The following is a 72,089-nucleotide window of genomic DNA, read 5'->3' on the forward strand; positions in this document are numbered from 1 at the left end:
CAGGCTCGACCGGGCTTACATCGCACGAACGTTAGAGACGTTTGTCTCCGATTTATGCGTTCTGTCCTTCCCACCTTCTCCTGTGTACGTATCTGATCATCGGCCTATTGTCTTGAACCTCTAAGTTCCATTTTCTTTTTCGGAAAAGCCATGGCGTCTTGATGTTCGCGTCCTGCAGGACGCGCGCTCAAGATCAGATTTGTCACGCGCAATACGTGTGTCGCTCACGGCGCCTGGTCCTGAAGATTGGGATGCGCTTAAAACACAGTGGCGCCTGCGCTGCGCAGTAGAGGGGCGTTCGCTTCGTCGACGCGTTTCTGAAGAGCTTGCTGATACTGCGATGAAGTTACGCATTGCTTTGAGCGCCGAGACGCCTTCTCCTCTGATCCGAGAGTGGCAGCGTGAACTGCGTGAACGCTTTCAGCAGTTGACTGCTGCTTCGTCTCTGGCGGTAGCAGCATGGCGCTCTAGACACAACCCATGTGCACATCCCGAGGTGCTGCGCTACTCGAGACATTCATTTTTTGGGCAATCAGAGCCATCTGTCTCTATGACAGTACAAATACCACCTGCGCAGCGGCTTCCTACGCGTGATCGATCTGTTTTCTTGGCGCATTTGGAAGCAATGTCGTGTTCGGCCATGCGGACCAACTGTGATGAAACACCGCCAATGCTTAGAAGTTTTCCCCGTATTCCTCAAGAAGCTGCGGATTGCCTGCACATCTCTTCGTCGGCTGAAGAGGTAAAGGCGCCACTGAAATCTATGAAACGTGGAACGGCCCCAGAACCAGACGGTTTTCCTGTTGAGTTTTACTTGACATTCTGGGATGAGATGGGTGCTACCTTTACCGCGGTTATCCGGCGATGCTACGAGGACGGTGTCTTTCCATCAAGTTTTCGAGATTGACGCATTGTGCTTATTCCAAAGAGTGATGCTTCCTCTGTTAATCCGGAAGATTGGAGACCTATCACGCTCCTCAACGTTGACTATATGATATTCGCGGAGGTAGCCGTTCAACGATTGAGGGGTCTGTTGGATACCCTGGAAGGTCATCACCAGACTTCATCAGTGCTTGGACGAGAAATACACAGCTTGTCATTTACCACACGGGATATCATAGCCTATACTCTGTCGCGATCTGCGCGTGGTATCCTTGTGTCTTTGGACCAGGAAAAAGCGTTTGACCGACTAGAGCACACGTATATCCTTAATGTGCTCACAGCCTTCGGCTTTTCTCATTCGTTTGTGGAAATGATTAAAATTACATACACTGGTCTGAAAAGCACACTAGTTCTGGATGGCTGGGAAAGTGCCACCTTTTCCGTAACACGTGGGGTCCGCCAGGGATTTCCATTGTCTCCTGTGCTATTTGTCCTCAGCTTTCAGCCATACTTGCGTGCTCTTGAAGCGGATTCACGTGTCCGGGGTCTTGCGCTTCCTGGTAGCGGTGTCGTGGAAGTCATAGCTTTCGCTGATGATATAACCTTGTACCTTTCAGATGAAGATAGTTTTTCACGCAGCCTGAGTGTATTTTCCCAGTATGGCGACATTTCAGGTGCAACGTTGAACATCTCCAAATCCCGGTATTCTTCACTGGCTCTCCAAACTCCAGGCTTAGGGCCGGTTTTCCCATTCAGCCGGCCACGTTCCTTCGTATTTTAAGTATTTTATACAACCACTACGGCATCTGCGAATCCGTTTGGTTAAACGCTCTCGAAGAAGTAAGACAGAAAATTCGGGATGCACGGGATTTTGACTTCCCGCTTCTTGAGCGGAGGTACCTTGCGCAGACTGTATTTTGCGGTCGCATTTGGTACCTTTCTCACGTCGTGCAACCATCTTTACGTTTCGTGCGATCACTGCAGTCTGCTTTGTGTTCCTTTTTTTTTTTTTTTGGTCAGGCGGCACTGAGTTGGTCTCTCGCGTGGCACTGGGACAGCAGCGTTCTCAGGGAGGCTTTGCTTTCCCTTCAGTGTCCATACGCTGTCGGCTGTTGGCACTGCGCTTCCTTCTGCGCCTAGTACAAGGGGAGGAATCTCCCGCACGAACGCTTGCATATTACTTTCTGGGTACTCACCTTCGGCATTTGATGCCTAATGTGCAACTTAATTAACAGGGGCCGAAGTCAATAACAGTTCCTGCGTTTTATGCAACTGTTGCATTTTTTCGCCATGTCAAGTGAAGCTGTCCTGGCATAGATGTTTTGAACAACCACATAGTTGAGACAACTGCTGCTTTGTTGCTTCCGTTGGTCCCACCAGCCCGCCGTGCTCGCTCTAGACGGGTGTCTTGGAGCACGTTAACGGCTTCTTTTCTGTCTGGACACCTCCGGGACTTCATGTGGCACCTGGGATGGGGTGTGCTTCCCACTCTCGACCGCCTCGAAAGGTGGAGAATGGTCCAGTCAGCAACATGTCCGAACTGCTCCCTTCGGGAAACAAATCAGCCCTTTCTGAGGCATTGTGTCATTGCTCGCATTTTTTGAAAAGCCATACATGCCGGATTTCGCTGCCTCAGAGTAAATCGCTTCGTTTCTTCTGGGCGCTGTTCGCGAGGCCGCTTCGCTTGTCTTCTCATTGTTGCCGGCTCTTTCTGCCTCTGGCGCAACCGCTGCGACGCGGTTGCAGCGGACCACCGCCGCCGCGCGCTCTACCCAATCCTAGAACGATTTTACTCGGAGCTGCTGTCTGTTTTGTCGGAGGAGCTCTTCTTCCTCGGTGAAGAGGAATTCGGCACTGGTCTTGCCCTTTTGTGTCCGTCTGTGACGGACGAGTGAAACTTGTCTTTCGGCCGGCCTGGTATTGGTAGGCTGATGTGTCGATGCGCCAGCAGAAATGGCATGCCAACATGAATATATGCTAAATGTACATATTCATGTTTTATTTGTGTCTCTTGTTTACCTTGAAGTATTTTTTGTGTTTGTGTTTGTGTGAACCATCGAATGTACATGTTCTTTCAACGTTATCTCATATCCATGTTCATGTAAATGACGTCTGTTTTGTCATCATCATTGGAGTATGCCTAAGAAGGAAATGGTCGGTTGAGTTTTATTGACGTTTGTGGCAATCAATTTTATCTAAACAAATAAAAATAAAAAAACTGCTCCTCGCACTGCATAATTGTCCACTGGCCTCCCCATTTATGTAGGCACTGGCTCATGGGTTAAAATTCAGGCAAGGGCGTTTTCAATTGGTTTTCGGTTGACATTGAAAGCAACACTTCTGCTTCATGCAGTAAATAAGAGTGAAATATATACGAAATAACAATTAGGCGTTCCCAAACCATACCCAAGTACGCAACATTCACGTGATACTCCCACCACTCTGCGATGCTTTTACTGAAAACCCCGCTGTGGGAAGATGCCAGCTGATTTTTTTTTTAAGTTCTGTGAGCCTTTAGGCTGGAGCATAACTAAACCATTCGCACCGCAAATTTAGTACACGCCGTTTATTATGAGCGCTACGGACAATTATATCATACCCTCCTTCTCACCTCTTCTTGGCCTCAAAAACTCATGAGGCATGCTGGCATCGATGGCGATAACAGAGCTCTCATGAGCTTTGCCTGTCTAGACCTCTGAGCTCACATGCCGACAGGTTGCACGCAGTCTCTGGGGCCAACACACAGTGCGCCCGGAAGCACGCACGCCGTCTGGCAACATAGACGAGGAGTGGTTCATATCTCCCCGACAGGTGCCGCCACCCTACCAGCCGATCTTCTGCGCATTCTACAGCCCGTGCGAGTCAATCAGATCAGCAGCCACAGTGACGTCAAATGGCCAGAGTATGTCGCTCTGTGAATGGGCGGTTGAAAACGCGTTTGGCTGAGTCGTAGCGATCTGCACCGATCTGCAGCAATTCGCAGCTTTAAAGCGCTGTAATAATTTACACAGTTTACCCAAAGTGCTCAAAGTGGTCCCTAAAAGACCCTTCGGACTTGGTCTACAAGCCCAATGTGTTCGCATAAAATCAGCAAAATTGTTCCGAGTCTCATTAAGGCACACTTACCGTGAAACAGGCTAGCATAAAAAGGTGTATTACATCCACCCACTTAGAGAACTTGACATACTGAACCTCTCAGTTTTTCTGCCACAATAAATATTTCCCTCTGTCCTCTTTTATAAACATACCGAAAACGATGGACTGATGTCTCGAAACGCTCCTAAATTGGCGCTAACGGCGTGGCAGCATCGAGGAGGATTAAAAAAAAAAATGCTGAAGTGGAAACAATTGCGCAGTGAAGCTGTTCCACTGGCAAGATGGCGGCTATGGCTGCCATCTTACTAGGGGCATGATAAAATATCACCGTCCAGTGATTAAAAACGAAGCGTTTCCCTCGTACGGCCAACGAGTTTAACTTGGGAACTTTTTTGGGTCACATAGTGCACAATGTGCGTCTTAAGGTTACTAGCTTTCCTTAGTTAGCCTCTAATTGGAGGCAAATTTTTTTGAAGATTCAGTCATCCATACTCGTTTATGTGTGTTATTTCGTCGAGAAGAACTATCTTTTATATAGAACTAACGTAGCATTTACATACCATATCAAAGCCACTTGATCTTTAAGTTGGCGCTATCAGAAAAGAACATGTTTCCGCCATCTTGGCAGTGGGAAAAGGTAGCTTCACTTCTGCTGGCAAGGCATTTCGGGTGCTTCCACTCCAGCAATTTTTTTTGAATCCTCCTTGGGCAGCATACGCAACGCACCCCTACGGTAATATGCATATATTAAATTCCTTCGCAATTTCATTTTTCGCACACTGCTCTGATGCGCGCAAGATGACGTGTTTTTCTGCAGCTCTTCCGGCCAATATCTACATTGGGTTGGGACGTCAGCGATGAAAATGGCGATTTCTCGCCAAACGTCTTCAGAGGCACACCTTGGCGGGTCGATAACGAGACATGAAGTTAGCATTGCAAGTGTATTAAAAGCAAATACCGGAAAGGAGATATTTATTATGAAGCAGCATACGAAGATTAATAAACGTCACCCTTTCTTTCACATGATGTGATTTAGCGATGGAGCTGGCCTTAAACATTACTGACGTAATTCGCAAGTGACATCAGCAATGTTTTTGCTGAGTGTTAGGACTTTAAAAAAAGTGCCGATCCCACGTTCAGTCGGAATCGATGATATGCGAAGCACGAATGAGAAATGCTGATATGTCACTTTAAAATCAGCACAATGTTACGAGGTGGAAGTAAATGATGCCTTACATGACTTCCGTGTCATGATATCTAGTTTGGATGTGCAGTTTACCTTCTTCATCTATTCACGTCAGGTGATACTAAGTTTAGTATATGTGGAGCTAGCGAAACGACCGCGAGCACGCTAGGAGCGTGGTATGTTGTCATTTTCTTACATGACACGCGTGTCAGGATTATCATGTTTGCACCAGTCATATACCTTCGTCATCCATTGGCGTCACGTTCGTAACACCAAATTCGGTACATGTCGAGGTAGCAAAACGGCCGCTAGCGCATCATGAAGGTCCCAATATACTCCAATGTAGCGGTGACGCGCGCGCACTCTGGGCTCAGCGACGCTACGTTAGCCAAACGCAAGCATTCTAAATGCGACAAGCTGCATTTCGCGATGATGCGTTACCGAGACAACACTGCGTCTCCTTTTTTTCGTGACGGAGGGATGCCGGACGCGCTGAAACGCGCATGCGTCAAAGCAACGCAGCGTGGCGTGCACCTGCGAGTACATGGCAGGACCGGTGCCTGGCGTGGCAACGCCGGCGTGACCCGACGAAATGAACGCCGGTGAGCACGCGCACCACGTCACGTCGAAATGTATCGGCGCTTTGGCTATGGCGTGGTGTTCTCATATGACACGCATCTCATGTTTATCATGTTTGCACCAGTATCATACTTTCGTCATCCATTCACCTCCCGTAATACCAATAAGTGAAGCTAGCGAAACAGCCGCCAGCGCATCATAAGCGTAGCATGTAGTCATGTTGTTACATGACATGCATCTCATGATTATCATACTTGCACCAGTCACATACCCTCGTCATCCATTCACGTACCGTAATACCAAATTTGGTATATGTGGCGCTAGCGAAACGGCCGCGAGTGCATCATGAGCGTGGAAGGTAGTCATGTGGGTAGATGACACGCATGCAGTGATTTTCATGTTAGAATCTGTCGCTTGTGTTCGCCATGTAATAATGTCCTACAACAGCAGTTTTGGGACATGCCATGTGAACAAAACCACCTCAAGAGGTGCAGGGCCATTAAATGTAAATCATGACATTTACGACATCGATATCGTAATTCTCATGTTCTTACTTGTCAAATATGTTTTTCATGCAGTCATGTTTTGCCATACCAAGTTTGGTATAGATACCATTATCGGAATGGCCAGGAGAGCTAAAAGTCGTGGGCGGATAGATAGATAGATAGATAGATAGATAGATAGATAGATAGATAGATAGATAGATAGATAGATAGATAGATACGCGCAAAGTCGCTGAAGTTCATTAAGAGGTGCTTCGCATTTAAAAATGCTCAGAACAAACTGCCCATCGACCAACGCATACCTTCTTCTGCCAAGCCTCCCAGGTCTACCCATTTTCTCGGGCCCATGCGCGAGGGGAATGCGCTGCACTTTCGCAAAAAGCATTGCAGACGCTAACACCGGCTTGCTGGATCTCATGTTGAAAGACTCCTTTGGGCCATCTCTCTTCCACTCTCTTTCTTCCTCGTCCGCTCGGTCAATTGCGCCAATGACGGCAACGCCGTTCAACACAGAAATGAGTGCCTAAGAGCTGCTCTTTAACATTACGTATGCAGTAGTGTCAACGAATCGTGCCTGTATAACGTGTGTGTAGGAAGTGTGTCTGCTGTAGAAAGTTAGAAACTGTACGTTGACATTTGTTCAACAGCCCGGGGAAAAATTAGCCGCAGAGTACTGTGTGTGCCAACACGGCTACAAGCATCGATCTATGCTCGTTGGAGCTCAAAAATGGCAGCCGCTCTATATTTGCTTGCGTAAAGCGACAGGGGAGCCTAACGGCGAGACTCACCTGTCGTTGTCAGTCTTCTGCCGGTAGCGATTGACAAGCGCACTCGGCTCATGTCTTCGTTCCTTTCCTCATCTTTCTTTTTTGGCCGTCTCTTGCTCTCTTCTCGCGCGCAGCACGCGAGAAGCCACGTCTCCGTGTTTATCTTTGCTACATTTTCCCAAGGCCTTTCATATGGTGCTTCTGGTGGCGTTTACCTTCTAGGCTTTTACGAAGTTTAGCGCTGTGTCCTTCGGGATCTCACTCTTGCCAGCGTAGTCTTCATCTTCAATTTAGTTTTTTTTTAATAATTTGTGTTAGTCCCCCCTCTTTTGTTTTCTCATCTCAAGTTTACGGCAGCCTGGGGGTCACGTTCATTGCTAATCTTCCTGTCTTTTGTTCTGTGCTTTATCTCTCTTTCTCCCTCTTCTATCAGGCGTGACGAAGCAATTTTAGTATTGTTTGAGCCTTGAAGAAACACTAACTAAACACCGAGAAAGGAGAAAAGCACACAAAACACGGCGTCGATGCCTCTGCGTTCCTTCCTTCTTTCTTCATGACAAGATTTTTTTTGCTTGTTTGGATTGATAAAATTTATCAACAACAAGCCCAAAAAGCCACATATTTGACAGTTTTTACTCAAACAGACGTGAATGCATGCACGTGCAACCAATTTTTTTTTTGAAAAAGGAGTTATATAATGAAAACAGCATGAATCATTTCCATATCTCCTCTCGCGCAGCCCGCTGAAAATTGTACTCGTTGAATAGAGCGTTAACCATACCTCTATTTCAGCTTTCCTTCAACGTAGGAAGAGTGCACTATTTATAATACGTTGCTTCAATGTCAAATCCTCTACAGTTATCTACGCCTGAACACTGCATTTACCGTTATTTGTCCCGAATTGAAAACCTCTTGATCGATATTGTGATAAGTGCGACAAGAAGCAGTGAGCATATCATAATACTATATACATAGTGTAGCGAGGAGCGGTCATTTCTAAAAGTACATTTTAGAGATTTAAGTAACCTTAGTCAATTCGATGTTTAAAATGTCGAGCGCATTTTATTTAAGAAACTCCAGCTCTTTAATTGATCATTTGCACATTCTCGGTACGTTTACATGCTTGGAAAACTCCATCCACCCAGAACGGTGGCATTTCTCTTACGCTAAACAGAAGAAAAGTCGCCTACTTCAAGTTAGGTGCACAACAGCGTTCCTCAAATTAGATCAATCTTTTGACTTGTAAAGCTTCTAAAGTTACCGAGCTACAGGACTGTAGCAATCACACTGGGCTCTCTGAAGCAGTTGCGGTCGGATACATGCAGCCTCACCCATATTATTCATGAGCACATAGTCTATAGCCACGGAATGCCAACTGCTTGCCTACACAGACAGATGTAAACCAGTTCACGTTATGTTCTTTACTGGCTTTTCTCGGTAACCTTCACCTATCTCTGACTATACCACGTGCATGACAGCAGAAGTTGGGGGTTGTCCTCTATACGTGATTTGAATTCATTGTTCATCGTATACCATGACATACCCTGCTCCCCGAGTGAGCGGGTGTGCCAGTATTCAGATGATACTATTTTCTTCTTTTGTTTTGTTACGGCCATGCACAAAACACAGCAGCGAAAGCTCAGAACAAATGAAGAGCAATCGTTAAAGAAGGGGCGTGTTCATCAGCCGACGTGCCTGCTGGAAACACGTTACGTATACCGTACGCTTGCACCAGGCCCCCGCCGCGCAGAGAATCACGGTAAACACAAGTTTCCACGCCCTCAAGTTGTTCACTGCTCGGCTGGATATAAATGATCTACCGCGGTAAAAGTAAATGTATGTTGGGGTGATGTTCATTGTGCTCACAGTAAACGTGCAATAGCCAGCAGCGGGGTCGTGAATAAAATCACGAGGTTGCAGTGTCGGCTTTGCATGCGGGAACCACGTTTCTCTGAAAGATATTTTAGCAATACAATACGCACCTCACTGTGAGGCATTACATAGACCTAAAGAACGCGTTTAGGGTAGAGATATAAGTGTTTATTTATAGGAAGAATAAGTAAGGATTCGATATACTTAATTTTACACTAAATAATGTGCTCGTGCATGTGAAATGATTCTGTGTGCAGTTAATAATACTTATTTGAGTGATTGAGCGAGTGAGTGAGTGAGCGAGTGAGTGAGTGATTTGTCATGCTCTACGTCCTAACGCTGGACAAAATGAAGTAATCATCTCTGCAGTAGGTGGTCTCCTAAAAATGTTCATAATAGAGGAATAAATAATGCGCGAGACTTGAGTGCATGAGTGCTCTTTTATACGAACCCCATGGGAACGAGGCCTGGCATTAACTTCAAAAACTTGCTCCCAGAAACGTCACAGTCAGTGAGCAACCTCTGGGGGGTAGGCGGCTTTCTCCTGTGTGTGAACAATTTCACGTAATCACGCAATTTTTTGTTCCGTGGATTCAGAATGGGTTCTTTCACTGGCTTTTGTTATGGAAAACAAGCGGAAGTAGAGAGACAATATGCCTTCATGAAGCAAGCAAGCATGGCTCTGCACGCCGTTTGCCTGGAGGTATGACTCGTATTCAATGGCTGATAATTTTGGTAAAATGAACAGTACAAAGCATATATAGTTGCTTTTCTCATAGATATGTTTTTAAAGTCATGGTTTGTCTTTTTAGAAGTAAACGAGGAATAAAAGCCAGTAATAGCGCCTTGAGGGTCAGACAGAGTAGTTGACAAGAGATCAAAATCTGGGTTTAACTCCAAAAAGTTTGCTTCGCAACCATAATATATCATGCTTCGTGTTGAACGAATTTCCTGGAGTAGATCATCCCGGCCGTGGCTGTCGCATTTTGATGGAGGTGAAACAGCAGATGATTGATTGATATGTGGGGGGTAAAGTCCCAAAATCATCATATGATTGTGATAAATGCCGTAGTGGAGGGCTCCGGAAATTTCGACCACCTGAGGCTCTTTATCGTGCACCCAAATCTGAGCACACGGGCCTACAACATTTCCACCTCCATCGGAAATGCAGCCGCCGCAGCCGGGATTCGAACCCGCGACCTGCGGGTCGGCAGCCGAGTACCTTAGCCACTAGACCACCGTGGCGGGGCGCGAAAGAGCAGAGACCTATGTACTGTGCGATGTTAGTGCACGTTAGAGAACACCACATGATAAAAATTTCTGGAAGCCTCCACTACAGCGTTTCTCATAATCATAAGTTGGTTTTGGCACGTCGAACCCCCGATATACCTCTTATAGTGCGTCGTGTTTTCTATCGTTCACTACCAAAATAATGCATTTATTATTCCCAGTGCTTTCACAAAGTGTCATATTGATTACTGCTATAACGATTTTAATACGCCTGCTGGAAATTATATTCATTTTTTACACTCTCCCATCTCTAAGAATTCAAGTATACAGATATTCTCGGAGATGGGCGATCATCGCCTCTACCTTTCCTTGGGCTACTCTGCTGTCTAGTCGCATCATTTGTAATGAAAGTGCTACCATAGGGCAATATGCTCGAGTCCAGTGAATTATCACTTGCAGCCAAACCCCTAAAGCTTTCGCCAGCTGTACACATTGTTGGGTGTTATATGCAAGGTAAAACCCGCCATGGTGGTCTAGGAGCTGAGTAGGCTGAGCTGCCGGGCAAGGGACTGAATCCCGGCTGCGGCGGCTGCATTTATTTTGGAGGCGGAAATTCTTGAGGCTCATGTGCTTAGATTAGGCGCATGTTAAGGAACCTCAGGTGGTCGAAATTTTCCGAGCTCGTGACTACAGCGTCTCTCAGAATTATGTGGTAGTTTCCGAACGTTAAACTTCAACAATTAATTTTAGTAATATTTACAATATATGCAACTCCCAACAAGCTGTGCCTGAGATCGTTTTGCCCCAACACTTCATCAGGTGCGATTCCCATACATGAGCCACCATACACGACTGGCAGGCTGCGGAATACCACCCCGTAACACTCTTTTTTTTTTACACTTCTGGATAGCTTTCATCATGTCTTTGGGAGCCTTTAATAACACCGTGAATCGCAGTCTACTTAATCTAAGTCTGTCTCAGTAAAAAAACACGGCGTATCTACGAAGTGAATGATCAGTGGGCGACGCAGAGGGATCGTCCAGTGTTACTGTAAATCACCCGTGACATTAATTACTTACGCGCGTAAATGAGGGACAAAATGGTGTGCAGTTATATACGACGTTTATTGGTACAAACCAGTATGTAGTAAAAATACAGCGCGAGAACGACTGGGAATAAATGGAGGAGACAGGAAAGAGCGCGGCACTTGCAAGCCTCTAAGTTGCGAGTGCAAAAGCGTTCGCCCCTGAGAAGCCATTTTGTTTCTGGTAGGTGAGTGCAAAAGAAGGGCCAAATGGCAACACCGACAACAAGAAGCTGCTGCACCGGAGTAGAGGGCACGGTAAGCGGTGACGGGCAGAAACAAATGTCCTATACTGTATACGCACGCGTTGTCACTCATATATATATATATATATATATATATATATATATATATATATATATATATATATATATATATATATATATATATATATATATATATATATATATATATATATATATATATATATATATATATAATGCTATGAGTGAAAACGGAACATTTGTCCTCTCTGATGTTTTTCTACTGTTCATGTAGGGTTCTGAACTTAGTTCGATATGGTTAATCTTTCCTTTGTCTTCTACCCCTTTACCCCTTTCGCGCATAATTAGTAGAAAGCAACGACTTTCCCTAAGCTGAGATGATTGACGATGTGGCTGCCGATTCATTATTTGGATCAAGCAGAAACGTATTGCACAAAGAGCAGCAGCGAGATAAATAGAGCGAGCTGAAAGGTAGACAGCTCAAGACGGGTCCCTTGCGGCCCCTCCTGCGTTTTCCTGAGCAGGCGGCACAGCACTGAGAAGCGTGGGAAGGATTGTACCTTTGTTTCCAAGGATAAGTGCCCGGTGAGGCCGGCTGGGGATTATGCGGCTAATTGTGGGATTCCATTGTCTTAGCTTTTCCGTGTAGGATATACTATACGGTGCCACCAAAGAATGGGTCACCCAGCTTGAGTGCAACGATTAGCGTTTCTTCGGTGGCCACGAGCCACGCGACTTAATGATTCTGTGAGCACTACATCATTTAGAAGCCGTACGGCGTGTTCCTGAGGTGCGTGAAATTTTTCGCCAGTTTTCTTTCTACCTAATTTTGTATTTGTCCCGAGATTGTAACGTGCAATGCAGCCTAGTTTTTAGGTTAGTATTCAATATTAAACTTCTTTCTTGAACAATACTGTATGTTTATCTAATATGTGAGTAGAGTCGCTTATATAAAATGTGGCTGCATCTTATTGTTTTCTTTTGTGTCTTTGGTGAGCACAGACGAGCCGTTAGTGAAGTAATACTAGCTAGAGCGTTCGCAGCTACCTTAACATACTGTTAAAATAGAAAGTTCCCGAACTACTCACGATAACTTTTAGCCCATCACGTTTCACTTGAGCCGATAAAGTGATAATCTGTAAGTAAAGGTGCCTGCTCTATCACCTAAATGGGACCACAGGAACGACCCGAATATGGTCAGGCCACGAGGTGTTCAGATGCCACTCGAAGTAGTGCGCAGTGTTTTTTCAAACTTGATTACAGATTTCGGACGTTGTTGGGCGTTGTTGAAGCCTTGAAGGGGTTTACAGTTATTTTTACACTTGGCACTGTGCTTTTTTGGTACTGCTTTGCCCATTGTTCGCTCGATGCACTGTCTCCCAAAGAGGGCTCAATTCATTCTACTAGCTACGTTACCATCAGATTTTGAACATATTTGAACACAGTGCACGGCTACGCGAAAACATAAGAAGAAGAAACAAACAGCAGCGCGGCGGTTTGTTCCTTCTCTTGTGTCCACGTATTCGTGCGCTGTGTTTAAATACTGTCAGCAACTGCCCAACTTTCAGTCCTTCTACTATTAGATTTCTTGTTTATAAGGTGTAGCAATATTCGGCAACTCGTCACGTTCACTGATGTTACATTGTTACAATGTTTTCTATTACAAAGCTAAATTGTTACCTTAGATCGCGGTTAGTGCTACAGCCCTGCGTCAATGGAAGTTTTACGCCTTTTTTTGCAAGTGTGTGATATTGTAAACACGAATCAGTGCTAACCACATTCAACACAATAAACAGACACTGAAGGCACACTGAACACACACTGAACAAAATCATCTTGGCTTTCGACGTAAATGACAAGTCGTGATCGCGTAATTAGAGAGAGAATCACATTGTGCCCATAGAGTTTACCACAAAATTCCCTAGAGGGAAAGGTGGCGCTAGTGAGCTGCTAGATGCAGGAAAATGCCAAAATATGTGAGCTTCAAAATTGACTCAGATTCGTATACCTTCGAAGAGCCGTCTGGCTTCACGTAAAAAAGGTTGATTTCTTACAAAAACAGCTATTTAGTTTTTGTCATTGCACAGAAACGTGCTTTACTGGACACTGGAACCTTCAGCGTCGATGTACATTTTTGCGAAGCCTAAGTAGTAACCAATGGCCACTAAACATGACAGGCAGACGACAAAGCCAGCGCTCCCTCCACCATATTATGTAGTCTGTTTCTTTCTTTCGCCGTTTGTTTCTGCTTCAAGGTGAGCAAACTTTTATTTAAAATATAATACGAGTGGACGAGATCCGCTTATAAACGTGTTGTTTTAGAGAAGCTTTATTTACGCAGCCCTATTCACTTTTGAGCCGAATCTCACTCAACACCAGCCAACACAAGCCTCGCAGACCATCATTCCCAGTGTTCCAAGAGGACCCCATAATAAATTCGCTTACACGAACGCGCCACACTTCCATATAAGTATTTTTGTGAGAAGCGCTATGATTGTATTTGTACCACGTTGCTTTTCGCAGTAATGGTTTGTATCTCAGAATCGCAGTCCTTCACAGCAAAGATGTAGCAGTGTTGTTGGCGTGACGCACAGCAGTTGCATGATTTAAATAAATAAATAAATAAATAAATAAATAAATACATGTGCACAAAAGCAGTGTTAGTGTTGTTTGGAGCATAATAAGGGGCGTATACAAATGAAACTTCTTGCTTGCTGGAATATTCCGCTGACAATCATCTAAGGCATGTCTTTTTTTGTTATCATTAATATGGTACTGAATATCGGGTCAAACAGAGACTGCTGTTTAGACTATACGCATTGGAACAAAATATTCAGCACTTGCTATGCTACTGAAAATATTTGTTTGTTTGTTCCTGGCGGTACATTTAGAGATCATATTGCGACGTGCAGTTAGTTGTTAATATTTATTACGTGTAATATGTATTACCTTCAAGGTTGCTCAGATTGAGTGCGCAGTTTGAATAAATGGCAAATTGCCGGTGACATCCGCGTGTAATATGCCTCACCCTAGAGTCAAAACTGCAGGCCCTTTCTCACTGAAGGTTGGCATCTTCAGTGCAGCGATTCGATCGGCACTGGGGCGAGAAAGAGGAAACGAAACGCGCCTTACATCACGCCTCGTTAAAGCCTACTTCCGTGTTCTTGCCCGTAGCTTTTCTTTCATCTCGTTGCCCCAAACTCACCGGACCGGACAATATGTGCGAGCGTGCGTTTGCAGAGGGTGGGGAACATATTACATCTGCGTTTTACGTCTTTAGGGTTTCATTTCACACGCTCTCTTTATTATACCTCCTTGTTTTATTGCCTCTCGTTCTATGTTTATTATAATTTGTTGCTACTGCACTTGTGCAACTGCACACATGAAGTTGTTGCTACACGGGCTGTTACAGCACGTGTGCAATATCGAAGTCTATGGTTTTCTACTGTTGTTTACCTTCTGCGCTTTTCTGTTTGTTACACCTAACATAACTGCTAGTAAACTCATGCTGATTACATGTTGACCATTCACTATGCTGCATAAGCAATAGCAATTTTCGTGCGTTTTGCGGGACACCTTAGGAGTGATTCTGAGCGAATTCTTTGAAAACGTTCATCAGCATAGATGTCACTGTTTGTTTTCATACTAGTTACTCACTTTTTCCATTACTTCTTGTTGACAACATTGAAGCATAGAGCGGTGTAATAGCGAATATTTGCTTAGCACTTATACAACAGAAATATAATCATGCATGTTTTCATTTGACAATCAACCTTGGCAAATGAACACAGACAGAATACAAGTAAGTTTTTATTTACAGATCCTATTTTTCCCACCATCGGGAAGATTAGCCAGAACTTCCGTTCACCGACTAAACTATCCCAATTTTATGAGGTCATCCTGAAGAAGCGTATACTTCCTCGAAAGCATGACATAAATCATCTTTGAGGAACAGGGCCTAAATTTTCGGTTTAACCGTGGTATCCGTGTCCGTATCCATGTCCGTATCCAAGTCCGTAACCGTATCCACCATAGCCACCGTAACCACCGTGACCATAACCACCGTAACCATAGGACGGGTGCTGGATATGCGTCGAGTACACGAACACGCGGCCTACGGGGTGGTACCCGTAGCCCCCACCATAGCCTCCGTAGCCTCCGTAGCCCCCGCCATAGCCTCCGTAACCACCATATCCGCCATAATACCCTGCCGATACCATGGTAGCAACAAGGGCGATGCAGACCAGTGTGACCTGTGTGAGAGAGAAGGAAAAACGTGATGAAGTGAAAGAACTGGCACCATGTATATGGAAAGAAATGTTTATGATTTAGAATCAAATTTTCGTAATCTTACAACAATTTAGTATACAGAGAATGCACCATAGTGTAAAAATGTGTCGAAATCTTCCGTAAAAAATAAGTATGGTAGTCAGCAATTCAAAACAAAAGGAGCAAGATTATCTAGGCGAAAAATTAGAAAACTAGCAACCAACAATATGCATGCTGCCCTTTTCAAAGTGGATTCTGAAAGCCATGTGCTTTTTTATAGCGATACCCTTGCAGACTCTCGCCCCCCTCCCCATTTCGATTATTTTACAGCACTCTGCATACACATTACAAAACATGAAGCGCCACAGAGATACCGACACAATGTACACACCAGCTTGCCGACACAGAGAACATAATTTCTATGTCAGCTCCACCAATAATTACCTTACCACAAGCCGCCATTGGGCATGGCATCTCTGTTACATCAATAAAACAGTCGTTGATCTCATGACGTCATTTAATGGTGAGCCTTTCTCACTACATGTACACTGTTCTAGAGCTCAGCTTCATTGGAACGCTGATTTCAATGAAAAGGCAGGGATGTTAACCATGGCACATGCCTGGTTTGCTACCTTACACTGGGGGATTCGGAAGGGAGAGTATAACGATGAGAGAGAGAAGGAAAGAGAAGAAAAAGAGATTCAAAATTGTCAATCAATGGGCAGAAGCGTATGCAGTGGTGGTAGTACACAGAAGTTAAAGGCGTTAACATAGGCCCGTAGTCCTCAACAAGCCAACCGAGGACGAGGACGGTGCTCCAGCAGCATCTTCACAGAGAGTGGCCAATCGCCCAATTGTCGCAATGCGTCAGACAGCTTTGTCTCTCAGAGACATATCGAGGGCAACGGCTTAGCAGACAGTCAATGTCTTCTTTGGTGCCGAAGACGTCACATTCCACACTGTCGTTCAATCCAATGAGGGTTTTATATACTTTTGTGAAGGCAACCCTCAACCAAAGCCGACAAAGGAGCGGAGCTTCACGCCAACGAAGTCCGAATGTAGGTCGAAGTTCCAGTTGAGGGTTTATTTGGTGGAGCCTCGTATTTCTTATGCGCGGGGTGTGTTCTATACTCCAGCAGACATGGACTACGTGCCAGGGGACGAAGTTGCCTTGCAGTGTCTGTCCTTGACAAAGAAATCAGAAGGGTGTGCTCTTCTTGGTTTGATATGCGAGCCGCGTTGTCTGCGGAATCATTGCCACTGATCCCACAATGATGAGGTAGCCACTAAAAATGGACCTCGTGGCCTGTTTCTGTGAAGAAACTTTATACTCTTGGTGAAGAAGCTTGACAACCTTGTAGGTTAAGTGTTCGTGGCAACCTCGTCGAAGGACTGACTGCATGCTCTGCAAGGACGGTTTCGAGTCGGAAAAACGGCCCATTTACTCGATCTCTGGAATGTGTTGTGCTTAAGGGTGCCACGCAAAGCCAGAAGTTTCAAAATCTAAAGCACGACAGTCTAATTTTATCTTTCGGGTAATACGATCGTACAATGCAGTGTTCTCTGCTCAAAATTGAAATTGATTTCATAGATATTCAATTGTCAAGTATACATAGAAGTAGGTGCGCTCACATATATAGCAAGGCCAGCGTTCACAGCCAAATACGCAGTGACCATTCGGTGTCATCATGAACCGTCCATTGAAGCAAATAATCACTGATCACGCACCGCAAAGCAATACATCACAGACAGACAGCAAAACTTTTGAGCAATAAGAACGCCAACGTTCTCATGAAGTAAAGCTAACAAGCAGTTGTAATTAAGAGGGGGACGTTTGGGAAGAATGAACAGTCGGTAATGATACGAGCATGTGCAACATTTCTTTCTCAACCACTACAGGCTTGTATAAAGCAACTTGGAATCAATTCCAGTTTAAAACATTCATGAAACAGGACTACTTATCTTCGTCGCGCTTCACCTGCAGGGGTCGCGTAACGGTTAGACAACTCTACTGCTCAGCCAAAGGTCATGGGATCTATTTACACCAATGCAGCCGCATCCCGATAGAAGCAGTGAGCTAGAGGCCCTGTCACTTCAAATTAGGCACAACTTGAAGAACCCTGGTTGTTCGGAATTTACAAAACTCTTCACTATGACATTCTTCATAACCATGTTGGGGATGTTGAACTCAAACTAATGAATAATTATGTTATCGTTTAAAATTCCCAAAGCTGACGAAGATTACCATAAAGATAAATGACTGAAAAACGAGTTCGCTTCTCAACTTACCATGGACTTCATGCTTTCGAATTGAGGTTTGGCGCTTTCGAGATCTAGTGCTCAGGGTACGTTTGCAGCGACGTGGTGGCCAGTAGTGCACGCCATGTGCGGAGTGGAGGGCGCTTTTAAATCATCGGTCAGACCGTTGGGAGTCGCGCGGACGCTGACCATGCAAGGCGGGGCGAGGGCGTAAAGAAAAAGAGAAACGAAAAGAAAAAAGAGGTCACAACGGAACTCACGCAATCCTAAAAGAAATACATGAGAAAGTGCAAGACGCGTGCCTTCACGGAAACAATGGTCAGAGTAAAACCGGGCGCCGATTGCCCCCCCGAGTGGGACCACACCTGTTCTCCGCAAGTATTTCACGATTGTTATCGACTGTGTGCGCTTGTGGTACACTTGTGATAGCGCTCGAGGCAGCCTTCGTAACTCCGAAGCAAGAAAGAACGGGCAGGAAAAAAATGTCCCGCCTGCAATGTTCAGTCACGGTTACTTATCAACCGTTCAAGTGAAACGTTTAGGTGACTCTGTTTACGCTTGTCTACATTTTTTCTTCGGGTGGGAGGGGGTGGGGCAAGAAAATATGACAAACTGGAATGTGTAATCACAGAGCGCTTGTTCTTTTTTATTTCGTTTTTACGAAAATGCCTTCATGTTTTTTGCATTTTTTTTCTATGCGATAAGAGTAAGACCTCGCTAAGCAGCTTGAGCCGCCATTACCCAGTGCCGCGCGAAGTTTTCCAGCGCTGTTTAATGAGCAAGTGAGCATACTTATCCCTCATTCTGCTATAGAGTTGTACAGGTGTGCGAAACTCCGTGATTAAAAGTAGACTCCGGTGTGATTACGTAAGTGAAGAAACAGGAATGGGAAATGCTGCGAGGCGTAAGCTGCGTAGCTTCTACTCCGTACCTGGAGCTACAGCGTGGCAGCTTGGGCTAATTGGCAGGACATGACGATTGCTATAGTGCGAGCTTAGAGTGACGACAACGGGACCAGAAGACGAGCCCTCGTCCTGTTGTCCCTTTGTCGTCGTAGTGACCTCGTGCTATAACAACGTCATGAAGATACAGGCCCGGCAAGATGGCGTGGTTCGCCGGTGTTCGAAGAAATCCAGCTTTCATGCGCTTACGTTTATTTCACGCGTCTTGGAAGCTCTCGTGAGTCCCCTGCAACGGTTTCGACTTTGAAACAACAAAATCCATGATAGTATTGCAAAAACTAATTGGTCGTCACTTGTTCCAAAACGTTTAAGATGATTACATCATATCGCGAATAACTTGGCCAGTGCTAAGGCACGTCACGTAGTCCTAGACAATCGTTTCAATGAATGAGGGTTCTGTCATTAGAGAGCCTGAGGTATAGTCAGGCTTATTTGGTCAAAAAGTGGGAACATTTATTGTGTCTGAAAGAGAGGTATTCTTAGCGACACAAGGGGCTCTGTGGGTACAGAAATACAAATTTGGAAAGATTTCTTGTGGCTTTTCATGTGTTCCTGCTATTTGAAGCTGATAAGTTGCCAGTCAGAAACTTTTCGTATGACCACGCAGACTCTTATACAGTCGTACCACGGGAGCTCTTGTCGTCGTCATCTTAGTACTGGCGGTAGTTCAAGTAGTAGTAGTTGTGGTTGTTGTTCTGGTTAAAGCAGTAGAAGCATTTGTCGTTCCACATCATGCATGACTACGTGTGACTTCTTAGATTTATATAATCCAGTGAAACTTATTTAATAAATGTTATTTAGCCTTGTGACCTGAAGAACATCATACAACCATCTTAGGAAAGCCCTTTTTTCTTGCATTCCACCAAGGCTAACAAACAATTTGTTTCACATTTTTCTCTCATCCCCAGCACTTTTCAGCTTGAATGCAGGTCGCATCCTTAATAAGTTGCAGAGAATGATACTTATTAATCATTCTTTTGCTGGAGTGTTCTCACTGTGTCTTTTTCGGCTAATCAATGATCGATCAACCAGCAACAAAAGCATGGACATGTATGCAAATGCTGCGCGTGGCTGAAATTCCAAATGTCAGTGATAACCAGTAGACAAGCTATCAATGACTAGCCGATTATTGATCAATCACCAGTGAGTTCTATAAAATGCTTGTATATCCTCAGCCTTAATGAAACGCACGAGTGAAACCTTTCGATAACAAAGTGCTAGCTGATGTATAGAAGCAAGGTATGGAATCGGGCTATAGTTGGCATTGCATGTTTTTTACAGCTGAAGCGCAGAAAAAGTATACAACGCACGAAGACGACAACGATAGCACGTGTCCTCGTTGTACCCTTTGTCCGATGTATACCATTTTTGCGCTTCATCTTCAAAAAAAAAAAACTATAAGTAATCGATGGTCGATCAATAACCGATACATTATATAAAAAGCTTGAGTGAATGTCACCTGCTCCGAGAATTGCATGACCACTAGGCTGTGCTTCCCATTGAATGATTTATCAATAACGCATACAATGATGAAAATGGTTAGTAGTACTATGTATTTTATAAAATTGCCAGCTAGCCTGAAAAGGGAAGTGGTAGCAAGAGTGAGGTGAAGGAGAAGTTTACAGGGTAAAAAATAGCATAAGCCTCATAAAATATAGCAGGAGCGAGAAACAAAGGCAGGGTGAGAAGGAGGAGAACGAAAAACGAGGGTAGTGTTACCAACTCAGCTGCTTCCTCAATCTTGGGAGCAGAGGGGAGACGCACATTTTGTTCTTATTTGTTTGCTGTACGTTGTATTATAAATTTACACAATGCGTTTGTCCAAAATATGGAGACCACTAGAAAGGGTGACATGCTTAAAAACTACACCTAGGGGGGGGGGGGGGCAGGTGACAATACTCTAGGCTTCAAGGTAGTTATTTCGATTATTTCGGCCGAAACTAACTTGGACAAGCGGCAGTGGACAAGCATTTCTCGTACGACGGAAGTAATGAAGTGGACCCACTCTGCATGTGTGTGCATGTGCTGTTTTGCGACGCGATCAAACCGATCGGGCACAGCGCACTTTTATGAACATAACCGATCTGGCCACCCATCGAGAGGCCATTATTACACTGTTTTTATTGGTGTTCTTACTTATCTTGTCTAAGTACTCGTCACTTTTCTCTTCACGTTCTCTGTCTTCCCTTCTCCCGAAACAATAGGCAGGCTTTGCACCTTTCTATTAACAATTACCAGCCTGATATATCTCCTTCTCTTCTGCGTAATTTTTGTGCGCAGTAATAAATTATGTGCTATATTTGTTTACTGTTTTCTCTTTACTTTTCAATCTTGCCCCTCGTGTGCCTTTGTGTAGGGTCGCAAACCGTTTTTCCTGAGCTAATTAGCCTCTCTGCCTTTCCTTCTCCCCTATTCTTCATATATCTCGGCCAAAAAGAGGCCACTATACTACAGTACTCAAGACTAGGAGTGGCTTTCAAAAAACCGTATTCATTTCGCATAAGGGTGGCTCACAAAGCTCTTTGTGACGGCGACGCTACCGAAAAAACATTGCGACATATCTTCTCCGACTGTCCTCACAACGCCGTGCATACGGGATTCCTCTCCTTCACTCGTCTTGTCAACAGAACGGTGACACTAGAAACTATTCGTCAATGTCATCCTGAAAAGTCGTTGAGAATTCAAGCAAACAAAGCATTGCTAATATTCCATATTCTTAAGGACAATATACTTGCACCAGCGTATGTAGACTGTGATGCCGTGTGCCACCAGAGACAGCCGTTCTGCGCTGTGAAGTTGTATGTGTGCGCGTGTGCTCCCCTTCCTCTTTCAATCTAACCCTTTTCTTCCTTCGGTGCAGGCTAGCATACTGGTTATGTCAAGCTGGTTAACATCCCCACCCTTCCTTTCGCTTGCTTTCCTTTCACTTCCTTCCATAAATGTATTTTTAAGAGAGTTGCTGAACTGGGTGGAATAGTGGTTGTGAATATAAAAGAAGTTGAGTAATGGGTGCTAAGTTATGAGACATGCTTAATTTCATGGTTGTGACATTGCATGTCAAGGAGTAAACCATGCAAAACTTTAATTATTCTTATTCCCGCAATTTGTGGCAATGTTCGTAGTAGCCAGGATTTCCTTTTTGCGTCAATATCGCCTTCTTAACTACACTCTCACTTCACGTCCTTCTTTGATCGGATTATCTCGATAATCTTTACAACTTCGATGCGATAAGCGTTCACCCCGTTGGCCTTAATCAGCTCAACCTCTCTTTGTCGGCAAGCGGCGGCACCGCCAAGCTCATAATTAAATTCTCCCCATCCAAACGCTTCTAAGCTTTTTGGTGGCAACAAAGTTTTCACTTGCACTCTTGTTACTCTGGCTAGCTACTTGGTTCTTTGATCAGCTGCAGCTCTTTATACATTGTGTCGTTCTTGAGAAGGTGCTCCTATACCGATTTTGAACATCAGAATTGGAAAGGTTGTTATTTTCTAAAGAAATTTTTAGGGTTTCGTCGGGCGAAGAGCTGCATCATACAGCTTGAATTTGCTTGAAGTCCCTCACAAGGCAGCAGTAACATCAAAACTAGCATACATACGCGCCTTCTGTATAAATTCAGAAAAAATACACAATTTTATAGGAATAAAAAAATGAAACACATTCAACAACCCTTACAAACACATGATATTTATTAATATGGAAATGTAATGCACTTAGCCAGAGCAAATGTCAAAATGCATTGCTATACATAAAATGAAGGGGCAGTTACAACGCTGAAAATCACTAGTATAAACATGGCGGTGATGTATAATAGTATAATACTCTGGGGCCGAATTCACAAAACTTTCTCTTTGGCTACGCATTTTCTTAGCCAAAAGTTCTCTTATCTGGAGGGATTACTATAGCGCGGGTATGAATTTAACTTATTCGGCACTTAAGAAGGCAAGGAGGACACACGATAGCTGATGAAACGACAAGGAAAGAAAGAAGTGTGTGCCGATAATATCAAGGTAGCACGCAAAGCGTCTAGCATCGAGAGTATACGATGACAGCCAATGATTTGCTGCATCTAAGTTTCAGTTCCGCGAGCGTCTGCTACAGCGCTTACGGGATGCCGCGTACGTTGTAATAGGCGTTTTGGCGGGCTGTGCAAAGCCAAGCACTCGCCTTTCATCAACGACTGCAGCTAAAAACGAAATTGCTCGATGGCCTTAAGTCATCGAGCAATCCATGGACTATCTCGCCAAGTACAAGTAAACAACACTCCAGGTGTACCACATAAATGAAACCACACATAAATCGATGCATGCAATGTTTGAAAATGTGCCTCGAATGTCTTCCCCTATTTAACGCGACCAGTTACCTTACATTTCATTGAAGCTGCGCTGCTACTTAACTAATTCGGTGCAATCTAGCATGGTATAGTGGTGAACGTAAGGGTGTTTTGTACCTATAGTCAAAGGTAGCCTTTGTTACAATATTCTTATTACAAGACACATGAGCGACTTTGGTGCCTGCAGACGAATTGTGCGGAAATAGATAACAGCAGTAATCAAATGAAATTGTGAGCGCAATTTCGCTGGTTCCATGCACCGCAGCATTTTTATAAAGCCGGAATGCGAGAACGTGCATACGATTACGCTTAGGTATATGTCTACGTAAAATGAGGGAGACTCGTCGGGAGGTGTCTCAGTGCTAATGCTTTTCACAAAACACGGTGCAAATATTTCGCCCAGCGTTGTTTGAGTGCGCAAAGCAAGGGACGTGTATACGAGTCGTGAGGTCGAGAGACGTTATCACACGTGCGAAAAGGATGAAAAGAGAGAGAGACTCTCGTTTCGGCTTCGCGAAAGCTTGAAATTGATAGATAATAAAGACAATTTTCTGGCCCAGCAGACGTCAGGGAAAGTCTCCGCAAAACAGGGTCAGATGCTCGGAGAGCATAAAAAAGTGGAGTACGCGTTATATGAGAGTGGCAGCCACTCAGAAAGCGAGATGAAGTGTGACTGTCCTTAGGTGTGAGAATCAATGCTAATTAAGAGAGTTGAGTTAATGAGCCAAAACTTTCCTAAATAACGATAATGAAAGCAAACCGAGCATTCATCTAGTGAAAGTGACACTAGTGACAGTGAACTCATAATAGTTGATTAGCGTTGTCACAGGCCGATATATATTTTTATTTTCTTATCTATATTTGGAAAACTATGAGAAGGTAGCGTACGTTAGAGCCGGCTATCCCAACGTCATGACAGTAATGTATAAGAATAAATAGCGCACGGTTATACAATCACACGTGGTGGTTTCTATCTTCTAGTAACCTTGGGAAAACGCATTCTAACTATTTTTTCTATTTTTGACAAAGTTTCACGGGACGTTTTTGCATTTGGCTTCATTCGAAGGAATGACGATATATCAGCAATAAGGTGAACGCAAGCACTGCTGCAGTGGACGAGCGGTTACAGCGCTCAACTACAATCTAGGAGGTACTTGGTTCGATTCGCAGAATCACTGAGCACTTTTTTTTTTCAAGAGGTTGCCCGGCCTGACATTATGCGTGGTGGCGGGTACTAATTTTTTGAGAAGTAGGCTTTCGCACTTGCTTCTTTCACTCCCTTTTGTTCCAAAAGCGCTGTACTGTGCTCCTTCAAAAATTAAACAATTCAGGGTTCATAATTTTCTCCTCCATCCTCTCTTATCGCAAAAGTGTCCAGTGCTGAAATACCAATATCATACCTGGTATATTACTTTTCACGTGTTTGGATATTCGACCAGCAATCAGTCTTCACGGTGTTTTGAAGAAAATCTACACATGCAGTGAGCTAACTGCTTGCAGCCAAGTTGACTGCCTTTGTAGGGACACGCTTTCGTGCTAATTTGGTGGGCATCATCACATGCAGCAAGACCAAAGAGCACGGACAGTTAGAGCTGATGCAAACAGAGTGATTAGTTTGTGTCTTCTCTCCTGCTATTTGTCATGCTGCACGCTTCAGTGTAATGTCGCTGTCAATGGTTAAAATGAACTATAGCAGTTAATCGAGTTCTGCTGAGAGGGTCCCGTATTGTCCAGAATGGAACAGAACAATGGCAATTTGATTTGTGTGATAAAGAGATACCCTGCTTTTGGCTACTAGAATAAATTTCTAAACTGAAGTTTATTTTTTATTAACAACAGTTCCAGTGCAGATGAAAGGTGCATGGACAAAAATCGTGTATTCAGCTTGACTAGGTTTGTGACCTTAATTGTAATTGCGAACCGGTATCACAGTATGCATAAATATCACACACATATACAACCACGGGTGATAGCTTGCTTATTCTGATTAAAATTGAAAGGTTGAGATTGACATATTCAACCAATGCATACATACATACATACATACATACATACATACATACATACATACATACATACATACTTACATACATACATACATACATACATACATACATACATACATACATACATACATACATACATACATACTTACATACTTACATACATACATACATACATACATACATACATACATACATACATACATACATACACTCAGGTGTAAATATTAAAATGAATGGCTATAAAACAACAGTTCTAATACACTCACTTAGAATATACTACAGAAAGTAACTTACGAGAGATATCCACCGGCACTGTTATGTCTGAACACGGTGTTTCTCGAATTATCTCGCAAAAGCTTGATGCATAGTTTTCTACTGCTGCCCAGTGACAAGCAGTTTTTATAAAAAACACAAGAATAAAGCCCTTGACATTGTCATGCTAAAGAAAAGGGCTGTGCATCAATATTTTGTAAAAGTCTGCAATATCACTCTGTTTATTTACATAGCTTGGCTCATTCACAACCCACTAACAAAGCATGTTAGGACACTTGGGCTGAAAGTTGACACAGCACAAGTAAATTCTAGACAAAACATGAATAATACAATTATAAGCTACTAAGCTCCTTGGTGCAAACAGTGTTTATATTGACAGCTATAGGTGCCATTTCGTTTCCCCAAAACACTTCTCAAAAGTAGAATCAACTTTATTTAGCTAAAAGTTTCTATTGTGGCGCATCGTGGTGGCTCAACGGTGGGAGCGACTCTTTCGGCCAAGAAAACAAAGACCAATTATTTTTCCAGTTCGTGAATTCACCCCATGCTAGCATTGAGGCAGCTGGTAAAAGTGCTTTTGGAGAGAAGAAACCACCACATTCCCACCAGTTGTGGCCTTGGGTAGCTACTTCACTTGGACAAAAATGATGAAAAACAATCCTCAAGAAGACTTCAAAGTTTGCACATCAACACAGTTCCCATACAGCTGTCTATTGGTCTGCTTGAAAAATATTGAGTTTACTGGTGGGCAAAGACTGTACACTATGTGAGGTGGTGCTCCAGTGCACTGCATGTACGTCTTGCTGCTGGCCTCAACTGCGATGTTGCTCAGCACATATGTGTAAAATAACAACTAATAATATGCCGCTGCAAAGTAATTATGTGTCATTTGCCTGAAACAGGGACCACAATAAAAGAACATAACAACATTTGCCTTCACAAAGTTCAAAAAATGTAAATAAATTTCCACAGAGTTTTCACAGTTCATCTGAGGATAGTATTATTGATTGTAAACACATTCTTACTTCCACTAACAAACTATTTTAAGATGCCAGATTCAATATTAGAGTATACCAGCACTTTTGTAGGGCTAAACAATTGTACAGGCACCTAGAAAAACACAAGTGAATGCATGGTATAGCTACATATAAAAATAAGTACTTTTATTTCTAGTCTGAGTAGAGCTGCATAGATGATAAGTCACTTGCATTACATTATGAACAAACCTATCCGAGCAAAGTATACATTTAAAAAGTTACACCTACACAGTAGAAAAGTAGACTGTTGAAGGACGGACAGGCAGTGGGATAATACCCAAGCACTAAAATCTTCTGTTAAGATATACTAGGAGTAGTGATGATCTACTTCCTTCCAAATAAAATAATCCACATAGATTCACTTCCCAGAGCTTATACACTCATGGCATCATTGGTGCTATACTAATGAGTGTACACTGAGGGATTACATCGACTAAGTACATGATTACTGCATCCATGGGTTTACTTCTTGTACTACAAAAAATGCAGACACAGTTACCATTGGCGACCATGGATGCTGTGATTTCTGGCATGTAAATGTAGAGGCACGAAGGCACTTAACACACATGTCAAAAACTTCAGCTCAAAAATATTTGCCCACTAACACTACAGCAGCTTTTAAATTAGTGTCATAGTTTGGTATCTTCCATGCAAAATTTAAATAATTTTGAATGCAAGCAAATGAACTGCGGAATAGTGCGCTGCTAAGAAGTTAAGCAGCAGCTGCTCCTGACATCACAATGTGCTCTTTCTGCTGTTGTAAACTTTGAGCAGGAGAACAGTCACTGGCAGTCCCTTTATACTTGTTGGTCTTCTGTGCTCTGTTCTTGATACACGGTACATGACCGTGGAGCACCAAACCCCTTGTTACTGCTGGAACTTAGAAAAATACGGATCATTGTTACAACCATGCTACATGCAAGAGTGTATAGTTGTCAATTATGTGCTCATATTTACAGATATTGTATTTTCAGAAGCCAATGACAAGCCTCAACACACACACACATAAACAGTGAAGACTGAAAATATATTTAATATGATACAAGAGCAAAACTACAATGTTATAGATGAAAGCATGAAACTTCTGCCAGACATAAAAAGCCAATAAAGTTTCTTCTATTTTGACTTTACACTAGGTGCGAGAAACAGACCACAAATAATTTCACTAAGAAATACAAGTTAGACTGCATTCCAACGCAACAGCCAATGTTCCTAACTTTAAGGCTGTCTAACATAGCCAGCTCACCGTACTGCGTATAGGAGCAAATGGGCAGTCTAGAAGACACAAAGAACTTGTGGATTATGAGTGTGTTTGTTGCTGACATCTATTATTATAAATGAAGAAAACCTTTCAAAAATGCACTTCATCAGGGGAAATAATCATACGCAACAAACACAACGGGCTCCTACAGGTGCCACCAACACTCACCATTATTGTTGATACCAGTGTCTTGCCGGATGGATATGCTGCGTCCTGCACAGAACACCAAAGGAGCGCTCCATGACCTGGATTGCATGTGTGCTAGCTGCATCGCTTTGCTGCTGAAATAGGCTAGCCACAGACAGAGAAATGAGAAGCCATGGCTTTGAAACACACTGAACGTCACCTTTAGAGATCAACAATGCATACTTAGGTCAGGTACAATTGTAGAAAAATATATATCACTATGCAATTGTGGTGAACATGTTCGGCTGAAACATAAGCAACAGCACTGAGAGAGAAAAAGCTACATTAGGTAAAAGATGCAGTTACTGGCCCTATGTCATCTGAAGCTTCTTCAATAGGTCTTTCGCCTTACAAGTTGTGAACAGCCAGGCAATTTTCACCCACTTGCTATTTCCTTTCAGAGCACTTGATCCACAGAGGGAGTCACAAGCTCGAGAGCTCAATAAGGAATCAAAGTATTTGTGCTCGTATCAAAGCACAAGCTTTTGAGCCTCACATTATTGGGGTTTCATTCATAAGCTGCAGGCTTTCAGCTTTCAACATTCTCAATTATCTTGCAATTTAGTTCTATAAATGTTGAATAAGAATTATGTGTAGGAATATTACAGGTATCCACTGAAAGCAACCATGCTTGGGTTTTCAATTTGTGCACAGTAAGTGGTGTTCACGTAATCGTATGTATTAAAGAAAAACTAACCTTGCAGCCAGCCGTTAGGCAGTTTTGTGCGCTCGAAGCTCCCAAGCAGATTGCAGTCCTTCCAGATGAGGCTGCCATGCATGCTTCCACGCCCCATCCGCTGAATGATAACAGTTCCAGCAGTGACATAGGCTTGCATAGTTAGGGAAAACGCGTCCTTCCTATTTTTGTACAGGTGCTCCAAGTAATAATGAGGATTGATGTGCCAGAATGTTCAACCGATGAATCACAGGACCTTAACAAACCAATCTCTGCGATCTGTGAAGAGCCAAAAACGAGATATTTAAAAACAATCATTAAAGCACTCACTTCTAATACTTATTTGAGGAAGCTATCACTTCGTTAATGTGACCAAAATCTGCTATAATCACTTTGAAATAAACTGAAGCCTCATGTAAAATTTACGTACCGCAATATATATGTCCTACTGAAGTATAGTACTAGCACAGTGGTAATCGTCTATAGAACTAATTTTCCAAAATAACATAAATTTTTTAGGTGCAACCTGTCTTCTGAAAAATAAATTCACATTAACTTTGCAACTATCAAACGAGGTCAATCGACAGGCCCAACCTCATAATGAAACAAGAGCTCACTTGTATCAAATCACAAAAAACTTTTTATGTATTTGCTCCATATTATATGTATGTATATAACAGTAGTATTATATTTTTCATGCTTCAACTTACCATAGAGAAACATTACATCTGATGGGCTTAAAAACTTGCACACGTTATAGAACTGCGTGAATTATAGTACTGGTGAAATTTAGTTCTGCAAGGTGAACTCACCGATGGCAGCATTTAGTAGCCGTCGGTGTCATGAGGAACCAAGTACGGCCAACAGGCAAAGGGCATCTGCAGACTGGAAGCTGCCAATGACAGCAATGAAGGGCTGGCCAGGCGTGCACGTCCATTGATAAAGTGTAAAAACTGGCCATGACCGGCTGTTGTCAAGGCTCTAGTGCCGTGAAAAACGATGGCCAGACGAACTCGGAAACCTGTAGTTAGGCGATATTGGCCAACAACTTCATCCAAAGCAAGGCACCGGTGAAATCTTTGCTTTTTCTGGGGGCCGAAGGGAAGCTTGACGTTCACGGGCTCTCGCTGCCACATAGAACTCTCAAGTTGTTACCGAAGAACAGTCTAGGCGCGCTTCCAAAGTAACACGATCCACAACAGAATGTAGCATCTCGCAGTTTTGGTTGATCACATCACAGCGCTAGGACTATGGTTATCACAAAAAGGAGAAGTGACGACTTAATAAACAAAAGCGCCAAGCTGCCCCACCACAACTTCGCCGGGCAAAACAGTTATCAACGCTGTCTTTCAATTTTCGGTCACACGAGCACAGCTTGTTCACAAGTCTTGGAACGTCAACACAGCACCACTGTTCACAACGAACATCGTTTCACTCCCGAACAGTACATTGCTCTCAAGTAAATAGAAGTGTTCGGGCTAACTAGTGGCGAAGCAAGAACCGAGCGCGTAGTTCATACGTTTCCGTACGTACTTGGGGTCACTCAAGTGACGTGTCAAAACGCTGTCAATCCAAAATGTCGCACAGCACCCAACTGAGAAACTGGAAAGTCAAGCGAACGAACTGTTACAGGCACACAAACACACATTGCAGGCTTCTCGAGTGCTAGTTGCCGTCGATACATCGACGCCGATCCCCGCTTGATAACCACACCGACGCACAGGCTTCGCTGCGCTTCACCGTACACCATTGCACTGCCACAGCTTTCCGCACTGCTCACACGCGCTGAAAGAGCTGCTGTAATCACAACACATCCGGTCAAACGCTGAAGTAACTCGTGCGAGAAGCATTTGCTGAAAGTCGCACCGACCGATATGCTGTTTACGACGCCATGTTGTTTTCGACAACTGCACCGCACGTAAGAGAGCTCTTAGAAAGTACTTGCACTATTTTCACGGCGTGAAAAAAATTTATCTTATGTGCGAGGGGGGTGATATGACGAACAGGACAGGCGTGCCAGATGAAAGAAGTGTTTTGGCAACGTCACGGAGTGAGCTGATGTAGAGGGTATTGCTTCACAACCAATCACAAGCTGTGCCTGTCGGCCAAGCCGTCGTCTGCTCGCGTTTGTCGTCTGCTTCGATCAGAGCATGCGACAGGGGATTCGCCTTCGCAACGCTAATATTCTCAGGTCAAGTGGCCGCTGCGTCGCACAAAATACATGTCAGTGGCTCGCTCTACCTTTGAATGATGTTCGTGCGCCAAGTTGAATGGCTGGTAATTGACGCAGGGATGAATTCAGCCAAGGTTTGCTCCAGAATCGTGAGGGTTTGCATATTTTCGGTGTCATACAAAGTTACTAGGGTCATTTTATTCCGATTGCTTGCCATATTATCATGGTCCATATCGGTGTCTGAACAGTGAGGGTGAAGATGCATGATTTGTTTGTAGTTCCATGCGTAATCACGCGCACCCCTAATAGGCTTTGGTTTACAAAGTACGCTTTGTTCCAGATCGTCCCAAAGTGTATCGACAGCTGTATTTCAGAGATCGCAACCATTGGACAGTTAGAGCCAATGAAAGTACACTAGAGCAAAAACTTTATGAACCACTCACTGAAAACTTCCTCTCATTTTTATTTACAATAGCGTGCAAAGAATGTGCTCCCATTAACCTCTTTGGTGGTAATTTCCACCAATGAGGCAAAGATCTCGAGTCGCACTTTTAATTGGATGAGATGGGGCGCAACACAACAACATAACAAATAAGGTTGATCCTATGTCATGTCGCGTTCGAATGCACCGACCATTCACGTATCACATTGGTTTTCATCCAACCACAAATCTTTACATGCGTAGTTTTATGCCATTGACGCCCAATGGAATTCTTCAATTACTGCGACTTCGAACTTATTGGACGGTGGTGGTTGTCAACACCATCCACTGCGTACAAGGGAAACAACACGCGAAGCTCAAAGCGCCGAAAGAAATAAAAACGCACCAGCAGTCATCAGGCAGCCCTTAATGGGCGTGAATTAACTCAAAACCAGCCAGGGCACCAAAGTATACCGCTGCGGCAGCAGGTTCTAAGTAGCCACATTGTTCCTAAGAGTGGTCCGGACCACTCTTGGGATTTTCTCTCAGCCATGCTGTTTTTACGCACAATTTCGCTTCGTGAATCCACTTACGAGCACTTTTCAGTGACGTAAGCAAATATAGCAACTGCATCACCATCGCTGACATGTTCCCGGGTTGTCACAGCGCGCTTTATTTGCAGTGGCCGATGTGACAACTATGGCCTCTTACGACGTTTTTTCGTTTCGTGAATCGACTTACGCAACAAAATTTCTCTTGCGCAAAAATGTTTTCGTAAGTGAGTTTTGTGAATCCGGGCCCTGTTTATTAAAACACTGAGAACAAAAGACATACAAAATGCGAAAATGTAATAACTGTTTTGTTTACGCCTTCATTAGTACTTCCAAAAGTATTCTCCAATTCATTTGCATTTCAAAATATTTGGAATAAATCTTCCCCTTTCCAATCTAATTAGTATATAGGGTAAGCTATGTCTCAATGACTCCGTCAGAGAACTTGCGCTCCCACGTGGTATAGAATACATGTATTTGCTACGAGGGCGCAAGTCACTTTTTTTTTTCGTATTCAAGTCGTAACGTATGTGTTAGCAGGATTCGTCATAGTCGGATCCGAAACAAAATGAATATATAAGTCGGTATTTGCAAATATATCTTGCACGTAGTACATTTTGTTTTTGTAAATTGGTGCAGTAGAACAAAAATTAGGTACATTCGCTCTTTGTCGAAGCGTGATAATGAGGTTGAAGAAGGGGACGAATGTTATTTCCTGTGGTGGTGGCCCACACAAGCGAACAACCTATAGTTCAGATGTGATTTAAACGAGGCATGATGTATATACAATTTTATATGTATTGTATGAGTATACATTTACACACACATGAGAGGAAAAATACTCAGGTGGTACTGAATAAATATAATGTAATTAAAAGTACCAATGTATCAACTTGTAAGAGACCGAACAGTTTCGTCATTGCTCGGTTTTTTGGGGGCCGAAAATGGTTATAAGTTGGCAGGTGTTGCACTAATTTGTAGCACTGAGCATCGTGTAAAATAATGAAACGGTTGTCACATATTAAGAAAAGTAAATGGCGGAATTTTAACATCAGTCAACACGGAAGAAGTTTGCGCTCGCAAAGTTCTTTGGTGTTTATAGTTAGGAACGTTGGATCGGAAACTAATGGTTACGTGCGGCTAGTTATAGTATACACTGCGAATGACGTGCCACACTCAGCATCATTGGCGCTAACACTCTTCAAATGCAGCTCTTCCTACATCTCAGTCCTTTAGTTTATTTAATTGTGAAATGCCGAAGCGCGAGAAGTACTGCAACTCGCCAATATCATCGGAAATCTCCGGCCCAGCTGACAGCGTGGGCTGAGAACGTGCTGGTCAAGAAATCTCACTCGGTTCTCAGCTGTGCTGGCGCCTGAAAGCTCTGGCATTGTATTTAGCTCTGGCCCCAGTCTGGCTTGTTAGAGTACCGGTTATGCAGTTCACAACTATAATAAGAAACAGTGCATAAAGGATGAACCTTTATTGTAGGCTCGAATCGAATACGCGTGTCATTTTTACAAAAACAGGGGCAAGTACGCCACGCCACATGGTTGGTATTTCTTCGTGAATGTTAGGGGCGCTGCTCTGAGATCACATGTAAAATGGCAGATGAGGTCGTCCTTCGGTATTCACTGCTCGCTTCACATCTTTCTTTCGTCTTTCAGCCCTAGTGAGTACTGAGGATTGTCACCGGGAGAAATAATGGCGTCCAAAATTGTTTTTAAAAAAGGTTGCATCATAGGACTGCGCGCGGGGGAGGAGGGGGGGGGGGGTTGAAGGGGGCTTGGCCTACCTGCCCTGTAAACGGAGCGCTGGTGCTGGCGCCTGCGTTTATTGAGACAGAACTTCCACGCCATTATTAAACATTCAGGGTTAGGGCTACGCACGTGTTTTGGACGATAATGCCAACCAAAAACATCTGAGGATCAAACGAATGCAACCAGTCCCGCTTCGCGAACACCGACAAAACGGCGACGCTGGTGGCATTTCGTCCGTCAGGCTCGCACACTTTTGTTTCACAAGTATTTCTCATATGTTGTACTACTGCTCTTAATTGAAAACATTTTGTTAACATTTGAGGGTGTACTATAGTTTCATTCCATTTTGACCACATCTCTCTTATACACCGGTTAACAAAAAAGCTTTTGTTTAAAATCTACCGGTATCACTGTTCTTTATTAAACGCTCTTAGCTAAGCATTGAGATGGTATAGTACGGTGACCACCTTTTACAAACCCAAATTATGAGGTGAAAGAGGCGTGACTAGGCACACTCTTTTGTTCGCCAATGGCTGCCGTCTTCATTTTAATAGAAGTTGTGTGCAAGGGGATTTCCTAAATTTTCTTGGCACATACGCATTTATTTATTTATTTATTTAAAAAATACCTTACAGGCTCTATTACGGAGCATAGAGTAAGGGGGGTACATAGGAAAGAATGCTAGTGGGTGATACTTCTGCCACAATACAAAGCAACTACAAAGCAAAGCAACTACACAGCAACTAATAACTAATAACTAATAAAAATACAAAGCAAGTAATAACATTGGAACTAATAACAGTGGTTGCACAAATGACAAAGAGGGGCTTCAAGCAACAACAAGAATTTCCCAGCCGCAAAAAAGCACAAAGAACAAAAACAGAATTCAAGGAGGTTATACAATGCTATTGAGATAGATGAATCATTAATTGCTCGCGAAAATTTTCATGATTAGTTAAATTGACAATGACGTCGGGTAGGTCATTCCAGAGTGCTATGGCACGAGGCAAAGCCGATAAATTGAATGATTTTGTTTTTCCAAAGATGCGTGTGATGCTTCGCTGATTGTGAAGTCGTTTAGACATGCGCAATGGTGCTGTTAGTGGGAAGGGTGGTGGCCTGGACGCGTGAATATATTTATGAAGCAAAGACAGGAGGGCAACTGTGCGCCGTATGTCTAGATGCTGTAATGAAAGGTCATGTTTTATTTGTGTGACGCTCGAGGGGCGACTGTAAATACGTGAAATGAACCGTGCCGCCCTGTTTTGCACAGCTTCTAGCTGGTTAATGAGATAGGCTTGGAAGGGGGACCATATGGGTGATGCAAATTCCAGCTGTGGGCGAACAAAGGTTAAGTAAGCTTGTTTGCGGACGTTATTTGGCGCGTTTCGTAGGTTTCGACGTAAGTATCCAAATGTTCTTGATGCGTTTGCAGATATGTAGGTTACATGTGTCGCCCAAGTAAGATTAGAAGTGAAATGAACGCCGAGGTACTTATATGAAGACGACCGTGACACGTTGGAATTATTTATGGTGTAATCAAATTCAACAGTTAATTTTTTTCGACTAAATGATATTACATTACATTTTGATAAATTTAAAGTCATTTGCCATGCACCACACCAGTTGTTAATGAGATTAAGGTCTTTTTGGAGAGCAAGGTGGTCATCGGTACTAGTTATAGAACGGTATAGAATGCAATCGTCAGCAAAAAGCCGTAATGACGAAGAAATATTAGTTGGGAGATCATTAATGTAGATTAGAAAAAGTAGTGGCCCCAAGACGCTACCCTGAGGCACTCCGGAGGTGACATCGGAAATTGGAGAGGAAGAGGTATTAACCAGAGTGAACTGCTTTCGAAATGACAAAAAGTTACGGATCCACGATAAGGTTAGCGAATCTAAACGAAGTTCTGTTAATTTTGAAATCAGACGGGAATGAGGTACGCGGTCGAATGCTTTAGAAAAATCTAGGAAAATGCAGTCGGTTTGTAAATTATTATCCATATTGAAGTGAAGATCAGTGGTAAATTCCAGTAATTGGGTGTCGCAAGAAAAACCTCGCCTAAATCCATGCTGATTCTCAAAAAAGAAGTTATTGGTTTCCAAATGACAATAAATGTGCGAAGAAATGATATGCTCAAGCATCTTGCAGCAAATGCATGTTAATGATATGGGGCGATAATTTTCTGGTGAGTATCTATTGCCACTTTTAAATAAGGGAACAACTTTACCTATTTTCCAATCAGCCGGCAGTTGTCCTGTTGATAAAGATTGCGTGAAGATGCGGTACAGGATTTTACTTGAGCATAATGACGTGTTTTTGAGGACCTTAGAATTAATGATGACAGTTGTCTGACAAGCCGCAGATTTTTATGTCGTATGCCCGTTTCTTGGGCTAACGTTTTCTACAATTATTTTGGGGGGAGGGGGGGGGGGCATCAGTGGTGAACAGCGGTATTCTCCTACTTCTGGGGGCATACGTCTTTATGATGCCCACGATTGTTACCACGGATCCAGGACATAAAAAGCTCGACCAAGAACAGCTTCACTGTCAAAATGGTTTACTTCCCAACTTTACCACCAGGAAGCCGTAAAAAAGACACCATTTTTCAAAGCACGACACCGCTTTTTTTGTTTTCTTATCCATTGCGGAGCTTGTTTTTTTTTTTACTCAACCAATGGTGAAAGAATGGGGGAGAGAACTTGGTCACCCTAACGGAGAACACTTCTCACGCCTAGAAGTAGCATAGCTAATATGAGCTTGCGCAATGCACTCTGCGAGCGTGAGTGCATTGCGCAAGTTATAGCTGCAGCTAGTCAACACTTTCAATAGTTCCAGTACTACTCAGAAGGAACAAAATGGCGTCTGGTTAAACGTTTACGTGACAATGGTGCTAATACGAGTGGGAAGTACACTCTTAAAAAAGGTAGCACTACTTACTTACTTAGGTAGTGAATTTTTTAAAAACACTTTACGACCTCTAAGTAGTAACTGCAGGTAGTAGACCACTGCCATTTACTACCTCTGGTTGCTTCTAAGGTGGTAAACGTCTGTGGTGTTACTACCTTAAGCTACTACCTCAATAGCGAATTTTGTGACAATAAACTACCTCAGATTTAGTAAATAGCACTGCCTTTTTTTAGGAGTGTACTTGGACTGAGGTGTAGTTGATGCAAAAAAAAAAAACATTTCTTAAATTGGGTTTGACATTCTTTTTCACATATTACACTTCGAAAACGAAACTGGATTGTCTCCACGTTTACTAATAATTGAAGATTTGGCAAGCCTCAACTGTCGATTGAGCAATTTACATCAATACTATGTAGCCGAATGAAGTCTTCAAGAGTGAATTTTTCATATGAGAATGTGTGATTGCACATGAGCATCTCTAAAAGTCAGCAATGTCAATTTCTTGGGGGTAATAGGATTTCGCGGCTATATAGATATCTGAAAGCCAATACACCGGCAATGTGCAGGCACGATCTTTCCGGGGTTCTATTTTTTTATTGCGATAGCAGTTACATGGACACTCTACGCTCGACTTCGCCGCCGCCGTCGGCGTTACTCATCGATTATGTATACGTAAGTACATATAAAAAACGCAACAAAAAGTCCTGAAAAGATTCTGGCACTCAGATTCGAACGTAGAACCTCCGAGTCGTGAATGCGAGGTGTTAACCACTGAGCCACTTAGGAGCATGTCCTTGAACGCTAAAACGGCAATCTGTTTATATCTATCACCTACCGCTGGTCATGGGCATCTCGGAGATGGGGAACTATCGCGTTTTCAGCATTACCAGCAAGATGGCGCAATGAGCACGCGGCAGTACACGTCTTTGGGGAGGGGGGGGGGGGACTTTCGCGTTTTCAGCATTACCGGCAAGATGGCGTAATGAGCGCGCACGGCGCGCGTTCGAACCTCCCACCCGTACTTTGCCTCTCAGAGTGGAGAAGGTGAAGACAAGCTCGCGCACCCATATCTCGCGATAGGGGGGGGGGGCAGCGTACGTTTCGGCTGGCATTGCGCTTTTACTAGAGCCTGTCGTATACTTACCGGGCGCACAAAGCTCACTGCAATCGTTGCACAGTCTCCGTTTGCGAAAAAGGCGTGCTTTCCAGACACAGAGAAGTAACAGAGACGCTTATTCACATTCATCTGTACTTGTGAGTACGGGACTCGCTCCCTGGATTTCGTGCTGACCGGTTGTGCCCTCGCAATCTCCGACGTCAGCGCAGCTCTGGCCGACTGGCTTGCCCTACGCAATCTCCTGACGCCGACTAGATCTCTCGCCGAGTGGTGCCCCATCCTCGGACTCCTGCGACCATGTCCATCTTTCCTTTCTTCTCCTTACTTCCGTTTCTTGCTGTCCCTGCAGCTCACTCTCTCCTTCCGCTCCCTCTTTCTCTATACCTTTAAGTCCTATCCTTTGAATCCCTCCTTACCCCCACCCCTCGTGAGCTACTGTTGAGGTGTCCTACCCCTGAGAGACAGTTACGGGGCACACTTTTCTCTTCTTTTCATTTAAGATCCCTTCCATTCTCTGTGGGTACGTTTCGTGCGTCATTTTTGCGTGAGAAACGCGGGGCACGTTTCGATCTGCTTGCCGTTTGGCGCGTGACCTTCCAGTTTGTTGCTATCGCATTCATTGCTTCACCTTTGCAGCAGAGCTGTGACTTTTTTTTTTCTTTGGTAATAATGCTTACAAGAGTTGACGCGAGCTTCGGAGGTTTATGCGATGACTTTCCCACTAAGTATTATAACAAAATTTCATCCATAAAGTCTCATAATAAATATTTCACACTTTAAAGGCGTAAACCTTTATTTCGTGTACATATAAGAAGTACGAGACATGAACAAAATACCACAAACTGTGAAAGCGGTGGTCCACGCAGACCGAATGATGCTGCTGAGGAACATATGTAAAAAAATCGCAGCTGCGTCTGCCGTCATTGCCTTTCTTGTAAACGCGTGTCCAATGGGGTTAATGCCGCAGGCCATGGTACCTTTAACGTCATATTCTTTCGCTTTAGCCATACATGCTAACGAGATGACGTTTAAATATATCATGGTGTTTTATCAGGGACTGGAGATCTTAGCTAGCGAATAATATAATATTGGCGCGGATTTCAGACCTGTATATTATTGGAGCTTGAACTTAGCAAAATTGATCTTGCGTTCATTTATTGTGCTAGCGTATGCTGACAAGTAAAGCACCAAATGGTTCAAAAATGACGAAGCATGGATAACATAATTTAAGGAGATTACCGTTCCAGGGCACAGCAGCAAGACCTGTGCATGTGTCCTTAAAGGGACACTAAAGCAACTATTAAGTCAATATTGCTTGTGGAAATAGCAATAAAACATCGTAGTGTTACTTTTGTGCAAAAGAAGTTCTTAGTTTGAAATAAACTCACAATTCAGTGGTGCTAGTTGGGTTAGTGCTCTTCAAATTACCCATCCCAAGCAGAACGTCAACGTCGCTTTTGCCGTGCACATCGTTGCCTAGCTTTATTTCGCGGCCGCTGACACTAGCAGCATGAGAACGAAAGCAGCGGGAGCCTGTGGCAGCAAGAACAGTCATTGAATAATTTCCTGCCATTAATAATGAATAATTTCGCACCCACAATCTCAGAAGCTATGGAAAGACGTGCTTGGTTCAACTGGTCCCCGCTAGACAGCACGACTTGTCTAGTTTAACCACGCGAAAATAGAACTTTTGATCCACTGGTTCCCTTTCCTATAGTAACGTTCGGTGGTTCTCTTTTCAAAATTAAGAAGAAACGAACAAGTAACATTTTCTTATGTCTCTAGATTCTTGATGTGTGGAAGGTTTTTTATTTATTTCAACTAGTTCGATTACTAGTGAATAATTGTACGCGGTAACTTTGATACATTCGCGATCATCTTGTGAATGTTCTGCTGCGGTGCTTGTGTTCTCGTGCATTTACCTTCACTTCTCGGTAAGCAGGGCACTGCTGTTGGTAATATTGTTGTTTTAGGCGATGTCATATGTACAGCTTTCACGCTCACGTAAATTGTTATTTAACTTCAGGGTTCCTTTAGCTTCAATGTTTCGTACTTAGGTCACGCTCCAGTGCACATTCGTACTGTTCGGTATTTCTGAAGACACGCGCAGAAGAATATTTTGGTTACTGTCATTTATGTAATTTTTATCCGTGATCATTATATTGAGAGACTATTAATAATTCAAGAATTTGAAGCTACTACCATACTTTTTGTCAAGCTGACTTCCCCGGCTTACCATTCATTTCACGCCAATATAATAAAATATCCTAAGTCAGTAAAACTTTATTCTTTACGTGTATACAGAGGGCACATTTCATTTTTGTGCCTTTTCTGGATGAGGAAGAATGTCTTGTCCAGTGAAGCACAACTCCACAAAGTACAGCTCAACGCATGCCACAGCGACGCGATCTTTCGCAACGCACGGCTTTGGTGATTGCGTGGAGAGACAATCAGTCCTACACTTGTTTCTTCAGCCATGATATCCGTGGCCATGACCGTAGCTATGTCCGTAGCCGTGGCCAAGCCCATGTCCGTAGCCTCCGTATCCACCGTATCCACCGTAGCCTCCGTAGCCACCACGGCTACCGAATCCTCCATATCCACCGTATCCACCGTAGCCGCCATAACCACCATAGGATGATGGGTGCTGAATGTACGTCGAATAGGAGAAAGCCCGACCAGCTGGATAGCCGCCGTAGCCGCCACCGTATCCACCGTAGCCGCCTCCATATCCCCCGTAGCCGCCTCCGTATCCGCCGTACCCTCCGTAGCCACCGTAGCCTCCATAACCACCGTAGCCTCCATAACCACCATATCCGCCTCCAAGGAAGCCAGCCGACGCAACAGCAGCCATAACGGCGAGGGAGACCAACGCAATCTGATCGAGGAACGGAAATAAAAACAAAGTCAATGTTGATGTGATGAGCGGAAAACCATGTCGGAATACTGATGGACACACTTTCCTTTTCACTTCCCGGAGTGGTGAACTATCCTAAGTTATTGAAAGTATTGAAGATTGATTAATTGATTGAAGATCATTCTAAGGTCCCTCGTTTGATCCCGGGTTTCGACATCATATATTGTGGCTCGACATAGCCAATCCTGTAGCACACGGCAATAAAAAAAACTCAGATCGTACTGGACCGAACTACGCTTTAATGGCGACAGAGAATCCGAAGAAAAAGAACACTTGCGTAGTGTGTCAGCCCTTTGCTTCCTCTTCTTTCCTAGGTCCCAATAGATGCCGCTTAGAAATATGACGACGTGAATTTGTTGTACCACTGAGTGAGCCTGAACCAACGTTGGGTATCAAATTTTTCCTAATTTGTAATCCTAGAAAAAACGACTCAAAACAAAAGCTGCATCGTATATATTATTTTCTGTCCAAGCACTGATCTCCATTCTTAATGTGGCGTCCGTGTTTCTTTCAGCAGCGTGTGATACATGATAAGTACTACGTGCCTTTGTGGTTCACTGAAATTATACAAACATATTTGGTCAAGTTTGAATAATCTCTCATCCAACTAAATCTTAACAGTAAAACGCTTGAAGTGCAGGGACAAAGGAAAATCACAACACGAGCGCCCGTGTTCTTGCTGTGATCCTTTCTTCGAATGCTTCACTGTTCATAAGACACCAACAAGGCTGAACATCATCATTAACCAGATCTTGTTCCGTACTAGCAAGGTCAAAATAAAATTCGCAGGTATGTTAGGTTCTTAAAGCTTGTTAGGATAAGCAATAATTGATGCCAGCCACAAATAAAAAAGCAACTGATCCGTGTAACAGTTGGGTAAGTGCGGTACACGGGGACATGATGTTCATTCATGAGCATGCCAGCCGAGACTAATCCAGAACAGATACATACCAAGCTATGTTCTTGTTGGGAGATGTCACATCACGTGGAAGAAGCTCACTCTGTTTTTCTGAAAAGCCCCACTGAATCATCATCTTCATTATTCCGTAATACCAACAGTGCAGCACCAAGCATACCCATAATGCGGCGAAGTCAGCTCATTGAAACACATGCTTTGGCGATGCTCTGTGTTTCTAGACTGCATTTAAAAAGCCTGGTGAGCCAACGCTAAAGATGATCCTAGATATGACTCCTCCCAGTTCAGAAGAGCCATGAGATGGCGCAGAGGCTACTCATCGCAACATGGCGCTAACCGAAGGTTGGACCATCTCCCACTCTTCGCTCCGAGCGAAATAAATGTATTTTCTTTCTCTCTATCTCCCTATTTCTGGCAGCAAGTACTTTATCTTACTTTCCACTCAGCTTTAATTAAAAAAAAATCTTTTATTGCACTTCACTGAGCTGAAGCACTTGGTGAAAACATCTAGCATACATAAACTCAATGCCAAGGAGAATTCTGTTGGATATAATGTATCTGTCACGTGCCCTGTAAGATGAACTCACTTCCTGTATTCCATCATGTTGAAGCCGTGAATCTCCAAGAGCAAAAACTATGCAATTTAAATATCGCGCATATCCTGCGACTTACCATTGACTTCATTTTTTCCTTGCTTGACAGAGAGCGGCTCGCTGCGGAGGTCGACGTCCAAAGCACGGTTCGCACTGCTCGCCATGTTGATGCGGTGCGCGCTTTTAAGGCGACTGCCCGGTCAGCCTCTTCGTGCGTGGCAGTATATGCGTAAACAAACTACGAAAGGAAAAGAGGTCGCACGGAACTCGTCGTTGCACGAGTGAAAGGTACCGAACGGAGCAAAAGGGGGGCTGCTCCTCACGGAAACAATGGCAAACCCCAACAGAGAGCCAATAGCTCCCCTCCTCCCCTCACCTTAAAGCTGACCACACCTATATGCCGTCTTGCGGTTTTTTTGCGCTCGCACTCTCTCGTTCCCAGTAGTTGTATTGACGGTCGGCGGCCTTCGGACCACTCAAATTGGGCGCACACGAGACAGGTCAGACATTGAGTAGCTCTTTGAACGACTTCTTGCAATCGAGATCAAGCAAATGTCACCACTCTCTCTTCCCCACCATATACTTTCAATAACAACCTTAATTTCGCAGGGAAAATACGATTGCTGGTTTAGAAGATGTCTCACTCTTTGCGAAGAGTAAGAGACAACAGGGAAATTCTACTTCACGGCCACATCGTATTTAACACGTTATATATATTACAAGGATTTGACACATATATTAGAGCCCGTTACTATACAGGTGTCCTCGTTGCAGTGCTTTAAATTTGCAGCTATGCACGTCGAGCGATACCGATGAATGAAAAAAACGTAATTTTCGTCGCGATTTGATAACTACCATTTTGTCACGTTCTATATGGCGATATTGATTATGCGCAGCCCTTCACATTACCAATTTAAATTGGCCTAGTAATCCGCAAATTAAAGGTCTGGACCAGTAAACGCTTTACCCGTTATTATGTGCAGCCTTTCAAATTACCAATTCAAATTAGCCTAGTAATCCGCAAATTACAGATCTAGACCAGCAATCGCTTTACCTGTTCATAACTTTCACTGTTCATGAAATGCTGCTCCACACACCGCCTACATTTCTGGTATCTCGTGCAACTAAGGTGCAATGTGAAAGCTTTTGGAGCTTTCGGAAATTCATGATGGCAGGGTAGTTACACTAACTGCCAGCAATTATATGACATTGCTGTACTTTATATCACAAATGTATGTGCTTTTGAGTAGAGGTATTATAGTGTGTCAATGATTCATATGTATTCTAGAAGCTTCTAAAGCTCTTATATGAATCACAGAAGCTGTTATAGTGGAAAGACAAATACGGGTAATTGCATGACGATTTAATTCTCACCACCCGCAGCGTCCAAATAACTCGTACTCGCTTAAAGCTGCGCTTACAAGCGGTATATGAATAGTAACGCTAAATACTGGAAGCGAGTTTTGTAGCCATATGTGATTACTCGCCCTTGCATCCAAACACATTTTCTACATCAACTATTGAAATAATTTAGGATATCATTTCACTACTTCTTATCACCACCGCTCGCTTAGTTGTAGCAGTCGTTTGCCACATGTTGCATTCTACTTCTTTTCGCTGCTTTTCACACTCACGAAAACATTTATTGCAACTGACCTCCCAAGGTTAATATTCGGTGACTTTGGACCAGCTAATCAAGGTGTCCTCAGAAAGAAAAAGTTGTTGTTTTTTTTAATCTCAGACCCGCAGTATACTCGGTAGCTGCAAACTCCTTCGCGTGCAAGCAAATATGTGTCTCAGTATGCAGCCTTGGTGACACAGCATGAGAACCGCGTAGACCCGCTATTGTGTACGAGCACCTCGCGTGGGCATACTTCGCGCCAGTAATTGCCATGTCCATCCTGCCTCGGAAGCGAGGTGCCCGCCGCTCCGTGCAAACCGGTGTTCGACTCTGGCGTGTTCGCCACCACAAGGTGCCGAATGCTTGCAAGGCGTCCACATTTTCCGTTCGGCTATCTCTGGTGTGCGTGGAAGTATGCATTGCCATTGTGTGCGGGTGGTTTTCTCTAATGACGCCCTTTGTCCACAGACCAACTCAGCGGACCGTTTTTGGAGAGAGACATAACAGATTCGGCCATTGTGGGCCTCGAGCAGGGTCTTTGTAACGTTTCTCTGCGTTGTCTTGTTGGTTATTGCGGATTTTTTGTGGTGGTCGGTATTAGTTTAGCGAGCCCAGGCGTTTGCGTAGTCCCCTTGTCCGTCCGTGCTTGCTTGGCAATGTCTTGGTATGCTCACCTGCGCAATCGCAGCATTCGTCAAAGGTGACAAAAGCTTTTCATTGAACGATGGCGTCGTTTAGTAGTGATATTTAGTCGTGACATCCTATACATACAGGAGAAAAAATATCGCTTTTAAAACTCGTGAGAAGAAAACGTTTGCTTCTGCTTATATCACTTTCTTGAAGTCAACGTATGACCGATTTCTTAAGTCCCGTGTAGATGAGCTCTTTCTTGACGTCATTACTTTGCTCATCTGTTCTCGTGCAAATAAATCACTTAACAGAGCCATACCCTTTAGCACCTGGTGCTATATTATGTTCCCAAGTCGTTTTCCTTTGCTAAACGCAATAATCCTCAATTTTCTTTGCGGTTTTTATTTGAAATGAAAAATACATGCTCATGCGAATAGCTCTACGAAGTATTCACCATCAATCCGGCAGAGTTTGTGAAGTGCTTGCCCTGGGGGACGCAATCACGTCATAGCATTACGCATTACCAAGAGTAAAAGCCTTCGGTCGTTTGGTAGGCCTGTGTGCTCAGATTTGGGTGCACGTTAAAGAACCCCAGGTGGTCGAAATTTCCGGAGCCCTCCACTACGGCGTCTCTCATAATCATATGGTGGTTTTGGGACGTTAAACCCCATATATAAATCAATCATCAAATCATTCGGTCGTTTGGTGTAATGAAGAGCCCATAATAGACCAATGTCTATTTAAATCAGTTGTGGTACCTGTTTGAAATGACTGAATAATTTGAGCCGCTGCAATGCTTGTATGATTCAATATTTTACAAACAATCACACGCCAGGATCTGTCAGCTGGTCACACAGTTACTGGCATTAACTTCGTTGTTGCACACGCACTCGACGTCACTATTCACACTGGGCATAGCACAAGGCATTGGCTTGATGCGTTTCGATGCATTAGGCGGTTGCAATATACCGATGCCACACCCATCAAGGGCGCAAACGATCACTCTATTGCATAGAATTGTTTCAGCTCTTTTCTCTGATACTGGCGTATGCAGTAAAGTAAAAAAAAAAAACGCCAATATTTATTCACTAATATGTCAGGTTTACGTCCCAAAACCACCATTAGATCATGAGAGACGCCGTAGGGGAGGGCTCCGGAAATTTAGACCACCTAGGGTTCTTTAACGTGCACCCAAATCTGAGCACACGGGCCTGTAAGATTTCCGCCTACAACGGAAATGCCGCTGCCGCAGCCGGGATTCGATCCCGTGACCTGCGGGTCAGCAGCCGAGTACTTTCCACTAGACCACCGCGGCGGAGCAACGCCAATATTTGTGATGGCATGTTTTGTAACTTATGATCCCACTAAGGACTGAGGTAGAAGCGAGATCTCTGGAAGTGTTACTTGCATACTTGTACATTTCAACTCATAATCAAAAATACATACTGAACCTTCATTGAATATTAAAAAACGGCCGATGTTGTACTCTAAAAGAACAATTTCAAACTTATTTATGAAGATTAATTTTAACCCTGTAATGCTCAGCTTATTTTATATGTGCTGTACTGAATTCTCAACTTGGAAGTGTACCTACAGTCAGGCAGTGGTGAAAAGTAATAGATAAGGTGTATGATCGCTAAGGCTCCCTGCATAAAGTTCTTAACTATGTGCAAAGATGGTTTTCTGAATGACAATTAGAGAATTTAGCTTTGCCACATTCATTGCATGACCATTTCAGGGCACTGTCGATGCGTTCGAAGTGAATTTTCCGTGCTTCGCGAGACCAAGGCCTATGGCGCTATTATTAGTCTCCTGCGCCCTCATCAATTGCGCCACGTGGCAATTAGAAAAGAGTGGCGCAATTTCCAAAGTTGGATGGGTGTAGCACAGCTTGGTTCTCACGTAAGATGCCGGCGTGCTCGCTAATGGTGTGAGGAAGCAGGGTCGATGTCGTTTAGCGATATTGAGATCTCACTCCTGCACCCACGCAAAATTCACTTTAAAGCCGAATGATGCGTGCACCATAAAGGGCACTCCGCAAGCCAGCTTCTATTCTATTATATCACACATTTCTAGGAAATCTTTGCAACGCACTTGACATGTGAAATCTCACCGACTGAAATAATGGTGGCCTTAATTGGCTGGGACCCCGCCTGGCATCATACTGACCATGGCTTCATCTTACTTGAAATTTATAGTGCAATGTAGTGGGCTGGGTAATAACGACTGAATACTCGGCTCAGAACGGTGAGTAAGTGGATTCTCTAGAGTTTCGTGGAGTCGAGGCAATAGGTTATACGTATATTTATCAGTGCCTGGCTTTATTTAAACCTTCGTCAGTAACACGTACAAGATATAATTTTAGCACAAAAGTAGAAAACAAAACTGAACAGGACATGCGGTGTTTTATTTTTTTTAGTTCATTCGTTTTCTACTTTTGCGCTAGAAAAATATGGTGCATTTCATGCACCCCGAGCTCACCCATGAATTAAGACGTTTTACATTGCAAGTACTTTAGAGTTCCCTTGTTTAAAATGTCTTGTAGGAATCCGTAGTCATACTTATAAATCTGCATAGTGACAATATTGCAACATGCTTTCAATAAAAAAGCATTGTTAAAATTTTTATTCCTATTATCATTTTTGGTATAATATGATAAGTTTAATATTGATATCTTATAGCTCTTTCTCAAAAGTTTTGCTTTCAGAAAAAAATGCGTTCTCCTCTCTTGAAACAGCAAAATAAAAAAAACATATAAATGGATGGGATAGGTGATAGGAAAAAGAAAATTTCTCCTCAAGCAAAAAGAACGTTTCAAGTAAGCTTTTATAGCCTTCGTGGCAACCAGCCAATTTTAAATTATACGAGGTGCTAATGAAAGGCACACCGTGCCATTCTGAAAATTATAGCACACAAGTAAGCTGCAATGAATACAGAAAAACATTTAATTTAATTTTAGTTTCATTCCTTAAATACACCACTGAAGGAGTATTGCATAAGGGGTGGGTACATACATGAAAAATAAAAGTAATGTTTTATTAAATTGTAAAGTAATATGTTAAAGTGATCAAAAATGTGGTAAAACAGGTGATGGCTGTGATATTGTTGGAAAGGCCATTCCAGTCTGCTGCTGCACAAAAAAAGAATGAAGAAGAAAAATTGGCCCCGGATCTGCATGTTACATTGCAAATGCCGTCAAAAGACGATAGTCTTGCGTCTGAAGAGAGTGAAGAAAATATTTATTTGATGTTCTGCGCAAGAAAATTGTTGAATGGTACTCTGGAGGCGCTGCGTTAGAGTGCCTCGAGCGTGCAGCGGAGCCGAACAGGCGCATCGAGGCACGTTATACAAGAGCGCCATCTGGCAGTTATCTTCGAAAACGAAGGAAGGCATGCGCGCCTGCAGAGAAAGATGCGTGCCATTCTCAGAGGCGATAAGGTGTAGAACGCAAAGCGACGGGCAGGGGCCACCACCGTGTCGTTTTAGAAAAGCGTTGGTAACACTTGCCTTTTTGAGCACCGCGTTGCACTGTCAGCGCAGCGTGTTTAACGCTACAGTCCTTAGAATTACTTGTGTGGGCCTTCTATAGTATAAAGGCACACATACAAAACATCGAGATGTTGTTATGGTACCTCAGATATGCGCAATGATTGCTTTTTAATTGACAATCGCACAAGTATGAAACTTGAGCAATATGGGTGGGCGCCGCGGATGGGGTCAGCCGTTCGAGTTATCGTTAAGGACGGACAAACCGAGAAATGTACAGACAGACAGACATACAGACAGACAGACCGAAATTTTTCCGCCGAAGGTCCTCAAGGAAGGCTATCGTCTTTAAAAGTGACGGTGCGGGCACGTGGACGAGCAACTTTTTGCAGGGGATCAGTGCGACTGGAGATGCGTGTCGGGGGAAGAATATACGGTGGCTTACCGAAGGATTGTAGAGGAACTTGTGAAAAAGACGAACGGTAGCAGTGTGGCGACGAGATGCGAGTAATGATAAACTGGATTCTGTTTTCAGGGCTGATATTGTGACGTAGTATGCTAACGTCATACGGACGTCACAAACCTTGTAGCTCGATTTCAAACTGGTTTGAGTTCGTTGATGAGATAGTGTTGATGAAGGTTCCAAATGGCAGAGGAATATTATGATTTTGACTGAATAAGAAACTGACAGGCGAGCATTTTTACATCTTGAGGGGCATGTCACAGATGTAGTTTTAAGAATCCGAGTGTTTTATCGGCAGATGACATGGTGTTTGTAATGAGTGACGCCCAGGTTAAGTTACTGCAAAGGGTTGCTCCAAGATATTTGTATGAAGAAACTATTTCAAGATTAGCGCTAGCAACTTGGTATGAGGAAGTAAGTGTATTTTTACTGCGGTGGAAAGAGACTGTTTTGCATTTGATAGGTTTTAGTTTCATTAGCGATAGGTTACACCATTGTTGCACACATCGCAAGTCGTTTCGGAGAGATGCGTTATCATAAAAGTTAATAATCGTATTATAAATTACGCAATCACCTGTCAACATACGGATATTAGATGATACAAGCAATGGTGGATAATTATTGGAAATTAAGAACAACAGTGGACTAATTGCTAACCCCTCAGGAACACCACAAGTTACGCTGGTAGCACTAGATATATGGTTATTAACAAAGACGAATTGTGTGTGAATACTCAATAATTCTTTTATCCATGCTAACACATCTTTTCCCAACTGCCGATATGCGCTGAGTAACGATTTCACATATCTATCAGCGACAAAAATTAAAAGACAAAAGGGTGGGCCAGGTATTACTGCAGAAGGGTAGCACCTCGAAGTACACAGATGGCAAGACGGGACACAGCGCTAGCCAACAGGAAACTGTTCATTACACGTGATCGCATATACGCATACATACCTGTTAAAATACGGGAAATCGCTGGCCAAGAATTCTGATCAGCTCATCACAGAAATAATTGAAGCTCAACAGGTGTCATTTAGAGACGATTTAAGCTGTTCTACAGTCGGTTTCTCGGAAAAGCTAATTGCATTACTGTGGTGTCAGCCACCTATTTGATTTGTCGAGTCAGTTGCCCTCCCCTCCCCCCTCCCCTGTTTTCTTATTTCTTCACGCAGAGTTATGTGCAATAAACATTGAATCGTTAGCGCTGCATACCATCTATATCTTTCGCCGTCCATGTGCTTCGTGGCGCTACGGTTCTATTTTAGGCAAAAAAGTAGAGCTCTTAGCCTAGAGAGAATACAGGAAAAACCTAAATCCTATAACACTGGCTCGAGGGCTTACTGTTTCCACATGATGCCGGCCATGAAATAGAAGAGATAACAATATTGGTGCAAAGCGTCATAAATGTGTTGGTCATTAGGCAACAAAGAGACGCTTGTAATCGTGACAAACGCCACTCAATTTTGTGTCGCGCTTTAAAACGATTATTGTTAGCCCCATCTCAAAAATATAACTGTATCTAAAACTTCCGAGTAAACACTCTCGTAATTGGAAAAGATTGTTCAATGTTTCGTAGGGATTATTAGACATGACCTAAACGTGACACTAAGTTTAGAGTATTTCTATACTCTCAATTTCTAATTGTGTCATGCGCCGAATGCTACATCAACGCCTAAAAGCAAAACATTTACGCCTTCAGGTAAACGGATTAACCTGCCAAAAAATGAAAATGTGTTTTTTATTTCTATGGAGACTTTCTGAAGTCATCATTAATTTTACAACATGTATTATGGTTCACCTGGGTTTTCGCAGGTCTTTGTGGGGCTCGGGGTATGAGTGCCGTAGGCTGTGCCCAGGGGGGATGAACAACAAGAGGGAAGGCAGGGAGGTTAACCAGGCACATGCCCGGTTTGCTACCCTACGCTGGGAGAATGGAAAGGGGAGCATAACGATGAGAGAGAAAGGAAAGAGAAGAGAAAGAGAGAGAAACAGAAAAAGACGATTGTCAGTCAATCAGCTGGCGCGTATGCAGTGGTGGCACTACACAAAAGCTAAAGGTGGTCACGTAGGCCTGTAGTCCTCAAAAAGCACGAGACAGCTTTGACTGCTTTTTGAGCCGACGAAAGGCGATGTCGGTGTTCCAGTAGCATCTGCACAGAGAGTGGCCGATCGTCCAATTGTCGCAACGCGTCCGAAAGCTTCTTTCTTTCAGAGGCAAATCGAGGGTAATGGCATATCAGATGGTCAATGTTTTCTTTGGTGCAGCAGACATCGCATTCCGCATTGTCGGTCAATCCAATGAGGGTAATATATGCTTTTGTGAAGGCAACCCCCAACCAAAGGCGACTTCACGTCGACGAAGTCCGAATGGACGTCGAAGTTCCAGTCGAGGGTTTATTTGGTATAGTCTCTTATGTCTTATGCTTGGGGTGTTCCACTCCTGCAGACACAGAGTATGTGCCAGGTGACGAAGTTGCTTTGCAGAGTCAGTCCTTGAAAAAGGAATCGGAATGATGTGCTGTTCTTGGTGCGATGTGCGAGCCGCGTTGTATGCGGAATCATTGCCACTGATCCCACAATGGCCAGGAAGCCACTGAAACTTGACCTCGTGGTCTGTTTCTGTGACGTGGTGAAGAAGCTTGACAACTTCGTAAGTTAATTATTTATGGCAACCTCGTCGAAGGACTGACTGCATGCTCTCTAGGGCTGGTTTCGAGTCGAAAAACACAGCCCATTTACTCGGTCTTTGGGATTTAATGTACTCTAGGGTGCCACGTAAAACCGTAAGTTCTGCCGCCGTAGACGTAGTGACGTGTGACAGCTTGATTCGCAGAGTGATTCCTCTAGCTGGAATCACCACCGCACCGCCAGAACCAGACGCTGTGGTTGAACCATCGGTGTATATGTGCACGTGGTTATTGTACATTTTTAGCAGAAGGCTCAAGGCTCGATTGTTTTATGGCTGATGAAGGCAAATTTGATTTTTTCTGTGTTTCTGTAATTGAAACACGTACTTGTGGAAGTGTCAGGCACCACGGAGGACACACCAGTTTCTCAGCAGGCGTAAAACCTGACGTAAACGACGCACGATGACCACAGACAATTGCACTAAATTTCGTGCGGGGCCTTTCAGTAGCGAGGGTTGCCAAGTGGCGGGAATGATTCCTAGCATGTTGCCTGAGGTACGTACGCATCGTTTCAATGGTGATGTGCGTCATGATCGAGTAGTCCTGTGCAATGGCAATTGTTTCAGCTGTCGATGCGCAGCGGCGTAAACCATGCAAAGCATATCCTAAGCGCTTGGGCTTGAATACTTTGGATTGTGCGCAGGTTTGTTTTGCACGTGTTAGATATAACTGGTAGGCTATACCGCAGGAATCGAGTAAATAATACCTTGTACAACTGTAACGTAGACTCGACAGATATTCCTGAAGTTTTCCCAGCAAGAAACCTGAATAAGTGACAAATGGCGGTCAGCCGCTTTTTCACCTAGTTTACGTGGGGTGTCCAAGACAGGTTTCGGTTGATTACGACTCCCTGGAACCTGTAACTCCGGCTGCATGACACCAACTGCCCGTTAATTGATATGCCGTAAGCGGACATAGGTTTTGTGGTGAACGCCACGACTGCACACTTCCTACTTGCGATTTCGAGCCCTTGTATGCGTAGGTGGTGCGATGTCACTGATGCTGCCTTCTGGAGTCGAGTGCGAAGTTGTATTCGAGTCGAGTCACACCTGATGTCCACACACAGATGTCATCAGCATAAATGAAAAGTCGTACACTGTTTGGTTGCTTGCCAAATAGTCCAATGAGTGTTAGGTTGAACAGCGTCGGGCTTAGCACTCCGCCTTGCGGGACCCCCGCTGCAGTAATACTCGGGTGTCGGGCCATTCTCTGTCTGCACGTGACATGATCTATTCTGTAGATAGCTCTGAACCCACGTGTATATCCTGCCACCGAGTCCCACTCCTTCTAGTGCGCTGAGAATGGCTTCGTGGGTAACATTGTCGTATGCCCCTTTAACGTCAAGAAACAGAGCAGCAGATAACCTTTTGCAGGCCTTCTGGTGTTCTACTTATGTCACCAAGTCAACTACACTCTCAATTGACGAGTGGCCTCGTCTAAACCTGGACATGGAATCTGAATATATTTCGTAGAACTCTAAGTACCATTCCAGACGCATCAAAATAATCCTTTCCATAACTTTTCCCATACAGCTCGCGAGGGCAATCGGGTGGTATGAGGAAATGTCCAAAGGTGACTTGCCGGCTTTGAGATGTGGAGTCAGGCGACTTGACTTCCATTCCTGTGGAACCATGCCAGTTTGCCAGGAGTTGTTGTACAGCTGCAGGAGTGCCTTCCAAGCTAATTTCCTAGGTGACACAGAGCGCGGTAAGGGATGCCATCAGGTCCTGGCGCTGAAGAACATCTACACAAAGCAAGCGCAGCCTTTAGTTTGTCCATTGAAAACGAAATCTCCATTCGGGGATCACGTGAGAATACAGAAAAGTCGGGCGTCTTCGTCCCAGTTGAATTGGCCCCGCAGGCAATCCTTCGACAGAAAGAATCTGCGACATCAATCTCTTCGCAGCGTAAGTGAAGTGCATGATATTTTAATGGGTAGCGCTGAGTAATGGTTGTACGAAGACCCCGGACAGTTCTCCAGATTAGTGACAGAGGCTTTCTGGGATCCAAAGACTCGCAAAAAGGTACCCATCGTTGCTTATCCAACTTGTCCATGTGACGCTGTATTTTCTTTTGTGTGCGTCTGGCCACTCTCAGATCATCAAGTGACTTCGTGCGTCTAGAACGTCGTTCTGCACGACGACGAATCGCTCGGAGTTTCTCGAGATCAACGTCCATATCAGTGCGAGATGAGCTCACCGGAAGCGAACGCATGGTTGATTGTAGGGCACTCTTTAAGGCGTCCTCTAGGTTGAAGGGTGAGGCGCCAACATAGTCTTCCATGAATAACTTGTATTTTTGCCAATCGGTGCACTGGACGGCTCTGGAGGACTTGAGACTTGGAAAGCCGTCAATCTTCAGGTATGTTGGGATGTGGTCACTACCCCTTGTTTCCAAATCCGAAAACCAGTGCGCTCTGCTTGCGAACGAGCGTGAGACGAAAGTGAGGTCCAGGCAACTGCTATAGGCCGATTCACGCAGATAAGTAGGGCTACCGTCATTCACGAGGATAAGTTCACATTCAGAAGCGAAAGACATTAACTGAATACCTCTAGTGTTGACCCTGGAGCTTCCCCATAAGTAGTGGTGGGCATTGAAGTCGCCAGTTATCACCCATAGCTGGAGAGTTGAATTCAAAATTCCGTGCAGGCGCTCACGGTCTAGACGACTTGATGGAGGTAAGTAGGCTCCGATGATGGTGAATGTGATCTTCTTGTTTTTTACTGTTAGGCAAACGTACTGGTTTTCTTCGTCAGGGGGTACAGGGTGATGAACATAAGTTAAGTCGCGCCGTATGAGCACAACGACCATGCTGCACCCTCCGTCGGTAGAAGACATGAAGCACTCATATCCAGACAGTCTCATGGGAGCTGACAGGTTCGGTTCACCAATCACAACTATGGAGAACTGGTTCGTGAGTATATATTGCCGGAACTCGGACATACGCGCCCTAAGTCTTCTGGCATTCCACTGAAGGACAGATGCGTTCTTGACCTCCTCTCGAAAGGATAACATGTTGCGGGCCATCGTTTTACCTTAGAGCTGCAAGCACCGGACTCAAAGTGTCCAGCACCAGGAGTGCGCTCTGCGCTGACGGGGTGTTCATGTTGCTTAGGAGCATGCGCATTGCGCTCATAAGGGTCTGCAACATGTTAATGACCTGGCGATCATCAGTTGTCTTTTCATCAGTGGTTCGTGATGGCATCGAGGTTGGCGGGATTCGATGCACCTCTGAAACCGGCTGTGTTCGTTGAAGTGATGGCCACTCTTCACGAGGTGGGAGTCTTGACCCTGATCCTGTTTTCGGTGTATCCGTCTTCGCAGAGCTTGATGATGGGGCGCCAGTTCTTCTTGCTTGAGATGACGCGTCTCTATCGGCAGATGTCACGTTTCGTGATGATCTTCTGTGGTGATGCCGACGTCGCCTGACTGTAGCAGCGGCTTCTCTGTGCGTTGAATTGTCGCGCACCATGCGTTTCAGCACCGCGCGTTCATTTCGCAATCGTGGGCAATCTTTAGACGACGCTTTATGAGTGCCGTGGCAATTGGAGGCTTTGAACGCAGTTGCATGGCAGGTGTCTTCTGAATGAGGTTCGGCACACCACAGGCACACGCCATTGCTGGTACATACTCCTTTGACATGTCCCATCTTGAAACATCTTAAGCATTGTAGGGGCTTTGGTATGTATGGATGGACCTGGTCCTGAATGTGGCCAACTTTGACGTGTGGGGGAAGACCGTCTCCCTCAAAAACAATCTTCAGGCAACGTGACTGACCAAGTCTTGCGATGTGCTTGATGAGGATTTCGTCTGTAGTTGGCTTTATCAAGATTGGAAAATCGTCAGCGGGAATGGAAATGTCCACGTCATAAATGACGCCAACACTGCCCTTACAGTCAGTGGGGATCACTGATTTAACTGTGACTCTGTCGATTTCCGAGATGTTCTGTAGGCTTTGCAGTGCACTACGGTGTAGAACATCAACTGCCAGAATATTCTTCCATGAGTTCATCCTGACGTCTTTAATCTCATTTGGAGCGATTCATTCGAGGTATGCAGAGAGGACTTGCCTGTTAAGCCGCCATAGGTTGGCTGAAGAGTCCACAGCCATGAAGAGTATAGTGTGTGGCCAACGCTGCGTGGTAGCCTGCACGGTGGATATACTCGCCATCGACGATGTTCGTAGCAGTCTCCTTTTTGCATTGCGGCTCATGACGACTGTTTTGTCGTCATCCGATGACTCGAAACCGTTGGAGTAGAGCTCCATTGCCTCGCTGTCTGTGCCACTTGAGGTGGTCCCGCGTTTCTTAGCCGCTGCCAGACGTAGCGGTTGTCCACCTCAAAAATCCTGATTAATTGTCACACATGTCCCGTTTATTAGGGAGGCAATCGCCGGGCTAATTCCAAGAGCCGAAGTATCGGCCCCCCGAACCGCACCACGAAAGCGTGGACAATTTAGAAGTGGTCCTTTTTGGCGCGCCAGCGGACGCCGGCTGTGGCCCAAAGAACAAGTCAGAGCCGAGAGTTGATAAACAAACAAATTATATTCTCAATAATGGCAGATCGAAAATCATACACAAAAATGCGCACTCCACAATAGTTACATACAATACGTCACCAATCAGACAACGTACTACACAGTACAATCAGCCACACTCAAAACAATACGCACTACAATGCAGTCGCATGCATTGAACAACCAAGACACTTACGGACTAAAGAGATAGAAAACCTATTCAGTCCAAAGTCCTTGGAACAAAAGTCTGAATGATACTCTTCCGAGAATCACTCACTCAAAGTCCAGCGTTGTTGTCGTTCCGTAGTTCTCGAAGTTTCTCTTCCAGGAAACCTCGCGTCCTCAAATGGCCACTCTCCAAGCTTCAAGCTTCTTCGCCAGAAATCCGTCGGCTTCACACACGCAGCTGTTGCCCGCGTCTTCGCTCGATAGCGGTAAACCCACGCTCTTGCCTGTAGCTCGAGCCGTCCCTACGGACCAAAAACTTCGCCGACTACACGGCGGACTCTCTACGCACTCTGGCGCTCACTTCCGTCTCCTCCTGTTCTGTCACTACGGGCAGAACCTTCGCCGACTCCACGGCGGAATCCCTACGCGCTCTGGCGTTAACTTCCGTCACCTCCTGCTTTCTCGTCTCGGCTGCTCGATTAAATACGTTCCGCGCCACCTTCCAGAAAGTTCTCCTCATTTCGTCGGCGCGATGCGCAACGAAGGCTGGGGAGAGGTGCGAGACGGTTCGACTGCCCTCCCCGGAGGATGATTCAACTCGGTATGACCCCGCCCCGTTCGTTCTGGAAAAATCGCGGGCTTGCTCGGCCGCCGCTGTGGGGTGAGGAGGTTCATCGCTTCGCCGCTTCCGAGAGGAGAGGCGTCGCGCGCCCGGGGAGCCCTGGATGCTTGTTTTTTCTTTTTTTTTCTTTTTGACCTCGCGGCGTTTCTTCCGCCCGTTGTCGCAAGAATTTGGCGGCGCGCTCATTTTTAGCGCTCGTTCTGTGACACTGCCCCCCACTTTAAGAATATTATCTCATAATATTCAAAACCCCACAGACGAGCGCGAACAGTCACCACACACTCTCACAGACTGTAACACCATCAGTCGCTCATGACACTTCACATTCACAATATATCACTCAATACGATTGGACATTACATTCAGTCTCACACACATGAAATATAACCTCAGGTACATGACTACAACACTTCATCACACATTCCAAACAATACAAACGTACAAAGTTCTCTCATTACAACAATGGTCCAATACTATACATCACATCACAGCACAAACACTTCGACACTTGTGACACATGATAACACAACATTAACACAACATATGACACTCAGCACAGCCCAACACATTCTGATTCGACCTCAGCACTTATCCGGAGTACTTCGAGCAGCGCTTGCGCCCCTTTTTGCGGTGCTCGCTCGATCTCTTCTTGTGTTTCCACGTTCTTTTTCGGCGAGCCCTTTCCAACGACGATATCTGAGGCGTCGTCTCAGCCATCGTTGTCTCTTCCGACACCGTTAACGCGTCATTACATTCGACGGGTCCTGTCTGTTTATTTACCCGCTTGATCATGCCTCTACATTTTTCCCGGCTGGCCAACTCCGTCTCCTTTACACTATCGGTCGGTTGAGGTCGTGCCGACGTAAGTCCGGTTGCTCGGCCCGTGAACTGATTCGACACGGTCGTCTTCGCCTTCGCTGTCTCTTGCGCCGCAGCTTCACCTTGGGCTCTAGTGAGATCCGTCACGGGATGTTCCTCCACTGTATCTCGCGGCCGCTGTGTTGGCGAGGGCTCTGTCTTCGGGGCTTCTCCCAAACATTCTGGATCACTTGGCCCTCGCGCCCCGTCGATGTTTCCGATGACAAGGTCATACAGGGGGGTCGTCATGCATAAAGCAGTAACCTTCCCGCTGAAGTACGGAGTTTCAACCTCAATTTCTGCTTCGGGAAGCATCCGAACCGTACGGTCAATTAGGCAAACCGGTTTCGTTCTGCCTGTCAACTCACTTTCCCGTACCAAATTTCTCCGCACGATAACAGTGGAACTGCCGGTATCTCTTAACACCGTAATCTTTTTGCCCGCAACTTTTCCAGGCAGCGTTGGCATTCCTTTCGTAACACCGGTTGGCTGTTTCGACATTACAGCACCCACAATAGGAATTTTCTCCCCATTCTTCAACTCTACGAATCCATCAGTGACGGCATTATTATCAGATTTCGGTGCTGCTTGCACACAGGATACCTGGTGAGTTTGACTCGCTCCGTTTCGACAAGCGTCTGCTTTGTGCCCAGTCTGCCCACACTTAAAACATTTTACAACCGTAGGGCTCGTAAAGATCGTTCGACAGTTTTTCGCGCGATGACCCACTCGGTTGCACAGAAAGCATCGCGGAATGCTCTCTGGTGCACGCTTCTTTTCTTCGGCAGCCAATTTCTTCGAATCATCGGGACAATCCTTCTTGACTTTGGCCAAATTAGTGCCACCTTGCGCTTCCAAGAATTGATCAGCCAATTCAAGCATGTCTTCAAGTGACTTAGCTCTCCTCTCTTTCAAGTACAGCGACAGGCTTGGGTGGCAACTAGTAAGAAATTGTTCTCTAATTAGGAGCTCTCTAAGCTCATCGTACTCCTGTGCTGTCCCTGAAAGTTCAATCCATCTGTCGAAATAATGACAAAGTCGGGCGGCATACTGCGTAGCCGTCTCCCCATCAGCTGGCTTTCCTGTCCTAAATCTGTCCCGGAATCCTTCCACGGTAAATCTAAATCGCTTCAGCAAAGCAGCTTTCACCTTTGCATAGTTGGCTGCATCGGTCGGCGTCAGCCTACCGTACACACTGAGCGCTTCACCACTCAAGCAAGTACTCAAAGCAGTTGCCCATTGATCTTGCGGCCAATTCTGGCTCTTCGCAATCGTCTCAAATCGGTGAAGGTACGCGTCAAGGTCGTCCTTCCTTTCATCAAACGCGACGAGCAGCTTGCTTGGGTTCAAGCGGAAGCCATGATCTTCCCGTTCGCTGCTTTCAACTCTAGCTGGGACGGGAGTTTCACTTCGCTGTTGCAAACGGAGCCGCTCGAGTTCCATCTCGTGCTGCCGCTGCCGCTCCCTTTCCTCTCTTTCTTCTTTCAGCTGTCGCTCCCTCGCTTCTCTTTCTTCTCTCGCCCTTTCGGCTGCCAACTTTTCTCTCTCCAGCTCCAACTTCAATTGCTGCTCTCTTTCTTCCTTCAGCTGTCGCTCTTTTGCCTCTCTTTCTTCTTTCAGCTGTCGCTCCTTTGCTTCTCTTTCTTCTCTCGCCCTTTCAGCGGCCAGCCTTTCTCTCTCCAACTCAGCTGCCTTTTCTTCCTTGGCCCTCTCTGCCGCCAACCTCTCTCTCTCCACCGCCTCTTTCTCCTTCTGGCTTACCCATTTCCGTAGTTCGGCGCCGGAAAGACCCATCTTCTCACCAAGCGCAACTAACTTTTCGAGATCCATTGTGTCTCGCAACTCGCAAATAAAACCTTGCCGCGTGCAAAAAGTATCTGCCTAAATCGGTCTATCGGAACACTCCCTGCACTCGTTAACGAGAACACTGAACAACACACAGAATCGTTCCGATAGCAGTATCACCAACTCGAGGCTCTTTCTCACTACTTTGGACACACTGTGCACCAAGAGGTCCTGTATCGCGGACGCCAGATTAATTGTCACACCGGTCCCGTGAATTAGGGAGGCAATCGCCGGGCTAATTCCAAGAGCCGAAGTATCGGCCCCCCGAACCGCACCACGAAAGCGTGGACAATTTAGAAGTGGTCCTTTTTGGCGCGCCAGCGGACGCCGGCTGTGGCCCAAAGAACAAGTCAGAGCCGAGAGTTGATAAACAAACAAATTATATTCTCAATAATGGCAGATCGAAAATCATACACAAAAATGCGCACTCCACAATAGTTACATACAATACGTCACCAATCAGACAACGTACTACACAGTACAATCAGCCACACTCAAAACAATACGCACTACAATGCAGTCGCATGCATTGAACAACCAAGACACTTACGGACTAAAGAGATAGAAAACCTATTCAGTCCAAAGTCCTTGGAACAAAAGTCTGAATGATACTCTTCCGAGAATCACTCACTCAAAGTCCAGCGTTGTTGTCGTTCCGTAGTTCTCGAAGTTTCTCTTCCAGGAAACCTCGCGTCCTCAAATGGCCACTCTCCAAGCTTCAAGCTTCTTCGCCGGAAATCCGTCGGCTTCACACACGCAGCTGTTGCCCGCGTCTTCGCTCGATAGCGGTAAACCCACGCTCTTGCCTGTAGCTCGAGCCGTCCCTACGGACCAAAAACTTCGCCGACTACACGGCGGACTCTCTACGCACTCTGGCGCTCACTTCCGTCTCCTCCTGTTCTGTCACTACGGGCAGAACCTTCGCCGACTCCACGGCGGAATCCCTACGCGCTCTGGCGTTAACTTCCGTCACCTCCTGCTTTCTCGTCTCGGCTGCTCGATTAAATACGTTCCGCGCCACCTTCCAGAAAGTTCTCCTCATTTCGTCGGCGCGATGCGCAACGAAGGCTGGGGAGAGGTGCGAGACGGTTCGACTGCCCTCCCCGGAGGATGATTCAACTCGGTATGACCCCGCCCCGTTCGTTCTGGAAAAATCGCGGGCTTGCTCGGCCGCCGCTGTGGGGTGAGGAGGTTCATCGCTTCGCCGCTTCCGAGAGGAGAGGCGTCGCGCGCCCGGGGAGCCCTGGATGCTTGTTTTTTTCTTTTTTTTTCTTTTTGACCTCGCGGCGTTTCTTCCGCCCGTTGTCGCAAGAATTTGGCGGCGCGCTCATTTTTAGCGCTCGTTCTGTGACACCTGAGAGGCTTCTTCATCCATTTTCGCAAGGAGGGAGCGGCAGCTCCCAGAATTCGCGGTAACACAAATAGAAAATTTGAGACGTTCTATGAAATAGACACTTCTTCAAAATGTACCCACGTTTTAGTTATTGTAAGTAACTACACATAGTTAGTACCCTCGATGGTTAGATTGGTTAGCGCCCTCGATTGTGGTACCCTCGATGGTTAGACAGGCCACTCTGCTGCGTGTTTTTGGTCTGGGGTGCACAAGAAGTGCCTTCGTTTTAGCCGGAGAGACAGTCGGACCAACAGATGTGACATGGTTGACTACAGCATTCAGTGCATTCTGCAGGCAAGATCGGACAGTTCGCAGATTCCTGGCAAGACCCGAGTTCCACAAGGCGATGTCATCAGCGTATATGGAACATAGTACCGGGTAGAAAAGAATGAACATAGTACTGGCCGAAAAGAATGACAGCTGGCAGGCGTGCCAATGCGATGTTGAATAAAAAGAGGCTCAGAACAAAACCTTGTGGCACCCCTGTCGATATCGGTTGTGGAGAGCTGAGCGCGTGGCCGACTCTCACGCGGGAAAATCGGCCCGACAGAAGCCCTGCACTAAGCACAACATGCGGCCGTGTACTCCCAAGGCTGTTAGTGCCTGCATGACAGCCAGGTGCGGCAGGCCATCAAAGGCGTTTTGCACGTCCAAAAGCACTAAAAGGGCCGCCCCTTTCATGCTTCTTGCATGCTACAGTGCCGAGACGACGTCACTAAGCGAGCCTGCTGTGCAGTGCTGGCGCCGGAATCCACTCAGCTGCTCGGAAAAGGAGCCCAGAGCCCTAGAAATCAACACGAGCCAGGACAAGACCATTGCTTCCATCACCTTGCAGGCGGCTGAGGTAAGAGAGACAGGCCTGTACGATGAAGGGGTCGACGCTGGCTTACGCGCTTTTAGGATTGGCGTGATGATGGCAGTAAGCCAGGACTTCTGAGAGGCGCCAAGCCAGCGAATGGTCGAGAGTGAGGCGCGAGCGAAATTGGTGCGCAAGAAGGAGGGAGAGCAAACGGCGAGAGAAAGAGTTGCGAAGCTCTGCAATAACCCTCTCCTGCACTCTCCCGCACCACAAGCTTCATTTTATAAGGAGAGAGTGTGAGAGTGAAGAAATAACACCTGCCGGCGTGCGGACACTGCCATGAACGCCGCGGACAACGCCGGATATCTCAAATGGAACGGCTAAAAAATACATTCGCATTTGAAACATGTTTGATTCCTCCTTCATAGGAATCGGTAAAACATAAAAGTAAAACGTGTCATTACGGAAGTAGTTGAATTTTTACTGTACATTGACATGAGAAAGCTCGCGCAGTGTTTATTGGTGTTTGACAGCTATAACACCACTTAACGTGGTTGCGTCTACGTTAACGTTTAGTCATACCTATTCATCTCGACGACTAACATTCATCAATAATGACTAAAGAAAACCTTTGTGGTCATAGGTGAGTGGGAGGAACCAGAAAAAGCGATGAGACAGCAAGAAGAACGTAACTGATTGAAGGCTGATTGATTGATTGATTGATTGATATGTGGGGTTTAACGTCCCAAAACCACCATATGATTGAGAGACGCCGTAGTGGAGGGCTCCGTAAATTTCGACCACCTAGGGTTCTTTAACGTGCACCCAAATCTGAGCACTCAGGCCTACATTTTTGCCTCCATCGGAAATGCAGCCGCCGCAGCCGGGATCCGAACCCGCGATCTGCGGGTCAGCAGCCGTGTACCTTAGCCACTAGACCACAGCGGCGGGGCGACTGATTGAACGCCGAACTTGAGATAAGGTCGCCTACACGCTGCATGTTGGAGTTGTTGAACGCCGCCATGGCCCGACCAAAGGGAAACGCAATGCGCGTTGTGTCTTGTCTGTTGTCTGGCCACGACTTTTCGTGAGGTGAGCGTAAGCGGTGAACGCGGAGTTAGTACTACACCCAGACGAAACAAGCGCGTTGCTCTATTCATTGCAGAGCTATTTTTAGGGGCGAAGCTCCTTACGCCGTGGGTCATTCCTTCCTCTGCAGTAGTAGTAGTAGTAGTAGTAGTATCAGTAGTATGTAGCCACCTCTAGTTTATGAGGTGCTCTATAGGTGGCTTTGTGTGTATATGTTCTTGTGAATAATATAACTAAATGGTGTCAGTGTTTTTCACAGCATATCCACGGAATGAATGATGAGTGGGTCGAAGCGTCTGTCTATGCGTCCAGCCATTCCAAGAAGACAGACAGACAGCCAGCCAGCCAGCCAGTCAGCCAGCCAGCCAGCCAGCCAGTCAGTCAGTCAGCCGGCCAGTCAGCCGGCCAGCCAGCCAGTCAGTCGCCAGACAGTCAGCCAGTCAGGCAGCCAATCAGCCAGTCAGCCAGCCAGTCAGCCATTCAGCCAGCCAGGCAGCCATTCAGTCAGCTAGTCAGCCAGCCAGTCAGTCAGCCAGCCTTCAGCCAGTCAGTCAGCCAGTCAGTCAGCCAGTCAGTCAGTCAGCCAGTCAGTCAGCCAGTCAGCAGCCAGTCAGCAGCCAGTCAGTCAGCCAGTCCATTCATGCATTGTATTGCTGCAATTTTTTTGGTATGAATGAATGCTATGAGTCACACCGATGCTTGGGATAAAATCCCCACATGGGGGTGTGTTTGGCGTTGACAAAATTGCACATACTTCAGAATTAATCTCTTCGTTCGAAGAGCATTCTCAAGCGACTCGAGTTGATGAGTGACCACCGCTAATTTTTAGCTATTTAGTTGAACATGGTATTTCTTGCGGAACTACACAAAGCTTCACGACCTTCAACGAATGTCATTTTGATCCCCGTAACCTGAAGAGTCAGCTCATGTCTTCAGAAAAGAATGCTTTTGCGCTATATATTAGAACGTACAGGTCAAACATGAACACCCCTTTGGTTTGATTTTCATTAAGCCACATGCATTGCGCGTGTATAAATATATATATATACACGCTATATACACGCGCAATATGTATATATATATATTGTAACGACGAGAAATAAGAGACAACGCCTTTGCTGCAGGCCGGCTGTTCTTATTCTGCTTCGTCTTCCTCGGCTTCCGTCACCCTGCCTGCGCCCTTGCCTGAGCCCCACTATTTATTATCATTACACTCGGCCCCGACTGCGAGCCTCGTGGGTTACCGACAATGTCTCCGGTGGGCGGCATTGACTATTCCGGGGTGGCCGGGCTCGGCCAAGCTGATATTTCACATGGAAGTTTGTTGAAGGAGATTCCGGAGGACGACACTGGCTGTGACGTGATGGTCGGTGCAGGCGTCGTCCACGATGGGGCCAACGCTGTTGACTTGGACAAGATGCCGCTAGCAGGAGATACAGACTCCTGCAAAGTGGCCGCGTTGGTTTAATCTCGTCGGTTTGAGCATCCTGTCGCAGTCGTGTTACAAGTGCTGGAAATAGTCCACGCTGCACCGTCACCTGCTGCACTGAGCGTCGACGCCTGCGTTGCTTGCGGTGTGGCAAGGGGCGTCGGGGTGTCTTTGTAGTCATCTGAGAGCCGAGTTCAGGTTGCAGCTTGAGAGGCAACGCGTGCTCTTGCAGCACTGCCTTTGTCGGACTCATGCTCAAGCTGCTTATTCCTATAGTTTCACGTGCAGTAGAGCCTTCATTGTCAGATGACCTGTCACTAACCGGAAGTATTACCTTCTCTGGTAGGTCTTTGCTGACAGTGACTTTGAAGGAGGCGGCGCTTAGCGTGTGGCAGACGTCCGCACACTCGGCCACAGACTGACGTGATATCAGGAGATGTCGCTTCGAAGTGAGGGTCAACACTGTAGGGTTGTTCGTCCCAGGGTAGGTGGTTAAATTGGCTGTCGGGAAGCTGCAAAATACAGCTGAAGCCGCGAGGGTGGTCTCCTTCTGGGATCTATTCTCGGTAGCGGTCGCGTAAGACTGGGTGGTCGTGGAGAGGTGATGGTGACTCCGTCCAAAAGCAGCTATGAGCTTGTCACTCCAGTCCACCCAGGATGTCTGCCGCACGCCTTCGTATCGATGCCAAGCCGCGGCAGCATTCCGAAGGCGGTCTATGGCCATGCCCCACTTCTTTTGGTCCGTCCACGCTGCGTGATCTCCGACAGCGTTGACGGTTGCCACCCATTCCTTGGCATCGTCCTGGAAGCCGCGAAACTCCGGTAGCTCGAAGGAAATCGGCGATGGCGGGACTGCGGGCAAAACTCCGAAATGTGCCCACGCCAAGCAGTTCACTTGCTCTGATACCTCCGTGAGAGAACGCCCGAGATTGCGACGGTTCTCGGGCGAGCTTACCTCGAAGTTTTGTGAGGCGGCCGCAGCCAACATGGCATTGAGTGCGCACAATGTTGGCAAGATGGCAGGACATAGCTGGGAGCTCGACGCTATGAGGGCGTTGGTCGTGACGCGGAGTTGCGCGATGGTATGCTGCAGCTCCGCTGCGCTGTCGTGTGATCCGCACGAAGAGCCAAGGCCCGCCTCTGCGGAGGATACAGTGACTGCGGTACTCGAGGTGGTACAATTGCTGACCAAGGACGCGTGGACGGCGTCCCTTGGAAATCCAGCTGTGGTAGGAATCGTGGACATGGGTTCCAGGGCGCTGGAAGCGTCAACGACGTTCCCAGGCAAGCGGAACCCGTGTGATGAGTTGTGAGCTGGTACTGTGGCGTAGATGAAGCGGTCTTGCGCCGCCGGGTAGGCCTCGACGCCGTACACGGTGGGTGCTTGAAGCGCCGACAGGTTGCCAGGTATGGAGGAGGCATGTACGCCATCCCTAGGTGAGAGAGGCCCGTGCGCATGGTTGCCGCGACGTGTCGCGTCCCAGGACAAGTTTCCCGGAACCACAACGGAGGCCTGGACGCCATCCGTCGGTGCTGGGATCGATGCTGGCCGCGACGGACGCCTTGCGGGTTCCATCAGCGAAGAAGCGTGACGGCGTTCCTTATCGTGAATTGGTACCGGTAACGGGTGCTGGAGCCGCCGAGGAGGCCTTGACGCCGTCCCCGAACGGTGGTGTCAGTAAACAGCTGCCGAGGAGGGCTTGACGCCGTCCTCAAGCGACGCTTACCGCGGCTGCACGTCGGCGGGCGTTCTGGATGACGAAACCGAGACGTAAGCCGTTTTCTTCGTCGACTGCGCCATTGTAACGACGAGAAATAAGAGACAACGCCTTTGCTGCAGGCCGGCTGTTCTTATTCTGCTTCGTCTTCCTCGGCTTCCGTCACCCTGCCTGCGCCCTTGCCTGAGCCCCACTATTTATTATCATTACATATATATATATATATATATATATATATATATATATATATATATGACATTATGTAAGCGGCTAAAGCAAGCATATTCATGTGAAAACTAAGCATTTCAGATTAGTACGTCTTGTATACGTTTAAATGCAGTTCGCTGGGCTGTTTTTTTTTTTTCATTAGAAATCTGAGCCCGTGGTCAAAAAAGCGTTTACTCAATGACTGGTCATAGAACTCATTTTCAGCGTATTGTGGTGAATGCCTTGCCTTTATTGAACGCGACTGACCTTTGCAAAAGACCAATAAGTAAAATAAAGGTTTTGAATCCAGCTTAAGCGCATAAAGCGCTAGTCATTAGAAAAAAAAATATCAGCGTGTGAATTCGCCACTTCGTCTTGCCGGTCACATTGCTTGTCAGCTACCTTAACACGAAATAAAGAGCGCATCGACTCACGTTTCACCAATATATGTCCCATTGTGAAAGAGCTTTCATGGCTCCGGTAAAATCATCATACTTCATTGTCCATATCAAGCAAGGGGTTAAAACTCACTGAAGCTCGTGGGCCACAGTCACTAAATTTGCCTCTTGCAACGGCCCAAATAGTGAAGAAGGCCTTTGGGGCGTCTTGAATGCCAGGAGGAGTGCGAGGGGGGGGGGGCTTAATTTGGATAAAATGTCTGCTTTCGGGGATTTCCGAAAAAGATCGGGTGCCAGGGCTAAGACGTAGACGCCGATGTGTCATCACACAGTGGTCTCGTAGCGCATTCTTCACGAAAAAATGCACCATGCTAGCCCTTGTTGGACGCAACGTTGCACGCGCATTTCCGTCCTCATATATGTTGCATTATCAACAGTAGGTATTTTGAATTTTTGTCCGCAGGCCTCATCAAGTGTGAGGCCCACAGGGCAGCTTTATGCTCTCTCATAGCAGAGTGCCTTGTAGTCTAAGTCGTTACCCACTTTTTCTAAACACACTCATGGACATGTTTCATAAGAAATAAATATAACGCAGTCAATGCGCGTCGGGACGCTAGCGATGGGTCCACGGGCCGAGTACCTGGACTCACTGGTTTAGAAGACCAGCGTCACTGCAAGGTTGCAGTGAAATTATATGCAGCTCGCAGGCGCGAACTGATTTGCGCATACCGGGTGGTGGCCAGCAGATTGCATTAAAATCATTTGCAACACAGAACATAAGCACAAATGTAATACTCTCATAGAGATAAATAGTTATGCCTAGAGCGCAAGTATTTGTTGCAGTAATCGACGAAGTGAAAGCATGGTCGTATTTTTGGTGCAATAAGAGGCAATTAGTGCAGAATTTTTATGACGTACAACGTCTTTCCAGGCCATTATTTTTTTCAGTTTACCGTTAGTTACCTTATTGTTCATTCAGTCACTCACAAATCATCCTTATCAATAAATAATTATGGACCATCTCCTCCAAGGGAATCCTGATGGGATGCGAAGCAGCAGCGGTGAGAATGGCGTTGACCCGGTTAAAACGGACGTCGACGCTGGTGCTAGAAGAATGAATTGAAGTGATACTCTATTTAGCATTTAATCAAGTATACGTTTGTTTGAATGCAAAGACACGGGAGGCGGGTTGGATTTCATGTAAATTTCACCGCAGATGAACGAGCCCAAAGAGTTTTACCACCGACGTGTGGTTGAGCGTTGATGGTGGTGGGGAGAGTCAAACGAGAGAGAAGAGCGTTGAGAGAGGGCGGGGGATTCAGCAGTGGCGGGTGCTGCGGTGAGCGTGTTGCGGGTGAGGGAGAGGTTACGCCAGCGCGCACCTGCCAGGGGAGCGTGACGTCAACGTGCAGCTGCCGCGTGACCCATTTAACGCTGCTCCAACACCTTCAGCGAGGGGAGCACGTTAAGGCGCGTTCGTATGCACGTCTAAAATTTATTACATAACAGCATTGCTTGTTGTAGCATGCCTTTTGTTAAAAAGCCCCCCGCATTTCATTCCATGGCTCTTCCCACGGAACTTGGGAGCTTTGAAGCTCTCGCTTTCTATCTATCTCTCACTCTCACATTCCCTTTTTCTTATGTAGAGTAGCAAACTAGATGTATCGCCTATAGTTACCATCTCCATCTTACCAATATTTGCTTTTTTTTCTGTAGCTAAAATGATTTTCTTTCAGATAACAAGCCTGCAAGAAGGGAGTGCAAGCAGAAAAGGCCTCTTTGTTCGGTGAAAGATTCGGGTCAATACTATGACACTGCAGAGTGATATAGGCGTCGAACAGTTTGAATCAGTAAAAAAATAACTGTGGAATACAATAAACACTACAAACAATCAGACTCCTTCCTTCTATAACATTACCTTGCTGATTTGTTGCCTCCTGTCAAGTGACGAAAGGAAGTCTCACAGAAACGTGAATAAATTGCCCGCGGCTAGGCCAAAGGCAATCTGTTTCCTGTCATAGTTTTGCGTATACAACCCACTGATGCTATTTTTCCAAGCGGGTGGTCGTAGGGGTGCTTTTTTGTATGCTTATACGTTAGATAGGGTGTGGTGGAAAGTTAAAAAAAACTATAGTGAAAACAGGAGAATCTAGGGATACTGCGAGGTCGGCGACATTCGCCTCCACCTCCCGTTGTCCTTAATCCACTTTCGCCTCGGCCCGCCGACACCCAGACCGATCGGCCAGACGCAGACGCTTTTTCCGAAGGTGTTGTAGCTGAGCTCGCACCTCTTACAACGAGTTTCGCTAATGTAATAAACAGAGGCTCTAGGCTCTGGCTTGAATGCAACCGTTGCACTTTGTGGTGTTATTGCTAACGTGGTCAACTTGGAGGCGCCGAATGGAGCCGATAACGAAACCACCGTGTGGTCGCCCTGGTGATATATTGTTGCAGGCACGCGTGATTTGCTCAGAGAAGCCTCCCGCTCAGAGACGGCACTCGGGCGTTGTGCAACTCCCCGGTGGCTTCTCACGCATCTTGATATTGTCATTTTTTTACTAACTGAAGTCGTACGATGCCCTCGTGGCTATGCTATGATGCCTTTCGGGTGAATAATAGAACAAATGACTTCGCAAGTAAGATGAAGAGCTTGTTATTAAATGCGAAGCATTTCTCAGCAAACTTCGGCCACATTGAGCGTATCTATCTATCTATCTATCTATCTATCTATCTATCTATCTATCTATCTATCTATCTATCTATCTATCTATCTATCTATCTATCTATCTATCTGTCTGTCTGTCTGTCTGTCTGTCTGTCTGTCTGTCTGTCTGTCTGTCTGTCTGTCTGTCTGTCTGTCTGTCTGTCTGTCTGTCTGTCTGTCTGTCTGTCTGTCTGTCTGTCTGTCTGTCTGTCTGTCTGTCTGTCTGTCTGTCTGTCTGTCTGTCTGTCTGTCTGTCTGTCTGTCTGTCTGTCTGTCTGTCTGTCTGTCTGTCTAGCCGCCTACGACTTTTGGCTCTCCTGGCTGTTTCGATAATGGTATCGATACCACAAATGGTATGGCATATGGCATAACGTGACTGTCTGAGCAGCATAAGTGACGAGCCATAACATGAAAATCATGACATGTATGTCGTGAATGTCATGATTTACATATCATAGTTTTGCTGTTGTTGCAGTGGTTTCGTTCTCATGACATGTTGCAAAACTGGCACGGTATGACATGATTGCATGGTGAACACAAGAGACAGATCCTGACATGAAAATCATGACATGCATGTCATGTAACATGACTACATGTCACACTCATGAAGTGCTCACGACCGTTTCGCTAGCTTCGCATATACTAAATTTAGTATTACGGGACATGAATAAATGACGAAGGTATGTGACTGGTGAAAACTTGATAATCATGAGATGCGTGTCATAAAAACATGACTACATTCCACGCTCATAATGATGCGCTCGCAACCGTTTCGCTATCTTCGCCTGTGCCAAATTTGCTATTACTGAATGTGTTTGGATGATGAGGGTATGTGACTGGTGCAAATAGGATAATAATAACATGCGTGTCATGTAAGAATATGACAAGCCATGCTCGTGATGGGCTCGCGGCCGTTTGGCTATCTCCAGATATACCAAATTTGGTATCATGTGGCGTGAATAGATGACGAAGGCAAATGACGCGTCAAGACATGGCAATGATGATATGTAAGTCAGGTGCGTCATAGTTTACTTCCTCCTCGTTGCGTTGTGCTGATTTTAAATTGACATATCAACCTCCCTCATTCGTGCATCACATATAATTGATTGATTCCCACTGTGCGTGGGATTTGTCAATTTTCATTTTTGTTTGTTGTTTGTGAGTGAGTGAGTGAGTGAGTAAGTGAGTGAGTGAGTGAGTGAGTGAGTGAGTGAGTGAGTGAGAAGCCAGCTAGTTAGCCCGATCACAGCGATCAACTTTGGTCACCTCACGTCGCACCCCGAGTCTGTTTGTGTGATATCATGGACAGAGCAATCATTGTTTCATATACGCGGGAAAGAATTACGTGATTTCGTACTTCTAACCCCGGTCCCCTTTCACTGCAGCATGGCTACAGGGCATGATAGAGTTAGTTGGCCAGAGTAGATTGGGATGTCGACGGTTATAACGTGGCAGCACTCTACACATTGTCGTGTGAACTGAAAAAAAGTATGAAAGGCGCTCTTGCCCTGCAGCATGCGTAGGGAGGCTGTAAATGATAACTTCAAGAGAGAGACGAAAGGAAAACGTCTGCCTTGAATTCTTTCCATTCATCCTTGTTTCGCTTTTAGGGGTAAGTTTGCGAAACAAGCCATAGTTACCCTTAGTGCTTTGTTGCTTCTTTGGGTTTCTATCTTTTGCTTGTCGTAATTCTACGCTGAGGCTAATTCTTTCTCATTCTACTTCTTTGTCGGTCACGGTTATACAATGTTCAGTTAATGACTATTTTTCATCATTTCTCTCTCGTTATTCCATGTCTCTTGTATTGTCACCGGTTAAAACATTTTACAGTAATGCTCAATAAGCTTTGTCGTCTTGTTTTGTACACGCTTCAATTTTCCTCTCCCCGAACACTAAACCAAAACTGCGAAAGTTTCACAAATATATATATTTCTAGTGGCTTGGGCAAGAACAAAGAAAGAATATAATTTTTAATAGCAGTTGACCTTCGGCAAATAAAAAGGTCGTTGGCTTCGCCAGCCCGCTTCTTAAATGTCCTGTCTTTTTTTTTTTTTTTTGGGGGGGGGGGGGTGGCTTCTGTTTCTGTGTCTTGTGAATCTGGGTATTATTGTAATACAGACGTTTGACCATGTTTTAATGAACGGGACGATTTATCTTTGTAGAGCTTACACTTTGTGGAAAACTTAACAATCTCCCGAAAGATTGGGATTTTCCTGCATCCTAAACTGATGACAATGACCTCGAAGCGGAGATTGCACTCTCGACGGCGCAGGAAGCGTACGTGAAGATCATTTCGAGTGAAGAAAAACAGCACTCCCTCATATCCGTTTTTACTGCGCATGTTGGTATTGTTCACGTTGACGACCTAAAAAGGGCATAGGTGTCGTTCAGTGAACGATGGAATGAAACCAATTTTCACTGCACCTAGCTGGCCGCGTAAATGATGAAGGAGGGTGGCAAAAAAGGGAAATGTCTTTGTTCTTCAGCTTTATTGTAATAAATTGAATATATTAGTAGAAAGTTAGGAAAATGTCCATATCAAGTCTTATCGAAGAGGTTTATCGAACTTTATGATTAAGTTCATCTTGCGCGTAGATCACAACATAGACTGTTTATGCCAGCTGCAAAAAAAAAAAAAGAGAAGAGTGCAGTACGTACGTGAAGGTGATGCAATACGTAAGGCGGTTTAAGATGTAGAGCTTTTCAATATTATACAACAACGTGAGTTTGTGCAGAAATGCAAGACCGTAAGGTCACCGCAAAAATGAAAAAAAAATTGGAAAGAGTGTGAGAGAGGAGATAATTGAAAAGATAATCGCCAGTATTCACAACGAGCTTTAAACTAAGAATGTTTTCAAGTTTATCTTTCAGCCAATCCAAAGGTTGTAGTTAGCGAGACAAATGTCATACATGTGTCCCGAATAATATTAAAAATTTTGTACGATTACAAAATCAAGCAGCCAAACACAAGCTACGCTTTTCATTGTTTCATTTGTGTTCAAACTAAGTTGAAATATTTGAAAAGTATCTACAATATTTTTATATCAACCTCTTCAAAATAAATAAATGCATTGGACTTTCCACAATTTCGCCAACTTCTAGATTGCTGGAGTGGTAAACACTTCTACCCCATCACTCAATTGTCGGATACGTCTTCCATCTGTTTCAATCTCTGTCAGTAAACACAGAGTTCAGACGAAATGAAAATAGAAGAAAAAGAGAGAGACAACACGTGCAACACTGGGGGACAATCTTGTTTCAATGCTGTTCCATGTATCGTGCGATGTGGTAAATACTTGCCGGCTGCAGGCTTACGTCTGTTTACCCAGCTTGACGCAAGTTGCTGACTCTGCAGCGCGTTGAGTTGAGATGCATGAGACGGCAGAAAATTAGCCTAACTCGAATGAAAG

At 45.1% G+C, this 72,089-nt stretch overlaps 3 protein-coding genes across 4 annotated transcripts; all 3 read right to left on the minus strand.

Moving 5' to 3' along the window:
* Window positions 1-15,220: 15,220 nt before the first annotated feature.
* Window positions 15,221-18,137, minus strand: LOC142814175 (uncharacterized). The gene is made up of 2 exons (XM_075892202.1): window positions 17,982-18,137; window positions 15,221-15,676 (listed from the first exon to the last, which is right to left on the minus strand). The coding sequence occupies exons 1-2, from the start codon at window positions 17,991-17,993 to the stop codon at window positions 15,395-15,397; spliced, it is 294 nt and encodes a 97-aa protein (XP_075748317.1). The 5' UTR covers window positions 17,994-18,137; the 3' UTR covers window positions 15,221-15,394.
* Window positions 18,138-22,581: 4,444 nt separating this feature from the next.
* On the minus strand, window positions 22,582-30,630 carry LOC142814174 (uncharacterized). 2 transcript variants are annotated; one of them, XM_075892200.1, is made up of 4 exons: window positions 29,495-30,630; window positions 28,704-28,961; window positions 27,989-28,111; window positions 22,582-27,438 (listed from the first exon to the last, which is right to left on the minus strand). In XM_075892200.1, exons 2-4 carry the CDS (start codon window positions 28,840-28,842, stop codon window positions 27,272-27,274), a joined length of 429 nt encoding a protein of 142 aa, XP_075748315.1. In that variant the 5' UTR covers window positions 28,843-28,961; window positions 29,495-30,630; the 3' UTR covers window positions 22,582-27,271. The 2 variants fall into 2 exon arrangements, with proteins under 2 accessions (XP_075748315.1, XP_075748316.1); XM_075892201.1 differs by having other exon boundaries at window positions 27,989-28,033; window positions 28,704-30,630.
* A 9,252-nt stretch (window positions 30,631-39,882) lies between these two features.
* LOC142813853 (uncharacterized) lies at window positions 39,883-42,240 on the minus strand. The gene is made up of 2 exons (XM_075891815.1): window positions 42,123-42,240; window positions 39,883-40,495 (listed from the first exon to the last, which is right to left on the minus strand). Exons 1-2 carry the CDS (start codon window positions 42,132-42,134, stop codon window positions 40,088-40,090), a joined length of 420 nt encoding a protein of 139 aa, XP_075747930.1. The 5' UTR covers window positions 42,135-42,240; the 3' UTR covers window positions 39,883-40,087.
* Window positions 42,241-72,089: the final 29,849 nt, after the last annotated feature.

Source organism: Rhipicephalus microplus, chromosome 4 (assembly GCF_043290135.1).
Source record: "Rhipicephalus microplus isolate Deutch F79 chromosome 4, USDA_Rmic, whole genome shotgun sequence".
Lineage (NCBI taxonomy): Eukaryota > Metazoa > Arthropoda > Arachnida > Ixodida > Ixodidae > Rhipicephalus > Rhipicephalus microplus.

What these genes read in the sequence shown, in the direction of transcription:
- LOC142814174 (XM_075892200.1), bottom strand. Translation starts at nt 28,842, where the DNA reads ATGCAAGCCTATGTCACTGCTGGAACTGTTATCATTCAGCGGATGGGG. An exon ending in GCCTAACGGCTGGCTGCAAG is followed by an intron (nt 28,112 to 28,703) that starts GTTAGTTTTTCT and finishes GTCTGTGGCTAG; the next exon opens with CCTATTTCAGCAGCAAAGCG. An exon ending in CACTGGTATCAACAATAATG is followed by an intron (nt 27,439 to 27,988) that starts GTGAGTGTTGGT and finishes TATTTTTCTAAG; the next exon opens with TTCCAGCAGTAACAAGGGGT.